Source organism: Oryzias latipes, chromosome 18 (assembly GCF_053564925.1).
Source record: "Oryzias latipes strain Hd-rR chromosome 18, Olatipes_Hd-rR_3.1".
Classification (NCBI taxonomy): Eukaryota; Metazoa; Chordata; class Actinopteri; order Beloniformes; family Adrianichthyidae; genus Oryzias; species Oryzias latipes.
Genome location: NC_136254.1, coordinates 21,620,646 through 21,692,734, shown reverse-complemented (window position 1 = coordinate 21,692,734; position 72,089 = coordinate 21,620,646). Strand labels below are relative to the sequence as shown.

Below are 72,089 nucleotides of genomic sequence, written 5' to 3'. Positions count from 1 at the left end.
TGCCTTGCCTTTCTTAGGTGAATCAGGTCTTTTCTTCTACCTTTCTACAGCCAAGTGAGTAGGAGTGTGTGTTTTTTTCTGTCCATGACTCAGTTTTTCTTCCTAATTCCCTTTCATTACCACACCTTAGGGCTTTAGTCTTCTAATCAACACTAAGTTGAACCTGTCTACTGCTTTTTGATTGTACCTTTTCAATTGCAATGTAAACAGTATTGTCCTTCTTTACTGGCATTAACTTAGCAGGGGAGAGCCATCATTATCTGCACTTCCTAAAACTGGAGGGGGGTATCATTTCAGAAATGGACAAACTTGTAGTTTAGTCCTGATTCCATGACAGGCTTGGTAAATTTGTCTCAAAATACAAGAGAAGTAGAAACAGCTTTTGCTATAGTTACCGAAATCTGGTGTTTCTCTGGTCACAGAGAAAGCTAAAAAACAAAGCAGAACGTGACCTTAACAGAAAACAAAGTTTTAGATTAAAAGAAATCTAAGAATATTTGACAATTTAACAGTATTCTAGCAAGAAGATTACGTTTTTCTTGGCTTGTATCTTCCATTCTTTTGTCATTAAATTAAACGATTTATGTTGTATTAATTTCTATATGTTCAGCCTGCAACAAACGTTCTTGAAACACCTTAGTAAAAATAAAATAAAACAATGGTCATTGTGATTTCATTTTTAGACATTTTTTTCTCAAAAATAGAAAATAATTTTGTCAAAGTCCAGAAATTTAACATATTTTCTACAGGAACTTTCATAAATATTTTGTTAGGATAATTGACATCACCCTGCAGATTAGAAAGGTATTTTGTTTTCAGTTCTGTTTTGCATTCTAAAATAAACACACAAATGTGTCACATGGAGATTTTCTAAAGCCATGCATCACAGCTATAGTTGCTTTTATAGTTAATCAACAATGCATCACCACTCAACTGAAATGTTAGGTGAGGCAAAAATTCAAAATGTACTAAAAGTACAAAAGATAAAGCATTATTTAGATTAGTCGATAAAAGTCAGACAGACTGTGCTACAATCGGTGACAGCCCACCCACTAGTTTTCTATATTTTATCATGTAGCAGTATAACAACTAAGAGTCACAGTCTGACCAACAAATTAGTTTAAAAAAAGTATTTCACAAATTTCAGTGGAATTACTCATTTGTTTTATTATACAATACATTGCCTCAGGCATGAGACTGCTTTGAAATCTGCCTACCCTGTCAAAAATCAGAGAGTGCATTTACAGCATCCGCCCCCTTGAGCCGGCCTTCCCAGTGTGAGCAAATATATAAGAGCTGTCTAAAAGGTACCTATGCAAGATTTCAAGAAGTAGCAGTAAAGGAAGGAACCTCTGCATAGTTGGACTTGGGCCAACAATTCCTTCAATTTTTTCCATACTCTTTAATTTGTACACAGGTAAGCGTGTATTTAAAACTTTTGCTTTCCTTTTTGCATTGCTGTCTGTTTGTAAATAATGTAAATTTTACAATTAGGAAGATAATATATCAATCAGTTTATATAAATATTCTATTTTAACACTTATTTAATCCAAATATGTTACAATGTCTTGTGTTATAACAATGTACAGCACACAAAGTAAAGTCATTTGTTTTGTCTTTTTCCTTTATTCTAATATTTAGACACTTGTTTTCTATAAATTTGTATTCGTGGAGTTAAGAACTAATTCAACACTTTCAAAAAGTTTTGACATTTCTAACACACAGATTTGTCCTGTTCATCACATATTGCTTAGTAAGGTTTGATTTGATTTGAAATGGTTTATTTCAAGCAATCAAAGCAAGTATAATGCACAAAACAATACAATACAATACAATCAGCAGTTTTACATTCATACAAAGACGTATCAAACTTAGAATAATTAGACATTAAATCAAAGATTGCTTAAAAGGGAGTGGAAGGAAGTGAATTTATATAATCCCACCCCTGTTCTACCGTAACCATTATTACATGATTCATCATTATCCATTCAGAACTTTTATCAGATATCTATGTCTTACCAACATAGTTTCAGGTAATTAAGAATCAATAAGTATCAATAAATTACATGACAATGAAGAATTACTTAATAATTATATAAAAAAGACATAACTCCATTTTAGAAATCAACATAGCACATGCAGATCAATTATCTAAAATATGTGCAGATTATTTTTCATTAAAAAAAACATGAATATGATTAGACACTATATCAGAAAAAAACTTCAGAAATGAAAAGACTGTTTCAGAAATCTTCATAGCATATGCAGATCAAGTATCGAAAATCAAAAATATGTGGAGATTATTTTTTATTACTAAAATTATAAACAATATTCTGGGGCAAGTGAAGTGATATAAATAGAGATCAATCCCTCTAACCATCTTCAATAATTGATTAAGCAATTGTATTATCATAATTATAGGGTAATGCTCTGAAATAAAAAGGTCTATATTCTGTCTATTGAACCAAATGTTTAAATTTAGATTCTAATACATAAGCCAGTGACATGTACCCATGCTGGGGGTTGACCTGTGTACATGCAGTGGATTTTTGGGTTGTTTAGAGGTTCAGAGAGAGGGCGGCTGCATCTTAAGGGGAGCGCAAGTGTCTCTTGCAGTTCCCTTGAGACTTGTACGGCCACCTCGCACTTATCACATGAACAGCATTAACAGGCCCCTAGTGCAAGGCGCTGGAGGTGATGCAGAAAAAGAAATATCTGTATTATGTGCCTGCATCTCACCTACTTCACCAATACCTTGGATGTTCAAGTGTTCGTTACAACTTGTTGCTCGCAACATGCCCATAGAAAAAATGTGTATGAACATTTTGGCACCACGGGCTCACCAAGCAGTCTCTGATTTTAATATTTCATGCGAGCAAACTGCGTGCCTCATACAGGTCTGCCCACTTTTCCCAAGCAACCCACATCCACCTGTAAGTGCAGTTGTGACTAATGACTTAAGAACGCACATGCACACTCTCTCGCACACATAAACACTTTTAATACACTTTGTGGGTGATAACTTATACCAGATTGTGCATACACGGAAGAACAATAACACATAATTCTAAAACGAATTAGTTTTTCTTTTTCTGTGAACATTGGCTTATCTGTTGTATGACTTCTCTGAACATTGAATTCTAAATGCTATGCAGTTCAATCCATGTTTTATGTTACAAGATGCTCTTTCATAATCTAGGACTACACACAACATATTGATATTTATGTTATAACTATGTACTGATCTACTAAAAAATGATTGTGTTTTATATTTTTCTGTGTTTCAGAGGAGAGAATATAGCACTATGGGGTTTGAAGAAATCTTATTGTTCCTGCTGTTAGTGACATGTAAGTTAATGATTGAAGGAAATCTAAATAAATATTCCCAAGGATCTAAAAGGTCTTTATACAATAATGGTATTTATTACAGATTCTCCAACAAATATTGGTGCAGTGACATCAAAAGCACTTTCCTCTAACAGTGAAATCTGTGGATGTACCTGTGACTTGTGCCCGGGCTATGTACAGGCTACTATGGCTGCACTTGCAACAATCTGTAATACAGCAACAACTACAACACCTACAACTGGACCAACAACAACTACGACGAGTACCACCACCACCTCAACAACAACCACAACTGTTCCAAATACAACAATGACAACGCTCATCACAAGCATCTCAACAACAGCAACTACCATGGTTTCAAAAACAACAACTACAACCACAGTTGTTCCAAATACAACAATTACTACAACCGCCAAAACTACAACAGTTGCTCCAAAAACATCACCGTCCACTACCACTTCAACAACAACCACTGTTCTAAAAACAACTATTTCTACCAACCCAACATCATCCACAGCTGTTCCAAAAATAACTAAAACCACAACCACCCAGATAAAAGCAACAACCACAGTTTTTCCTAAAACAACTTCTATCACACCCACCCCATCAACAAATACCACAGTTTCAAAATCAGCTGCAACACCTTCCACCACCACCCCAACAAAAGCAATAACTACAGTTGTTCCTAAAACAGCAACTACTACAACCACCCAAACAACAACCACAGTCTTTCCAAAACAAAATACATCAAATACAACTCAAATACCATCAACCACGGTCCTAAAAACAGCCACAGCTACTACTACCATCGCAAAATCAACAGTAACCACTGCTGTTCAAAACAACACTTCAACAACTACAACAACCAACCCAACAATCAAAATGACAGCCACTGTTGTTCCTAAAACAACTTCAACTACTACTACAATCTACCTAACAACAAACACAACTTTTCCTAAAAGAGCAACAACTACTTTTGTAACCACTCCAACAATTTCAACCGACATTTTTGAAACAACCACAACTACCACTCCTGTATTAACGTTTGGTGTTTCTACCACACCTAGCATTATATCAACTTTAACAATGATAACTAGAACACCTACTCAATCAGCTACAATCACTGGCACACTTGTTACCACAACTACAACAAGGACCATAAATGCTCGCACAACTACGATTGCTAACACTTCAACAACCAAAGTGTCTACCAACACAAGAGTTACTCCACTGATAGTTACAACTGTACCAACTACACTGACAAATGCTCCAAAATCAAACTCAACTGTGCTTTCAACAAAAATAACAAACCCATTCATTACCAAATCTACTGCCACACTGACAATCACATTTCTGAGAACAGCATTTACAGCTGCACCAACATTGACACCTGTAATTATTACTGCATCAACAACAACCACAAAAGCTCCACCAGCTATTACTGCTGAGCCCAGAGCAACAAAATCACCTGCTAGCACAGAAGTCACTCTAATATCAACTACAATTACACAAAAAACACAAGCAAATGCTACATCAACCTCAATTGTTTTTACACCTGTCCTCTCTACTTTAACAGCTTCACCAATTACAGGCACATTAAGGACAACAACGTATAAACCCATAACAACAGCTCAAACATCAATGACCACCATTCAACCCATTGCAACAACAACTGCACTTCCAACCAAACAAATTGTCACTACTGCTACACCATTTATAGCCACTAATTCTTCAACTACCACAGTTAAGACTACGACAACTGACATGTATTCAACAGAAGACAAAAAAGTTAGTCCAGCAACCACATTGAAGGCAACTAAACTCACTGATTTTACAACATCAACTAGGAATGTACATATACCAACAACACTTATTTTATCTACCATACCCTTATTAACCCCAGCAGAAAAACTCACCTCAACAATTAGAATTTCAACAACTGCATTTCAGCCAACAAGTATAACATCAACACCAAACACCAAACTTTCATCTGTTACTGCACCACCAACAACCACAAAAACGTTACAAACTACTACTGCCAATCTTAAAACAACCACAACTAAAAATAGCACGACAGTTGTGTCAGGAACCACAATCACAAGAAATGTCACCACTATTTCAACAACAAACACAATTACAAGACCTGTGTCAATCAGTGCAACCACTACAATTTTTCCAAAAATTACGACTACTGCAATTACCATACCAACTTTTCCTAAAGTTACACTAACTAGTACACCCGTATTATCAATGACAACCACAACAACAGCCCCTAAATCTTCAACTAGTACAACACCTGTATCAATTACCACAACTGTCCCAAAAGTTATAGCAACTCGTACAACACCGTTATCAGTTGCCACAACAACTTTCCCTAAAAGTACAAAAAATAATACAACACTTGCATTAACCATCACAACCACAACTGCTGTCCCTAAAATTGTGACAAATAGTACAAAGCCAATGTTGATTGCCACAGCAACTGTCCCTAAAAGTACAAAGACTGATATAACATTGTTTTCAACCATCACAACTACAACAATTGCTCCTAAAGTTACAACTGGTAAAACATCTCTGTTGATCACTACAACCACAACTGTTCCTAAAGTTACAACAACTGATAAAGCATCTCTATTGATCACCACAACCACAACTGTTCCTAAAGATACTACAACTGGCACAACAGCTGTAATAACCCCAACAACTATTTCTAAAGTTAGAAATACTAGTACGACAGCTGTATTTACCACCATAAACACAACAGCAGTCACTAAATATACCATTACAAGTCTTACAAGTACAATTGTAACCACAAAAACATCTTTAGTTACCAGTAACACAACATGCTGTACATGTTGTTTGGGACTTTCATCACAAATGCTGACAACGACATGTCCAACAGAAGCAACCACAACAGCTGAGTCACTGACAGTAAAACGGATGAGTTTCAGATCTCCTACAGCAACTTTCACCACTGATTTGCAGAATCCATCATCAGCGGCCTTTCAAAGTCGATCTACACTGCTCAAAACTATAGTAGGTAACATTTATTTGTGCTGAGTTTGATTAAAACTTTGATTAAAAGCATATAGATGAATTATTCATATCCAAAACAACACAAGAAGATTCTGTTATTTGCATACATTACAAAAAACTAACTGTCTCTGACAGTTTGTCCTGTGATGAACAGCCGGTAAGAAATGAAATGAACCAATACAAAAAAAGGTTAATTAAGTATTAAACATGATAGTTCCATTTGTAACGTACAATGATTTAACTGTCCAGGGCTACCCTGCCTTCGCCCACAAGTGACCGAGATAGGCTCCGGCAGCCCCGTGACCCTGAAAGGGACTAAAAAGAATAGAAAATGAATGAATGAATAAACTGAATTTTTGAAAATCTATTTAACATCTGGGTTTATAATTGGTAAAAAACTGGAGAACGACACACTCACTTCACACTTGTGTTTTTCTTTTTCAGCTTGAGCCATTCTTCCAGCAAACATTTTTATCATTCCGTTTTTTGACAGTTATTTCATTCAGGTAATTTGTTTATTGTCAAAGTTTTCAATTCTTTTAGCATCTGAATAAATAATATTGTATTATCTTTGTAGAAATGGCTCCATCATTCAAGAGATGAACCTTTTTTATAATTCAAATTCTGTGCCTTCCAACTCTGCAATTGCAGACGTTTTGATCAAGGCAACACCTTCAATTACAGCCTTTGACATTGACCTCAATTCCATTACTGTCGACGGCACAAGTAAGAAAACTGATTGCTCTTCTACAAGAAAATATGTTCCTTCACAACTAAGTGTACTAATTCTTTCCTTGTTGTCCTTTTATCAACTTGCAGCTGTGTCACATGGAGTGAGCAACAAAATCAGTCTCATCTCTGCATTCTGTGTAGTTCTGTTGCCATGGCTACTGTAAAGTCGGTATTGGCCTCTTTTCAAATGATTGTAAAATAAACACCAGCTGGAACACTATGTAAATATCTCTTGGAGAAATGACTAATCCACTATGACTATAGTTCAAAATATAAACATAGGTTAAAGCAGCTTTATGAAGCTAAACATAGCCCTGCTATGGGAGAACGGGACTATTAAATCTTGACCAGTATTTCTTTGACAAAGAAATGTGATGGTGTTCTAGAGTTGCTGAACAAAGACACTGAAAAGTTTCTCACAATAAAAGTAAACCTCTTGTGAATTAATTGAGTGCAAAACATACCAGTCTTCTATTAAATCATTCAGCTTACACTTTCAATTGTTGGTTGGTTAGGGTGCGGTTTCTCAAGAAATTCTGTAGTGCAAAAACAGAGAAAGACAGACAAGTTCAGTTCCTGTTAAAATTATCAGATGAAATGGAAAGAAACAACAGTAGCTGATCAGTGCTACACAGTACATCAAACACAGACATAACTCACTTTTTGGCTTCTTAAGTTGCTTTTTTTGTTTCACTTTGCCACTTGTTTCAAAATAAATTACAATAAGGACGATAAGAGCTGAAAAATATACTGTATATATTTCGCAAGTTAATACTTGCAGAACTTGTAGTAAACAGTGCAGAGTATTGTCAAATAAATAAAGACGTGTGTTGTTGTTTTTTTAAAGAATCAGTTCAAGACCAACTTGATTCCAAGCATTTGAAAAGCTCAAGTGAACCTCTGCCCAGCAGTTCTCCAGTCCTGTCCTAAAAATCCTTTCGGCCTTACAAACCTGTCACCATTGCCCAAGAATGTGTTTGTCTGATAGCAACAGCTGCAAACATAAAAAAAATGCAGTGCAGGACAGCCTTGTGCATCTATACAGATTAGCAGGGAATTGGTCCATGGACTGTTTGTAAAGTTGCATGCAAAAGAGAACCTTTTTTGTTTGTTTTCAGCACCCAAGAACGGACCAGATCTCTATTCTCGGATAGCTGAGGCTTTGACCTGTTTGCTTGCTGCATGTGATGCAATAAAAACTGTAAAGAGGGAAAGCATCTACTGGGGAATCACTACCAGGAATTCACTCACGGACTCCAAACACCAATTTCATTTTTCCGTTTTTTTTTTGAGTTTTTTTAATTGTCATTTTAAAGCACAAAGTTCTAAAGGACCAACACTGCTAAATGATGGTAAACATTGTGCCAGTATGTCAATGAGGCATGTGGTAAAAAAAACCTAAACAAGAAACTATCCAATACTATAACAGTTTAAAACTAATAAACAACATGATCAATCATAAGATTTAAAGTTCCTGAAAATAAATATTTAATAGATAAATAAGTTGTTTTCTTAAATAGCAATGTTCAGTCATGGTCAATCACAAAGCAAGAAATTTAGAATCAGTTTAAAAAAAGCCCTAAAAAGCTTTCTTCTTAACAATGTTACTTTTCCATATGGCATGTATTTTTAGTTTGATAAAAGAATGTAAGTGCATGAATTGAATATGTATTGATTTTTTATGTATTGTATTTACTGAACGGTATTGTTTTTTAGCTTATACAATCATTATGGTGGTTGCCACATGTTAAGCCCCTTGTGGGTTTTTGGCAACCATCCATCACATCCGCATTGTTGTATATTCTGTTTTTATTTACTTTTTTGATATGTGATAAATCAAATAAATAAATAAAAATAAAGCTACACAGCTCAAACAAACATTTGTGACTTGCCTCACATCTGACTGGTACAGTGCTACACCTAAACAAATGGCTAATCGCATCACAAATCCTTTGCTTAGGGTCTCTTCTTACTGGCTGCCTCTCCAGTTGTTTATAGATGCTTTCAATTGCGTTTTTTGATATCACATTTATACAACTCAAGTTTATGTATTTATCTAACTAACTGTCATATTATTCCAATTCAATTAATACTTTTTCCATCTTAATTAATTATATTTCTTGAACTCTCATATGTCTAAGTTTGAAAACAAACTAACCTTCAACTAAACCTGATCCAGACCAGGTTATGTTCAGAGCGTGAGTTGCTATGGCAACTTGACATATCCTGAAACACACCTCCATTTCCGGAACCGAAAGCTGAGGTTATCAACTTCCTTAGCCTCAAACTTACCGTGGGAGCTAGCATAACCTGCTTCCTGGAATACCCCCTGGCCTTTTCTAGTGCCCTGCCAGATCTGTAATCACCTGGCATGCCACAGCCAAATCACCTCAGGTGCATGTAGCTGTCTGAACCTTAATTTGTTCTACGCCTGTCATTTAACCTACTAATATTTATTTAATCTAATATGCTGGTTTATTTAAGTGGATTAATTATTTTTATTTCTATTTTTAAATTAAATAATGCTTTTATCTGGTTTCACTTTACATTTAGTATTTCTCTTTAAAATGGCATACCACATGTTATAATTTCTAATTAAAGCATATCGTGTTGTTTGGTGTTTTTATATCCAGATCTAATAATAGATAAACAACTCGAAACATAATATTTTACATTCGACGTTGCTTGCTGTTTGTGTTTAAATTAATTGAGTCCTGTTTTTTGTAATAACATCATTGCTGTTACTATAAATGTGAAAATATACAGTCAGGAGGATGCTAAAGCAAGAATTACTTATTTCATCTTTCCTTATTTGACCCTAAACGTACTTCTTGGTGTTGTACTTTATTAGGAAAATCTCTATTTTAAACACTAATACAACTTCCTTTTTTTCCATTTTCTCAACCTGTAGATTTCATTCACAGAACTAAGCTTCACTGTTGTTGCTGCCTTCTTAGTTAATATGTTGGGAAAGCAATGTTGCTTGAAAATGTATCAAAATTCATTAAATAAAGCATAACATAGTTTGTTAATACTATAACTGTTGGAAAAATGTATACAAGTTATCTCTTATTTGCTTTGAGCATTACCCAGCTATGTAGGTAATATAATAATGCATGCAAAAGTGTCTGTGTCCAAGTTTGTTTTTACAGGAAGGTGAAACTCGTGGCAGGAGACCGACTATCTTACCGTCTTCCCAGTATCCGTGAAGGCTATGTGTTATTTGTGTAAAGACCAGAATCAAAGGCCGCTCTGTGTCAGTTATCCGTGAGAAAAGACTTTGCAGGTCCAAAAATGTGGGAAAACTGTGAAAAGATGGACATGTTGCAATTAATGTTTTCTTAAGCGCTGCAGCTGTGTTTTATCTGTTTCCCCTCCTTAGAGCTTAGCGCATGTGTAAATTAGGGACTACCCAATAAACGTAATAAAAGAGGAAGCGTTAGAATATGCGCCAGAGCGAAGAGAGATTGTTGCTGGGTATTATCTCTGTTCGTTCTCCTCATTAAAAGGTACCTTTGGCCTGTTGTCTTTCTTTCCTTATGTTGTTATTCTGATGTTGCAGGTGGTTTTAACCCAACAATAACTACTAAAAGTCAGACAGACTGTACTACTGACTGTACAATCAGCACTTTGTGGATCTCCAGCATGTGAGAAAGGAGTTTTGCTGCAAACTGTCTCCACTGCAGCTTGGTGCTCTTCCCCACCTGTTTTGTAGTTTTTTGTAGGTTTTTGTAATGTTTAAGTGAAGCTGTTGGGGTGAACTGCCATTTTCTTTCACATATGTTTTCTTCTGTTTATGTTCGTCTAGGGTGGTTAGTGTTTTGTCGTTGATTTTCCCTTTTCTTTCTTTCACAGGTAAAATTTAATATTTCAGTTAGGTGGGGTCTTGTTTGTTCATTTGGCCTTGGAAAGTGAAGCAAACAAACAACTTTTCATTTCCAAAATTTTGACCAGTATGGAAGATACAAATCTTAATGGTTTTTAATAAATATATATGGTATATTTTGTGCCAATGCTCTAAACACAGGTCTTACAGTTTTTTTCTAATATATATTAGCCTCACCAAATTTCATTTGCCTGTTTAACTGGTGTTTTGACTGTATAAATGTACCAGTGTTCTTTTAATTTTGCAGAAATGGCTCCATCATCCAAGAGATAAACCTTAGTTATAAGTCAAATTCTGTTCCTTCCAACACTGCAATTGCGGACGTTTTGAGAAACGCAGCACCTTCGAATACAGCCTTTAAAATCCACCTCAATTCTATTATTGTTGATGGCATAAGTAAGACAACTTAATGCTCTTTCACAGGAACATTTTTATTCTCACAAATAATTTTACTAATGCAATCCTCTTTTTTGCCTTGCAGATGTGTCATGTGGAGTAAGCCACATAATCAGTTTCATCACTGCATCCTGTATAGTGCTGTTGTCATGGCTACTGTTCAATCAGTAGTGGCTTGTATGTGATTGATTGTAAAAAAAGGAAAAAAAACATAAGCTGATAATGGAGTGAAGGACTTCTTAATAAAATCATAGACATGGCATGAAAAAAAACGTAAAAATAGGGTGTATAATAGGCTACAACAAACGCTGATGGTGTGTGATATTGAGCATTTGTGCATTTGTGTAAAAGCACTTGTGTATTTTCCAAAATGGCGTGTTATTTCTGTAACAATAATGCACTGAAGGTCAATTGTTTTTTTGTGAATATGAAGGTATATTTGTAACAGCTTGTAAGAAGTATATATTTGGATCTTTTTGAAATTTTAACAAGCATCTACTTTGTATTGAAAGTTTTAAACTATTTTTGTAATGCATATACCAAAATGTTTCAGTAAAAACAGCTGTGGAAACCATCCTAATGATTATTTTTTTCTATGCTAACAAAGACTCCTTATTAAGTTGGGCTGAGACAGACTTTTGGTAACCAGTTCTAATATAAACAATAAGTTGAATGATAAATATTGTTTGCTTTTTCTTGAGGCTCAGGCTTACCACGACTTTAGCACTGAAAACAATTTTCATGCTTTTAAGCAAAAATTTGACATGCCATCATGCAGCTACCATACAAAACTTACCTGATGGACCGATTATTTGCATGTCAGTATAGTCTTTAATCAGACAAAATTTGATGTACCCTGTTCTGTTGCTGGTTTGGAAAAAAACAAAAAAAAGCTTGTTACTCAAATTGTTCTCATGAAGCGAGCAGGACATGCAAACTGCTGCTGACTATCAACAGCTTTGCTTCCATTTGTAGACTTTAAAAAAAATGGTAAATGCCGTATACTTATATAGCGCCTTTCTTCCTACAAGGACATAGCGCTTTACAGTCACAGACCCATTCACCCAGTCACACACACATTCACACACTGGTGACGGCTCCGCTGCCAAACACAGGCGCCCGCCTACCACCAGAGGCAAGGTGGGGTTCAGTGTCTTGCCCAAGGACACTTCGACTCATGGGCGTGCAAGGCGGGAATCGAACCTGCAATCTTACGATCATGGGTCGACCGCCCTACCGCTGCACCACGGCCGCCCATTCTATTACTTTAAAATAATAGAAGTACTCAGTTCTTCTGTTATGTTTGATTACATGTTTACAGCCAGGCATAAAGGGCTGAGACCTGTAAATAAATTGGAAATTCTTTTTCAGCAAACCAGATGACAGACGGATCGTTGGACGACTGTTTCTTAAGAACTGCAGTAATTCAAAAAGAACAATAGACTTGCCACACCTCTGACAAATGCCGTTTTTCTTAATACGATTAGGTGAATGGAATGAAAACAAACAACAGCCGCTGAAACAGACTCGTAAAGTTGCTTTAACTGTACAACTGTGCCAGTTGTTTCAAACGAAATTCCCATTCCATAACAAAGCTCTTAATCACTGAATAGGCTGAATAAAACCATTAAAAGTAATATGTCTTTTTATAAATTGTATTCCTTTTTTTGATCACAAATAAATGAACCAACTGGTTTGAAATTGCGTGTACAAAAAGTACATAAACAATTGAAATTATCGACTTTGATCATTGTTTTAGGTACTAGTTTAAGACCAAGTTTAATCAAAACAATTAAACAACTGTCCAGCCAACATGAACCTTTCCTAAAAGATTCACAGGTCCTGTCCTTAAATCATCACAGCTTTGAAAATGTTTTACAATTGGCCAAGAATATATTTATTGTCCCGATGGGTTGAATAAAGCATCAGTTCAGAGAGAATGTTGACCTCTGGCTGATGGTATGGGAAGCTCCATTAGTTGTCAGCTTCATCTCTCTCTCTCTCTCTGCTGCCCTCTCCTGTCTGTTCTCTTTCCATTGCTACTGCCTTTTTTTGTTTAGCACAGCTGCTTGGACTGATGGGACCTTCAAGCCATCAACCCACTAAACTTGTCAGTATTTAAGACGATGTGTTCTTGACCCAAAGAGGGTGTCAGGTGCACAGGGAAAGGACAGGTTGGTAGTTCCGAGCAGGTCCGGAAGGAGAAGTAGAGAGTCACAGACAGTAAGTAGATCCAATCAGATAACGCAGAATGGTCAAAACTCCAGGAACAGGAGTCTCTCAATCCAGAGATTAATCATACAGAATTTAGAGAACTAGAACCAGTCTCACCCATAAAATCACAAGAGGTGTATGAATGGGGCAGGCAGTATCCATGGTCAAAAATAAGACGCAAAGTCCAACGCCAGGAAACCGATGAAAACTTGAAACCATAGTCTGGCTGTCTCTGGCCACAGATGACTTTCTGGCAGTGATCTTCTGAGCATAGCCTGCTTTAAAGGCAATGAAAGGTGAGTGTAATCATGCTGATTTCTTTTCACGACATCACAGGTGAAGACAAGGGGCAGAATCATGACAACTTGTCTTTGACAGGAAGAACCCCCCTGAATAAACATATTGTGACTGCTGTTGGAGAAAAGGAGGAATATGAAATTTAAAATCCGGAACCTTTTGGTGACCTCAGATTAAAATCTGATTTAAAAGGAATTCTGAAGTTTGAAAACCCAAAAGCCGATGGTTGTAAAGTTTTATGTTGAAGTCAGGAAATGTTGGAACTTCTTATATGTTCTGGCTGACAAGCAATTTCATACACAAAAATTAAGATAAAATCATTGCTAAAAAAAAAAAAGAGTCAACCTTGTGTTCAGAATGGAGTTCCAGATGTGTATACTATAGACACATTAATAAAACTGAACATAAAAAGAAGTTAATAAAAGCTTCTTAAAGCAATAGTTTAATGTTTAAACATGTCAAAAGTGTGCACCGACTCAAGTATGCCTTAATAATCCAATGTTTTTACCTTTTTGTGATGTATGGGATGTATTTTTCCAACAATTGAAGAAGATGTTTAAGAAATAAAAATCAATGTTGCTCCCTTTTTAGTCTATTTCAAGCATTTTCTTGAGTCCAAGCAACTGCGCTTCATCAAATATTTTGCAAATGGTAGGATAAAAAATCAGTACATCACAAATTAAATGTTGAGATGGATGCATGCATTAGAAGTTTCAATCTGCAAAGCTATTCAGTTACTATTATTTTCAGCGGGATTTTCTTTAACAGTTACCTAAGGCCACATAGGTACATAGGCCACAGGGGTTGCAAGCCAGTTGCCTCTGTGCCGGTCCCAAGCCCGGATAAATAGAGAGGGTTGGGTCAGGAAGGGCATCCGGCGTAAAAATTGCCAAAATAACCATGCGAATCATCCACACCACTTTAGACATACCGGATCGGTCGAGGCCCGGGTTAACAACGACCGCCACCGATGCTGTTAACCTACAGGGTGTCGGTGGAAATTTGACTACTGTTGGTCGAAGAAAGAGAGGAGGCAGAAGGGTCCGTGGCCAGAGAGAGAAGGGAAAAGGCAGGAACATAGGTTTGAGAATAGGGACTCTTAACGTTGGCACAATGACAGGGAAAGGCAGAGAGCTGGCAGACATGATGGAGAGAAGGAAGGTAGATGTACTGTGTGTGCAGGAGACAAGGTGGAAGGGCAGCAAGGCACGTAGTATTGGAGGAGGATACAAACTGTTCTATCATGGTGTTGATAGGAAGAGAAACGGGGTAGGTGTGATTCTGAAGGGGGAGTTTATAAACAGTGTTCTAGAGGTGAAAAGAGTCTCAGACAGGATGATGAGCCTAAAGTTAGAAATTGAAGGGGTGATGGTGAATGTAGTCAGTGGGTATGCGCCACAGGTTGGCTGTGAGTTAGAAGTGAAGGAGAGATTCTGGAGTGAGTTGGATGAGGTCATAGAGAGTATCCCCAGAGGAGAGAGAGTTGTTATTGGAGCAGACTTTAATGGGCATGTTGGTGAGGGCAATAGAGGTGATGAGGAGGTGATGGGCAGGTTTGGTGTGAAGGAAAGGAATCTGGAGGGACAGATGGTGGTGGACTTTGCGAAGAGGATGGAAATGGCTGTAGTCAACACATACTTCCAGAAGAGAGAGGAACATAGAGTGACATACAGAAGTGGAGGTAGGAGTACTCAGGTGGACTACATCCTATGCAGACGAGGTCATTTGAGAGAGGTTAATGACTGCAAAGTGGTGGTAGGAGAGAGTGTAGCCAGACAGCACCGCATGGTGGTGTGTAAGATGACTCTGGAGGTCAGGAAGAAGAAGAGAGGGAAAACAGAAAAGAAGACCAAGTGGTGGAAGCTACAGAATGAAGAAACTTGTGAGGAATTTAGGCAGAAGTTGAGACAGGTCCTGGGTGGTCAGGATGAGCTTCCAGATGACTGGGAGACTACAGCAGAGATTATCAGGGAAACAGGTAGGAAGGTGCTAGGTGTGTCATCTGGAAAGAGGAAAGACGGTAAAGACACTTGGTGGTGGAATGAGGAAGTACAAGACTGCGTCCAGAGGAAGAGGTTGGCAAAAAGGAAGTGGGATGTAGAAAGGACTGAGGAAGGTAGACAGGAGTACAAGGAAGCGCAGCGTAGAGTGAAGAGAGAGGTGGCAAAGGCCAAACAGAAAGCTTACGATGAGCTATATGACAGGTTAGACACAAAGGAAGGAGAGAAGGACTTGTACAGACTAGCCAGACAGAGAGACAGAGATGGGAAGGACGTGCAACAAATAAGGGTGATTAAGGACAGAGATGGAAAGGTGCTAACAACCCAGGAGAGTGTACAGAAAAGATGGAAGGAGTATTTTGAGGAGCTGATGAACGTGGAAAATGACAGGGAAATAAGGGAGGAAGATGTGGTTGTTGTGGAGCAGGAAGTAGCAGAGATTGGAAAGGATGAGGTTAGGAAGGCTCTGAAAAGGATGAAGAGCGGAAAGGCCGTCGGTCCTGATGACGTACCTGTGGAGGTATGGAAGTGCTTAGGAGAGACAGCAGTGGAATTTCTAACGAGGTTGTTCAATAGGATTTTAGAGAGTGAGAAGATGCCTGAGGAATGGAGGAGAAGCGTTCTGGTCCCAATCTTTAAGAACAAGGGTGACACGCAGAACTGCAGCAACTATAGAGGAATAAAGTTGATGAGCCACACAATGAAGCTGTGGGAAAGAGTAGTGGAAGCCAGGCTCAGGAAGAAGGTGGAGATCTGTGAGCAGCAGTATGGTTTCATGCCCCGTAAGAGCACCACTGATGCCATTTTTGCTTTGAGAATGTTGATGGAAAAGTACAGAGAAGGTCAGAAGGAGCTGCATTGTGTGTTCGTAGATTTAGAGAAGGCGTATGACAGGGTGCCGAGGGAGGAGCTGTGGTACTGTATGAGGTCGTCTGGAGTGGCAGAGAAGTATGTCAGAGTAGTTCAGGACATGTATGAGAGAAGTATGACAGTGGTGAGATGTGCTGTAGGTCAGACAGAGGAGTTCAAGGTGGAGGTGGGACTACACCAAGGATCAGCTTTGAGTCCTTTTTTGTTTGCTATGCTGATGGACAGGCTGACAGACGAGGTAAGACAGGAATCTCCCTGGACAATGATGTTTGCAGATGACATTGTAATTTGCAGTGAGAGTAGAGAGCAGGTGGAGGAACAGCTAGAGAGGTGGAGGTTTGCTCTGGAAAGAAGAGGCATGAAGGTCAGTCGTAGTAAGACAGAATACATGTGTCTGAACGAGAAGGATCAAGGTAGAAGCGTTAGGTTACAGGGGGCTGAGGTGAAGAAGGTGCAGGAGTTTAAGTACTTGGGGTCAACAGTTCAGTGTGATGGGGAGTGTGGAAAAGAGGTGAAGAGGCGAGTGCAGGCAGGTTGGAGCGGTTGGAGGAAAGTGTCAGGAGTGTTGTGTGACAGAAGAGTGTCAGCAAGACTCAAAGGAAAGGTGTACAAGACAGTGGTGAGACCAGCTCTGCTCTATGGGTTAGAGACGGTAGCAGTGAGACAGAGACAAGAGGCTGATATGGAGGTAGCGGAGATGAAGATGTTGAGGTTCTCCTTAGGAGTGACCAGGTTAGACAGGATAAGGAACGAGTACATCAGAGGGACGGCTCATGTTGCCTGTGTTAGCGACAAAGTCAGAGAAGCCAGACTGAGATGGTTTGGACATGTTCAGAGGAGGGATAGTGGATATATTGGTAGAAGGATGTTGGAGATGGAGCTGCCTGGCAGGAGGGCAAGAGGACGGCCAAAGAGGAGATATATGGATGTCTTAACAGAGGACATGAAGTTGGCTAATGTTAGGGTAGAAGATGTCTATGATAGAGTGAGGTGGAAAACGATGATTCGCTGTGGCGACCCCTGATGGGAAAAGCAGAAAGAGAAAGAAGTTACCTAAGGCCACATAAATCCCTAAATCCCTGTTTGGAATTATTTCTTTAAAAATATGTATTTTCCAAACATTCTTTTCACAACATATTTTGAAAAGTCAGACTATGAATGACTGAAACCAAATTCTACATTTCAAAAATTAAATGATTGATAATAAACCACGGGTTTACAGCCACTGGAGCTTATATCAGCTAAAAGAGGGTAAAAGCAGGATTCAACCTGGATAAATTTGCCAATCCTTTGCAGGGCCACACACTAGAACAGGAAACCACACAATCAATTCCAAGTGAAAAATCAACATGAAGTCATTAATTAATGAACAGATTATGAACCATGAAAGACTGACTGAGTTGAGAAAACTCTCTGAAGCAGTCAAAGAACACAAAACTCCACAAAAGGCCAACCTCGATTTAAAAGATATTCTCTCCCTGTGAGATGACGATACTAACCTTCAGTAAACTTCCATCATCCATACATCCATTTTTTAAACTCCCTTAATCCCTTTTGGGGTCAAAGGGCAACTGGAGCCCTGACTACTGTTGGGCTAAGGCAGAGTACACCTTGGATGCTTCGCCAGTCTCACACAGGGGGTACAACCACACACACTCACATGCACACCTAATGAACAATTTTGTGTCACCAATTAACCTCTGAAGCATGTTTTTAGATTGTGGGAGGAAGCTGGAGAGCCCAGAGAAAACATGTCATACCACAGGAGGGAGCCAAAATACAGGCTAAGGTTTAAAAATGATGATTTTACCAAATCACTTGGTCAGTGGTCTTGAAAAATCCAGTGAAAAGTAATATATTCCTATATATATGGTAAAGAAGTGAGTTTCTGAAGGGTGGAGTGGGAACTAAAAACTACAACCAGACAGCAATCATTGGAGATTTTACCAATTTAACAAATATTTTTGACTGGACTGATATGGGCAGTAGAGGGAGTTCTGGGTTAGATAGTAGTAAAGTAGGTTGCAAATATTTTGTTAAGGATCTTTGAAACAAACAGTAGACTTTAGATGGAACAAAAGTTACTGAAATTGTTTGGATCAGACTTAAACTTCTTTAACATCAAGGGGACAGCAACGGATTCAAAAGCTGATGGAACAAATCCAGAAGAGAGAGATGAGTGAATGATTGCATAGATGAGGAAGAGCAGAGATGAGAGGCATGATTCACAAACTCTCAAGGTTGGGTGTTGAGCTGTCATGTGGAGGCTTTTGATTTCAGAAGCATGAGGGGGTTCAAATAGGAGAAAGGGAAAGAGTTGAGAATTTGATCAGAGGAGATGATACATTTTTTCAAATTGCTGGTTCAAATAAAACATGGAGGTAATACAGGTTTCTGCTGAATACATTGAGACTCTGTTCAGTCAGAGAGAATTAAGTGTTAAATTGTGGAAAAGGGTCTTAGAAGTTGCCTTTATTAGAATTAACAATGTTGGCATGGTGAACTGATTTTACCAAGGCAGTAGTTCATTTGAAATTTACATCTGAGTTGGACTTTTGCCGCAGAGTAAGACCGCATCCCACTTCCCATCATCCATCTATTTACAGTCTCTCTAGCTAGCTTACAGCCACTCTCATTACCTGTCAATAAAAATGGTGAGCAATGTCGTTTTTTTTATCTGCTCCTGATTCTCAACAATTTGAATAAAGAAATACTCTGAAATGCAATTTTTAAATTAATATATTTAGTATATGTTCTCCATGAGAAAAATGCCACAAGAACATGTTAAAAACCCCAAAAACAGGACATTTATCAGTGGGTTTCCAGAGTTCATGGATGTACTAGGGGCAGAGAGGGTGAAGGAGACAGTCTGAGTTTTCAGTGGAGCAAGTGCATTAAACACTATAAAAGGTTGTATTGTTAGAACCAAATATTCATCATGGAAGGAAAGTTTGTCTTGAAGGAATTGGAGGAGAAATTTGAGGAGAGAGTCAATATTAACGCCGTTGTTCTTCCAAAAAGTGATGAGACTTTGTGACTTAGTTGGGGATGAACAGAGTGGAAAGTTATTATTTTTAATTATTATTAACTTTTATTTACAAGGATATTCCCATTGAGATCACAAACCTCTTTTGCAAAGGAGTCCTGGCCAATAGGCAGCCACAATTGGTTACAAATACATTAAAACATTGAGACACTAAAACACTGAAAACATTAAAACATTTTACCAATAGGAGAAGGTATGTGTCATGTTGTGTTATGTTATGTTGCTGCTAGAGGGAGCAATACCAGCATATTAGATCAGTGTTTTTCAACCCTGGTTCTCCGGGCACAATAACCTGGATGTTTTCCATGTTGCCGTGCAAGGCTGTCAGTCATCAAAGGCAGGTGTCTTTGAGCAGGGTGTGATTGAAAGAATGCAGGGCAGTGTAATCTATAGACCAGGGTTGGGAAACACTGCAAAAGATTAAGCCCAGAATGTGGCCTTTTTTGTTTCATGGAATCCATGACTCGAGACTCTCCCTGGTGAGTGGAAGGTTGTTGCTGGCTAGATGTAAGGTAAAGTCTCCCAGCAATATTACATGATAGGGAGGATAAAGGCAAATTCTAAAAGTTATTGAGGTTTTTTTTTTGTAAATTGCAAACTATAGTAATTAATAAGTGTGCTCATAAATTGTGTGTGTGTGTCTGACTTTTATTTTTGAAGGTAACACGTTGATGACACAGGTGTTCTGTATATAATTGTCAAATAAATGAGTTTCTTCTTTCAGAGTGAAATGGCGCAGTGGTGTGTGCAGGCTTGTTTCTACTCTACTGCTGATAGCAAAAAGACTATCAGCAGCAATGATGGCAGTAGTGGGTCCAGGCAGCTGGAACAAGAGGAGCGAGGAGGCCGTGGTGTAGAGGTAGAGTGGAAGATTGCGGGTTTGGTTCCTGCCCTCCCTGCCTAAATGTCAACGTGTTCTTGGGCAAGACACAACCCCACATTGCTCTTGGTGGTTATAGGTTGTCACCAGTTTTAAACAGTATGTGAATGCATGAGTGAATAGGACTGTGATTGTAAAGCCCTTTGGACTTTCTAGAAGCTAGAATAGCACTATACAGTGTTCCCATTTTATCGCGGGGCATTCATTACATACATAACCTGTGATAGGTGAAATCCATGAAGTAGGATTGAAGGTTGTAGAACCTGTCACTACACTCTTAATACACTTTTCTCAAACAGACAAACATTTTCATACTTTTCTCTTGTTTAAACTCTCAAAAATTTATGTCTTAATCATTATGGAATGAAAACAAAGATCTGATTGTGATCTGAAAAAAATCAGTGAAACAGCAAGACAGAAAAACTTGAACTGCAATATAGCAAGGGAATACTGTAAATACCATTAATTATAAGGAACACAGATGAGCTGAACAGAGGTAAAGACATTGATAGACCTCTCAATTACATCTGGTGAATTACCATGACACCAAAGTCCTCTGAGCAACCTGCAGACTAACTACAAAGTGTTTCTGTTAACTTAAAAAGTTAAAAAAATATATATATATATGTATGTGAGAATTTTGATAAAACGCTGATGCAGTTCAACACTAAGAAAATGTCTCACTGGATCCAACATTAAGACTTGAATGACTTGTTATGCTTCCATAGAAATTGTTTGTTACTTTTGACTTGCAGGTTTAAAAGCACATGGACAGGCTTATGTGTCTTTTCACATTAAAACTATTGACAATGTCCTGTCAGCTATGTTTGTTTTGGCAAATCCAAGAGTGATTTTCCTGAATCTTTCATTTCATTTCATTACCTAAAATCTTTCATTTCTTTTTTATCAGAAGAGTCAAGTTTCTGCTGTTGACAAGTTATGACATGAAGAAGGATGTGGTATTCACTTGTTCAGTTTCCTGTCTGTCATCATGGCAAAAAAAAAAAAAAAACGAGATTAGTTTGTTTAACAAGTTATCTTTAAGTTATTTTGAAAATTGAAGAATGATCAAAATAGGGACTTAAATTAATGAGCGGCAGTAGCTCAGGCGGTGTACCTGGTTGTTCAATGATCGAAGGGTCGCTGGTTCGATCTCCGCTCCCCCCAGTCACCCTTCACCCTTCCTGCCTCCAGCGTGACTCCATTCGAGTGTGACCATAGGCTTGAACTGGCAGCCAAATGCAAACTGTCATCACCAAATATGAATGAGGAATGAATGAATGAATAATGGACACATTGAAAGTGCTTTGAGCGTCTGGAAAAGCGCAGATAAATCCAATCCACTATTTTTCCTCAATTTAAAAGGGGAAACTTCTGGTTGTCATGTGATGATAACCTGAGGCTCCTGAGCCACATGTGGCTCTTTGGTTAAAAAAAAATAAGGTTTTTAATTTTAAAAAGGAACTGTAAAGTAAGAATATAAGATAATATTAAAGTAAGAAAAGAATTAGAGTTAACCATCTCGAACTTTCTTTAATCCAATCTTGAGCATTTGGAGAATTTGGAGAAAAGTATGTATCACTGCGGGAGGCTCCTAACAACAGTATAATGCTTCAACAATCCATCTAGCAGTTCGACTTTGTGGTTTGACAAAGTCAAACTAAAACATTCTGACAGATTGTAAGCACCATGTGCCACAGAATAAAATTTAGAGTCAGTAACCACAACCTGGATTTAAACTTAAGGTGACTTTTCCAATTTTGAATAAATTCAAATATTTTAAGTGCACTTTATGGTTAAAAAATTATCGTAAATATAAAAAAAGAAGCTGTCGAACACTTAATAATTTGAAATCCTAACTCGATCTATTTGAGACCTATGGAAGCAAAAAAAGTTTTAGAAAGCGTCAACGAATTCAAAAACTAAACATCTACAGACTGTAACGGAATTAATATGATGGTGATAAAAAAAGGTAATTGATTCCATTGTTGACTTGCTAACCTACATTTGCAATTCCATTACACAAGTCAGGGGACAAACACCAACTAACAAATTATATCAGTGCCTTTACTCTGCCAATTCTCAAAAATACTGGAAAAAGTGTTCCTCACAAGGCTGGAAATTTTCATAGAAAGACACAAACTAATATCCGACGACCAATATGGTTTCAGAAAAAACAGATCAACATCCATTGCGATTACACAACTAACCGAAGAAATTATATAGGCACTGACAATAAAGAGTTTGCGGTAGGAGTGTTCCTTGATCTGTAAAAGGCTTTTGACACTATAGATCATGACATTTTAGTAAACAAACTGGAAAGATATGGAATACGAGGACCAGCATTAAAATGTTTAAACAGTTACATTAAGAACAGGCAACAGTTTGTCCAACTAGATAACTGTAAACAAGGGTCAATATTAGGTCCCACACTGTTCATCCTGTACGTTAATGTCATACACTTGGTGCCAAATACACTCAAATATTTTTTATATCCCGACGACACAAGTATAGTATGTACAGGGGAGAATCTCAGTAAAGTAGTAAAAATAGTAAAGACAGAATTAGGAAAACTAAAACAATGGTTTGACAAAAATAAACTGTCACTCAGTGTTACCAAAACTAAATTCATGATTTTCGGAAATCCCCACATTCCTGCAGATTTAGAAATAAAGGTTGTCAGTGACTGAATTCAAGTTCCTTGGAGTAATTATGGATGACAAAATAAGGCAGGTCAGAGCTAAACTTGCAAAAAGCATAGCAGTGTTGGGAAAAACGTGCCATCAACCTTCAACCCTCTCCTTTTTCAAGCACACTGTATTGTTTTATGTCTTTTTTAAACCATTGTGTTGATTTTTAATTTCTGTTTGAAAAATAAATAACACTGAAACTTAAAAACTGAGCTTGTGGTGTGGCATTTATTTTTCAAACTTTGTCCAACGTTTTGAAATTCAGTCTTATACACGTTTTTATTACAATTTCACCAGCTGTCCAAAAGGCGCTGCGCTCATACGGCACAAATGAATTCTTTTCTTTATGTTGTTTTTTTTTTACTTGTCCTGTCCAACAGCTGAGCAAGCAGGTCAGATTATGTATTTAAGCAGTAACGTATTAAACCTCCAGCTTTTAAGAAATACATTTTAAACGTTCATAGAGTCATGTAAACTGGTACACGATCACTGATAAGTACTGGATGCATCTGAACATCGCTAGTATCCTTTATGGAGGAATTTCTGACTAGCAGATAATCTAACCGGGAGTAAGAGTGGTGAACAGGAGAAAAGAAGGTGAAACCTTTGGTGTTTTGGTGACAGGAGTGCCTGGCGTCTCAGAGACCCATTTTGTCCAAATACTACTTGAGAATTCCAGCTGATTGCCAGCTTCGCCACTTCCCCGCTGAGCTGAGTTTGTCGACTTCAGGGTCCATCACAGGATTGAAGTCTCCTCCTATAAAAAACATGGAGCCAGAGTGAGCCGACAGTGATGGAAAGAGCATGTGAAAAAAAGCAGGAGTCATCTACATTTGGGCCATATATACTAGCTATGCAATATTTTGTGTTGCAAATTGATATATTAGTAATCACATATCAGAACTTGTACATTTGCCTGCTCTTCGGGGACTTCACATTAGCCTTCAAGACCATCATCCCACAGACCCTCATCCAAAAACTGCACACACTCGGACTGACCCCCACTCTATGCAACTGGGTCTTGGACTTTCTGACGGACAGACCACAGTCTGTGAAGATCGGCAACATCTCCTCCTCCTCGATCACCCTCAGCACTGGCTTCCCCCAGGGCTGTGTGCTAAGCTCCCTCCTGTTCACCCTGCTCACGCATGACTGCACTCACCCCAACGAAGGACTAAAGCTGCACAGAGGACTGTGGGTTGCAGCCTGCAGACCACCACTGAGATCTGAGACCAGATACAGGAAACAAGCCTCCCACATCTTGAAAGACCCCACTCACCCCTCACACCCTCTGTTCTCCCTGCTCCCCCCAGGAAGGAGGCTGAGGAACAGTTTCTTTCCAGAAGCAGTCAGACTGCCCCCCAACCCCACGGACAACTTTCTTATTTCTTAGTGCAATAATAATAATAATCATGGGACTGTCCAATACTATAATATATCCTCCACTTTTACTGGTAAAGGTGGAGAAATAGAGAAAGAGATACAAAAGAAAAAGAAAAAAAAACACAAACAACAGAAACATAAAAAGACTGATGGGAGAAAATGATCAACTTAACATGACCAGCTGTTTCATATGTCTATTAATTTAATCATATTCAAAGTAATTATGTAAATATGTGGACTAAAGTGTGTGAGGAACTGATATCACCTGAATTCTGTGCCTAGGTCAGCCAGGTGGTTACTCTTTCCTCTCTTCGAATGAATTCTAAGGACAGCCGGAGGGGTTTTTTGGTAGATGGTCTTTTGGCTCTCCCAGTATTTCATGGAATCCCGGGACCAGGCAACATTACCCTCTGCCAGGTATCTCTGTATATCCTGGAGGTCACCAGCTGTGGCAGGTTTGATCTGCCTGCCCACTTCAGTATCAAGATGTTGCCACAAGTTGTCAAAAAAGACACAAATTGGAATTTAGTACACGATATCCAAACGGCAACAAACAAATTATGCTAAATAACACATCTAAAGTTGGTGCAGAAAGCTTTTGTTAAGATGTTTCCGGCAGATCCTCAAATGTGCATTCATGGAATTAAAAGAAGTATAGAATAAATTAAGAGGAAATAACTATTTATAATTATCAATAAATCAGCTTTGAGTAAACTGTAGAATGACTGTGTCCCTGAGTTTATCTTGGGTGTATCTGGGGCCTTGTTCCTATGCTTTACCCTGTAATGCTTCAACATTAAGGAGGTTTCGTTCAAATCTGAAAGTTCTGTCGAACAAATGCGACATTCAACCTGCACAAAATAATGTGAATAGTTAACTAAGAGTCACTTTGAAATGAATGTAAAACAAGGAAAAGGAAACAAGTCCTTTATGTTCTGAAAATGGACCCACACAAGTGGAAACCTTCCTTTTGCCTTGAGGCTGTTCCATTATTGTTGATGACTGATAATGAACAGTAAAATATCAGAGATTCTTTTGACAGATGCATCCCGTTGACAGATGTGCTTTTGCGAGTCATTGTCAGTTTAAACAGTTCCTGTATCGGTCGCATGACATTTCCAAAGCGATACGCACACTGACGTGATTTTGCTTTATGAGCTTGATGCATGGGTGTTGCTAGACGCACTCACAAGTCTTCTTCCTCTTTCGGCTTCTCCCATCAGGGGTCGCCACAGCGAACAAGTCGCATGGTAAACTTGGCAATGTTTTACGCCGGATGCCCTTCCTGACGCAACCTTCTCAAACCGGGCTTGGAACCGGCACGGAGGTGGAGAAGGGAAAGACGCACTCACAAGTAATGAGTTTTAATTAATAAATTCTTGGATCTCTGTTGCATCTTTTATCTTGGTTCCCGGCATCTGGGTTCCCCTGACCATAATAAAAATGTGTGGATGATGTGTTTGCTGTGATTGTGAGGGCAATCACACAAACACATGAACTGTTGTCAAGTGCAGACAGCTGGGGGTGCTTCCAGAGATGTGCCATGCCACTGTTCCCTGGAGTTAAAAACTGTGTGGTTGTGATCAGTGATCACAGGACAGGGAACATGGTAACGTCATTTGATGGAGACATCATTGTGACTTATTAGCCTCCTTGCTGAGAGGTGAGAGCATTATCTTATGCCACCTGCGATCTATTGGTCCTATAAACAAGTAGAAGTTGCTCTGGAAGTATTCCAGTTCCAAAGAAAATTAAAAAATAAAAAGAACACAATTTAAATATGGTATCAAAAGGTGCATGTTGGGTTTTAAATAAACAAACTGCAAAAGTTAAAGTCATGGGTTGATGATATAGGCGAGCTATCCTGCAGCCAGGAAAGGGCTGAAATAGCCCTAGCTATTGTACAGGCGGCAAACGCAGCAACTTTATCATGCCACAAATGGTAGATGGGGTGGGGAACAAAAAAACACCCTGTTGCATTTTCAGCGCAGTTTTGTGCCGATGGTGTGCTGTAAATTCACCAAAACATGCCAGACTTGTATTGGCGCTTAGTGATCCAAAATCTTCTTTTGGGATTAATATAAATGTAATTCACTTGTTTTTCACCTTTTGGAATGTCCCTTTCAGAGGTTGCAACAGTGAATCAGCTTTCACTGATTCACACATGTGGTTTGGCTGAGATTTTTATGCTACATGTACTTCCTGACAGAACCCTGTATATTATCTGGCCTGGGGACTGGCACATGGAGACCCAGACTTGGGCCCTCTTGTGGCTAAATAGGCATCAGAACAAAGGGTCTCGCCTAAGGACCCACATTGGATGAACCCTGGTTTCCCATTCCCCAGGCCTACACTCAGCCAACTAAGCCGATCAGCTGCCTAATATAAATCTATTTAATTTGACAGGTAAAACCACAGAGTTAGAAAGAAATGAAAGTTCAAGTATTAGTCAGGGGTGGTTGATATCCTGGAGTTCTTCCACTGTTTTAGTGAAGCTAATTGCCAGGAAATGTAAGAATTTTTTGTTTTCCTATATGCTCCACTGAGATAATATATTTATTTTAAAGCTTGACTTGGCACCTTCCTATACTGCTAAAATAAATGCTTGTGCAGATAATTCATCTGACCTAGTCCCTGTACGGTATCTTTGAATATTGAAAAACAAAACAAACAAAAAAAACTCATTAAAACAAAACAGAAAAGCTAAAGGCCACTATCATAACAACTAAAGCATCTAGAAAACCTCAGTTGTGTCACACTTATCCCTTCTAATGCCACTATGACCTCAAACGTAACAACAAAAGACGCTATGCAAAAAAAAAAAATCCAGGGGAAGTGTGTGGGACCAGCCTTCCTTTACATAGAAAGGGATGAAGGAAAAAAATATTTTTATATAAAATACCTCTTCCTCCTTGACTGAGACAATAGAGCCAGTATCCAGTGCTACAAAAATATTGTTTCCTGGACTGTAATTTTTCCAGGGCCCAAATTACTATTAATTGCTGCGATTTTTTTAATAGTTTTCTTGTTGAGTACAAAGCTTTCAAGATAGTTAACATAATCCGATAACCTTTAAGCTGCCAAAAAGGTTTTGCTTTATTTTTTAAATGCTTTATTTTACGCAATGACAATTTTATTTAAAAAAAAATAATGAATAAATAAACGGCAAATATAGATTTGAATTTGTTTGATGCTTTGCTACAAGTTTCAGTCGAACAGAGAACCCTCTGTTATATTTTTTAATTCAACTTTTTCCCATCACACACGTTGCTTGCTATTTGACTAAATGTAAATGTTTCTCATTCACCTCTTTGTTATTTCTTCGTTCCTATGAATAACTTTGTGCTGTACAGAGCAGGCACAGGTGCAGTTAAAGCAGGAAGAACTGGTTTTGCAGAGACTAATTGCAACATTGATCTTGCTTCCTGTTCTGTATTTATCTGTGAAAGCTCGACAAGAAGACTCGAACAAATCTCACGTCAGTGAGAAAAAGGTTAGTAAATCGTTTGAGAAGCAAATATTCTGTGAATTATTAAAATTTGTTTCCACTTTACAGTTGGTTAAGGATGTGATCTTGTCTAAACTATGTCAAAGACCTGGTGGTTAGTTCTTAATGTGCATTTGCGTTATGTGTGTTGGTTGGGGGTGGTATAGGATAGTTGCTCAGTGAATGACAAAGCTGATAACTGCCAGCATTGAGCACTGATGTTGTTTTTGTGGCATTCATATTTAATGGAAATACTTCAAGCCTCTTTTTGACCTTTTAGTTTTTTTTTAAAGGATTACACCTAAATTATTTAACTAACCAGTTTCAAATGAACTGGCTCTTTGGTACTTAAACAGTTTCTATGAATACAATTTCCCTGCAAAGCTACTGACACTTCCTCAGGGCAAAATGTTAAAACTTTAGTAAAAACGCCGACTGTGTGAGCAAAAGGTGTGATGCAACAATAAGCTGGCAGCACAAACCACCCCCCTAATTCTCCCTTATTTTTGTACTCATCACGCATTGCATCCTATTTTGCAAAGATTATCTGAGTATTTTTTTTAATTAGAGAAGAGTTTGAAGTTACTGTTTTCAAGGCAGTAAGAAATGGTAAACTAGGAGAGATGCATGATTTTGCTTTTTGCCTCTTGTGTATATAGTCATTTTATTTATGTAGTCATTTATTTTTTACTGCTTTTATTTAAATATAGGCAGTATTTTTAAAATTGTGACTAATTTCAGGTTTCATTACATAGTTCTTGTATTTAATCATTTATCTTCATTAAAAAATAAATATAAGCAGCATTTTTTTAAACATTCAGAATTTTAAGTTTTACACAGTTTACGCATTTATTTATCTCAGTGTTTTTCAACCTTTTTTGAGCCAAGGCACACTTTATCCTTGACAAAACTCCCGCGGCACAGTAGCATCCAAAAATTAAAAAGGAAAAATCTCTATAGTCTGTATTGATGTACAGTCCCTCCACAATGTTTTTTCTAAAAGATGTCATAAAAGTTAAGTTAGTTTTCAGTAATAATTTTCAACTAAATTATTTGACATTTTACCCCGGTACTTGTTTTAACCTTCAGTTTATTAACATGTTACCTCACAATAAAACAAATATATTCTTTATAAATTGTGATTTTTTTTAAAAATATTTTTTTCAATGTTGGTGCAAAAGCAACTGTAATTTTTTAAAAAATTGATATGAACACAATAAATTTGATACATTTAACACGAAAGGACTAACATTATATTTATGTTTTCTGTAGCTCCACAAAAAGTGAACATGTTGAAGTTTTATTAGGTTTTCATTTGTCTTAATCAAAGATGAAGTCTTTAAAAACTTTAACACAAACGTTTTATTTCTTTTTAGATGAGTAACCCTTGTGCTATCTTAGATGACCCCACCCTTACATTGACGTTTTCTCCCTACCTTGACAAAGGTGGATAAAGGTGGAAAGATTTCATGTAATCCAGTGACACTAGTGGGTCTAGATGACCCAACTCCCAACGTTAAAGTGCCTAGGATAGCACAAGGGTTAAATTGTTTCAATGTAGTTTAATTGTATCTGTTGGCCACTTCACCTTAATCCTGTTTATTAAATGTTATTACTTTTTTTTAAGTTTAACGTATAAAATAATCCAGACGTTATTAGAAAAGTGTTTCAGTTAGAAAGATGATTTGGACCAAACTCTGGGATGTTTGGCTGTTAATAAACACAAACTTTGAAGAAGAACTAAACTGTTGACCTCTGATATCATCAATCATCAAGAAGATTTAAAAACTGTTTGATATGTGTTCGTTGTGGTTTAACAGGGAAGACACATTTTACGCTGGGACGCTGTCACTTTAACCCGATGCATCATGGGAGATGTAGTGCAAAACTGCTCCTGATCGCAGACACTCCCTGAGCTTCTTTGTTTTGTTCACTTGTTCCACGGTCTGACACCGGATCCCACGGAAAGCTACACATTAAAGTGTTTAAGTTCTTGTAAAAAATTGTTTTGTTTTGTTTTTCTTCATTGAAACTGTGAATAAAATATGAGAAATATTATAAAGAGTTGGCAAAAATTCCATTTAAACTAGTTGCAGACAATTTATAAAAAAATGATTAATTATTTGATTTAACCGTTTGTTTGTTTTTCAATGCATATTAGTAGTACTAATGTTAAAATGTTAAATATCTCTGTTTTTTAGTTTCACAGTCAATTGTGAAAATGTCATGAAAGCTATCAGACAAAACTACACTGGATTAGCAGCACTGGTAAGTACAGATTTCCTGATCACGTTTTTTCCTGATCACACATTTTCAAAAAAAACAAATTTAATAAACAGAGCCAGATTTTTTTCTGGATCTGTACACTGTATTGCAAATGTGTTAGTACCATCGATGAATATATTAGTTGACGTGCTTTGTGAGAGAGTGTATGACGCGTTTTTCCCAACACTGCTATGCTTTTAGCAAGTTTAGCTCTCACTTGCTTTATTTGTGCCTTCCATCTTATTTTGTCATCCATAATTACTCCAAGGAACTTTTTCCAAAACATGATTATCGATTGCAACTTCTAATTTCTAAATCTGCAGGATTATGGCGATTTCCAAAAATCATGAATTTAGTTTTGTTAACATTGAGTGAGAGTTTATTTTTTTCTAACCATTGTTTTAGTTTCCCTAACTCTGTGTTTACTATTTTTACTACTTCACTGAGATTCTCCCCTGAACATACTATACTTGTGTTGTCGGAATATAAGAAATATTTGAGTGTATTTGACACTATGTGTATGTCATTAATCCATAGAATGAAGAATGTTAGGCCTAATATTGACCCTTGGTCGTGGTACTCCACAGCTTAAATTCAGCAGGGATTACTTACAACTGTTGCCGGTTTTTAATGTAACTGATCAACAAATGAAATGCCAGTCCTCGTATTCCATATCATTCCAGTTTCTTTACTAAAATGTTATGATAAATGGTGTCAAAAACCTTTTTCAGATTGATGAACACTCCTACTGTAAAGGCTTTATTATCCATGCCATTTATAGGTCCTTCGGTTAGTTCCATAAATGCCAGGGATGTTGATCTATTTTTTCTGAAACCATATTGGTTGTTGGACATTAGTTTATGTTTCTCAGCAAAATTCTCCTGCTTTGTGAGGAATACTTTTTCAAGTATTTTTGAGAATTGGCAGAGTAAAGACACTTGTCTGTAATCTGTTAGTTGATGTTTGTTCCCTGATTTGTGTAATGGAAGTAAATAAATAGATGTTTCTGTTAAAAGTTCTTTGTAGGTCGTTGTTTGAATTAAGATAACCCAATAGAGCCACTTGCTGTCAGTTAAAAACATTTTTTAAAATAGTTATTGGTCCGGTAATTCTGAATCTGTGAATATCTAGCCATCTTAGCATAGGTTAGTTTAGCTGAACAGTTTTTTGTATGCCTCCTGCTCAAACTAGTGCTGCAATAAATTGTGGTGATCCGTTCATAATATGCACACATCTAGTAGAGTATTTTTCTGGAATAATAAGCTAGAAATATTTAGCCCTGATCATAATAGAAATAAATTAAATGTCCAGTACTGATCAGGCTACAACATCCGATTTTCGATCGAGACATCAGCCATGTGATCGGGCCTGATTTCCAATCACGTGTTCGGATCGGGACATCACCACTGGTTCAGATTAAATTTCAAAATGCAAGGTAGTCTGACAGAGTAAGTCTTTGAATAGAAATCAAATACACCATGTACACATTTGCAATGATAGACTATCATAAGAAAGCACTGGTATTTGTTGTGCAAATAAAATAATTGAAATACATCTCTGTATTGTTTACTATGCCGAAAATTTATTTTCGCTGGGTCCTAGGTGTATGCAAAATTTGGTGACTTTTCACTCTTATGGCGGCGGTTAAATTGTCGCTCAAAGGCACAGAAATTTTTCCATCAGAGGCAGTGCAGCGAAAACAATATGGTCCTTGCAGTCAGTGACTGGTGTGGTCCATATTTAGATATTAAAAGCATCATAGAGCAAATGCTCTTGAGAGGCTTAAAAGCAATATATATGTATATAAATTACTGAACTCTCAAATAACAATTGATATCAACAAAATTTGAGAGCTTATGTTTCACTGGTATGACTGAATGATTCCAGAGAGCCATACACTTTAATAATAGTTTTTATAAACATGTTCTGCAGCAATTAGTTGAAATAACTCATTTGTATGTATTGTTATAAACATAACATTCTCCTATTTTCATTGATGAAGTGATTCATTATTATGGCTGCAAACATTTTTTTTCTTCGTAATCTCTGAACATGTAAAATTTTAAATTAGGGTAATTTTTTGCCATTTAAAATCTTTTGTTTATCCATTAGAGGAATCAAGCATTTATTTTACAAAGCATTTATTCATGTACAAATGAAGATATGTCTCTCACTAATTTTTGTCAATATCTTTGCAGATCAGCAAATGGAAAACTGATCAGATTACACCATGAAAGGTGGACCTCTTTTCATCCTGCTGGCAGGTCAGTCACATGGCTGAAATAATTGTGCCATGTATTAGCAATGCAACATTATTTTTAATATTCACATTAAAATATAAAAAGAAAACCAAGCAAATGATTGAATGCATTAATTTAAAATAAAACATGGATATTTGCTTAATTTTGATTAGAAAAAATAATTCCAATGGTATTTAATGTTTACGGATCATTCATTGTAAAATGCTTTCTACATCAGATCATCCATCTTGTATTGCCGAATTTTTAAAAGGTTTTAATATCGCCACATAACAAACATCCTAAGGCACTAAAAGGAATATAGTAAGAAGTTAACTATCACATTTGTACTTTTGTATAAAATGCTTCATTTTCTAGTAAATTACAATTAATAGAAATTCTCCTTCTTCCTCCCCCACAAAGCTGCCTGCATGGATTTAAAACAAAGCATTCCAACCCCTTTACAAACAGAAGAAAATAACAATGATAATCAGACTACGATACGCTGGCCTGAAAATGGACCTTCAGCAACAACTAAGACAACAACATTAAGCTCGTATGAAAAAGAGACAAGCCTAGTTTCTGAAGAAATGTCAAAAACAATGGAGTACATTTTCACTGACCAGGAATCCAGCAAAAACAGCCAACAAACTCATTTAACCACAAGCCAACCAGTTTCTTTACCAATGGAAAACACAGAAACAGCAAATGAAAGTCCAACACCAACAAAAACTGAAAATATTTTAGATTCTAGCAAAAGCACAGTCACCAGCATTTCACCATTTTCAATCAGGGATTCTGAGTTAGCAAGCACAACAGCAAATGACCTTCAAGACAAAACAAAAACAGATTATTCAAACTTAATCACAATCAGATCTGATGAGACAACTTTAGCTTCATCATCTGTGACTAAACTTCACGCAGCCACTCCAACTCTGACCCGACCAACACAGCCAGATGTGGTCACTGTTGATGAACTGGTAATCACTAATGAGAGGTCATCTGCAGAGATAACAGTTGTTTTTCCAACACTGACTTTCCAAAAAATGACCAGTGCAACACAAGAATTCACAAGCTCAAGCAGGAGCACCCAACATTCAGCATCCGAACAGGAAAGTCCCTCACCAACAGCAGAATTAGGATCAGCCACATCAAATAAAAATATATTATCTATACTCCCTGTAACTTCATCTCCACCGGAAGAGTTTTTCACAAAATCATCAGCTGCAACATCAACAACCGATTATTTGGGGAATAAAGGACCAATAGATTACACAGCGTCTGTAGATTCCAGGTCTGCCACGAAGCCTCAAACCTCAGACATAAATATTACAACGGCTTCTTTTGAAGCACACTCCAATACAAACTCAATACAAACATCCTACACTACACAGTTGGTGACACAAGGATCACCAACCAAATGGACTGCAACAGAACCATTTTCAACGGAGAAACTAAGCTCACTATCTTTAAAGTCACACTCAGGACTAAGTCTCATGGAGAGTCACAGCACAGCCAAGGAAAATAACATAACTCTGGAAACACTAGCAACACATCCTTCAGCATCTGACACAGGTGGATCTACTAGACAGAATGTTAATGATGTTGCAACCTTAGAAACTACTGCCACATCTAGAGGTTCTCAAGGGGTCACAATGTCAACTTTAAACGAAACATCACAGAGTAATAAGATGTTACCCAACAAAACTGCTGTTGAAAAGACACAGAGAGACTCAGCACAGACACAACCAATAACCCTTTCAAAAGGCTTTATATCAACACCAGCAGAGCAATACAAGTCACCAACAATGGAATTACCAATACTAGCCACAACATCGTCTATAGAAACCCAAAGTATGAAGCTTGTGCCACAAACTGTCAAAACTACTGTAACATACCCAGCTCCCTTTTCTGTGACAACAGAAACACCCATTACACTAAAATTAACCACGCCAGCCACAATAAAAAACCAAGCCACTATAAATTCTAACACTTTTGTACATCAATCCACCACCATGAAACCTATTACTGCCAATACACATCAGAGTTCAATTTTTGTCACACAATCAGTAGACCAAAAAACCAAAACATCCAATATGCTTTCATCTGGAACTTTACTTCAAAAAAACGTAACAGAGTCCCAACAATTACCCTCTGCTTCACACATTGTTTCGTTTGCAACAGAGGAACAAAACCAATCAAACAGAGAAAATTTGTCTACAAAAGGGACAATGACGTTAACCTCTCAGGCGCAATCCATTCCTACACAATATCCAAAATTAGACATAACCCTAACAAAGAGCAAACAGGACACTGAAGGACAAGCCATCACAATTCACTTACAAAATTCTTCAATGCAAACTATGTCTCATATTTTTGAGTCACAAACTTCAGGCAAGAAAACTATGCAACCACCCAGTGCAGCACAAATAACTGTAAAATCAATAATAAAAACAAGTACAACTATGGTTGAAAGTACCTTTGCTGAAGGAAAGTCACAAACTACAGATATAAGATCTTCAAAACCACCAAGTTCAACACAATTATCTATTTCACTTACAAATGGAAATGTAACAGCTTCAAACTTCTCAAAAGTACTACAACCATTTGGCAGTTCTGTCAGCTCAACAATAAAGGCAAGTACAACTGTGGTTGTAAGTACTTCTTTTGAAAAAAAGTCACAAACTATAAATATAAATCCTACAGAACCACTAAGTGCAACACAAGTAATCTCTTCAGTTACACCAAGTCCAACACCTTTAAATTCCTTCTCAGAAGTAGTGCAACAACCTGCCACCACCATTAAAGAGGATATAACTATACATGAAAGTACTTTTACTGCAGAAAAGTCGCAAACCACAAATACAAGATCTTCAGAACCACCAATTGCACCACAAGTAACTTCTTTAGTTACACCAAGTCCAACAACTTTATACTCCTCACAAGTAGTGCAACAACCTGCCACCAGTATAAAATCATCAATGAAAGAGGATACAACCATGAATGAAAGTACTTTTACTGCAGGAAAGTCACAAACTACAGATATAAAATCTACAGAACCACCGATTGCAAAACCACTAACCTCTTCAGTTACACCAAGTCCAACAACTTTAAACTCCTCTCAAGTAGTGCAACAACTTGCCACCAGTGTAAAATCAACAATAAATGCAAGTACAACTATGGTTGAAAGTACGTTTGACGAAAAAAAGTCACAAACTACAGATATAGGATCTTCGGAACCACCAATTGCAACACAATTAACCTCTTCAGTTAAAGCAAGAAGTCCAACAACTTCAAACTCATCAGAGGCACTGCAACAACCTGACACCACTGTAAAAGTAACAATAAAAGCAAGTACAACTAAGGTTTTAAGTGGCTCTTCTGTAGGAAAGTCACAAACTACAGATACAAACTATACAGAACCACTAAGTGCAACACAAGTAATCTCTTCAGTTACACCAAGTCCAACACCTTTAAACTCCTTCTCAGAAGTAGTGCAACAACCTGGCACCACCATAGAATCATCAATGAAAGAGGATACAACAATAGATGAAAGTACCTTTCCTGCAGAAAAGTCACAAACTACAGATACAAGCTCTTCAGAACCACCAATTGCAACACAAGTAAGCTCTTCAATTACACCAAGTCCAACAACTTTAAACTCCTTCTCAGAAGGAGTGCAACAACCTGCCACTACCATAAAATCATCAATGAAAGAGGATACAATCATGGATGAAAGTACCTTTACTGCAGGAAAGTCACAAACTACAAATGTAAAATCTACAGAACCAGCAATTGCAACACAAGTAAGCTCTTCAATTACACCAAGTCCAACAACTTTAAACTCCTCACAAGTAGTGCAACAACCTGCCACAACCATAAAATTATCAATGAAAGAGGATACAACCATGGATGAAAGTACCTTTACTGCAGGAAAGTCACAAACTACAGATATAAAATCTACAGAACCACCAATTGCAAAACCAGTAACCTCTTCAGTTACACCAAGTCCAACAACTTTAAATTCCTCTCAAGTTGTGCAAAAACTTGCCACCAGTATAAAAGCAACAGTAAAAGCAAGTACAACTATGGTTGAAAGTACCTTTACTGCAGGAAAGTCACAAACTACAAATATAAAATCTACAGAACCACCAATTGCAACACAAGAAAGCTCTTCAATTACACCAAGTCCAACAAGTTTAAACTCTTCACAAGTAGTGCAACAACCTGCCACTACCATAAAATCATCAATGAAAGAGGACACAACCATGGATGAAAGTACCTTTACTGCAGGAAAGTCACAAACTACAATTATAAAATCTACAGAACCACCGATTGCAAAACCACTAACCTCTTCAGGTACACCAAGTCCAACAACTTTAAACTCCTCTCAATTAGTGCTACAACTTGCCACCAGTTTAAAATCAACAATAAAAGCAAGTACAACTATGGTTGTAAGTACGTTTGATGAAGGAAAGTCACAAACTACAGATATAGGATCTTCGGAACCACCAATTGCAACACAATTAACCTCTTCAGTTAAAGCAAGAAGTCCAACAACTTCAAACTCATCAGAGGCACTGCAACAACCTGACACCACTGTAAAAGTAACAATAAAAGCAAGTACAACTAAGGTTTTAAGTGGCTCTTCTGTAGGAAAGTCACAAACTACAGATACAAACTATACAGAACCACTAAGTGCAACACAAGTAATCTCTTCAGTTACACCAAGTCCAACACCTTTAAACTCCTTCTCAGAAGTAGTGCAACAACCTGGCACCACCATAGAATCATCAATGAAAGAGGATACAACAATAGATGAAAGTACCTTTCCTGCAGAAAAGTCAAAAACTACAGATACAAGCTCTTCAGAACCACCAATTGCAACACGAGTAAATTCTTCAATTACACCAAGTCCAACAACTTTAAACTCCTTCTCAGAAGGAGTGCAACAACCTGCCACTACCATAAAATCATCAATGAAAGAGGATACAATCATGGATGAAAGTACCTTTACTGCAGGAAAGTCGCAAACAACAAGAACAAGATCTTCAGAACCACCAATTGCAACACGAGTAAATTCTTTAATTACACCAAGTCCAACAACTTTGAACTCCTTCTCACAATTAGTGCAACAACCTGCCACCACCATAACATCATCAATGAAAGAGCATACAACTGTAGATGAAAGTACCTTTACTGCAGAAAAGTCACAAACCACAAATACAAGATCTTCAGAACCACCGATTGCAACACAAGTAACTTCTTTAATTACACCAAGTCCAACAACTTTAAAATCCTTTTCAGAAGGAGTGCAACAACTTTCCACCAGTATAAAATCAACAATAAAAGCAAGTACAACTATGGTTGAAAGTACGTTTGACGAAGGAAAGTCGCAAACTACAGATATAGGTAGTGATTTTGCCTCTACAGTCAGGGGATTCACAACACCCACTACACTATCGATGGAAACCACTGCAACACAATCATTTGCACCAACAGCCAGTGTGAGTACATCATCATACTCTACGGCCGCAAGCAAGGAAATGCCCAACTCAACAGCAACAGTTATTGAATCCACAGTAGCGTTAGCAGGAGCAGCCTCTGTGAAAACAACAACTGCAAGACAAACAACAATTACAGGTACATTTCATGTCCTGGAATCAACAACTCCAGGAAAAAGTTTAGCTCAAGAGACAAAGAATATTGTTAGCTTATCAACTTCACCATTGCTCACAGCTCCAATGCAAACCCCAGATTTCAAAGATGACACTGTGTCACCATCACAAGGAGAAACAATGACCATGTCATCTCAGGGGCCATTCACAGAGGCTTCTTCAATATCTGCAAGAACAGAAATCACAATGGCAGTGGCGTTTACTTCACCTGCACTGATGTCAAGTAACCCTGCAATAACATTGGTAAACTTTTCAAAAGGCACTACACAATACGCAACTCAAGGGGAAATAACTAACTCTCCAGCAAACACACAAATGTCTTCTTCATTAACTAAAGACACACATGCTATAACAAAAACCGAACCAGTTACACCTTTGGTTAGTGGTTTATTTTCTACAGCAACATCATACAACACGTCACCCATGGCTAGAAAGTCGCCAAATAGGATATCAACACCACCTGAAACAACTGTTTCGGAAAAAACAGTAAACACAGATTCAGCCACTTTAGGAAAACCTCCTCGAAGTTTGGCATCTTCAATTTCCCCATCAAGCCCTACAACAGCAGCTGCTGATCCCACACATGTAATCACCAGAATATTAAATGACACTCAAACTGCACCAAATGCACCACAGGGAGTGTCCCTTCTCTCAAGCAAAAGCACAGATGGCAGTTTGTCATCAAACCAATCTTCACTGAGACCCAGCTCAACCGAAGCAGCACCTGCAGCACATTCAACACCTCCAATGGAGGTGACTACAAAAATGAAGATGGTTTCACAGACATTAGCAGCTGGTGTTTTTTCAAGTCCTATATCTCAAAGAACAGTGGCAACAAATCCAAGTTCCAATGCTTCAATATCCAGCACTTCCCAAAGCAACACAACTCAAAAGCAATCTGGCGCTTCTTCATCTTCACTTAGGGACAGCATGGTGTTCTTCAAACTTCCCAAGGTTGCTGTGGTGACTCGGCTCGTCTTTGATCACCCAACTTTTGTCAGGACCCAATTTATGGCTTCAAATGCTACGAACTAAGAAAAAAGTACGAATAATGTGAATGTTTCAAGAATGTCTGGTGGTACACTGTGTAATTAGCATAAAGACAATGTTTTCTCGTGAAAATTTTCAGCTTTAACCAATTATATATATATAGATATGGCAGATTTACCTTGAGGCCATTTAGCAAAAAAGTTGAAGTTATCAGACAATTCTTGACATTAATTTTATTGTAGGGGATAAAGATAAATATTTGACTTTTCATCTAATAGTGTAATATTTTATTTTAATTTAAAAATACTTCTCACACCACATCAAAATCGTGATTAAATTAATATCATCGGTTTGTAAATAGCAGTGAGGCCAAAAAGTATTCAGTCACCCACTAATTGTGCAAGTTTATCTTCCTAAAAAGATAAGAAAAGCATGTAATTTTCCTCATAGGCAAGCCTAAACCATGACAGACAGAATGGAGGAAATGAATCCAGGAAATTAGTTTTGTAAACATTTTTAATTGGTCGATTCTTTGGTAAAATCAATATTTTACCTACAATCAAGCAACTTTTACAGATTTTTACAGACCTGTAACTTTTTCTTCAAGGGGCTCTTTTTTTCCTGGCTACCTCTTTGAACTCTTTATCAGTATGAAAGACACCTGTCCGCAACTTCAACGAGTCCAAACTCCAAGACAAAAGAGCTATCTTAGGACACCAGAGACTAAATTGTTCACCTGCACCAGGCTTGAAAGAGTGAATCTGCCACAGGTTAGCAACTTGGTGTGAAAAAATCAACTGTGGGAGCAATTATAAGGAAACGGTAGACATAAACGGCCAAAGATAATCTCCCTAGATCTGCTCCACATAGGATCTCACCCGTTGGGTCAAAATGATCACAAGAATTGTGAGCAAAAATCCCAGAACCACATGGGGGACCTAATGAATGACTTGCAGAGAGCTGGAACCAAAGTAACAAAGGCTACTAACAAGACACCACCAGAGATTTAAATCCCACAGTGCCAGACGTGTCCCCCTGCTAAAGCCAGTAGATGTCCAAGCCAGTCCTGGGGGCCTAACCAGGACTGGCTCCAGATCTCAGCCTCATTGAAAATTTTTGGAGGGTGTTAAGAGTTTGTGTTGCTCAGCAACAGCCTCAAAACATCACTACTCTAGTGGAGATTTGCATAGAGGAAAGGGCCAAAATACCAGCAGTAGTGTATGAAAATCTGGTGGAGACCTACATAAAATATTTTACCTCTATCATTGACACCAAAAAAGGGTAGGTATTGAGGTAAACTTTTTTTTGACCAGATAGTTATTGTCCACCATAATTTGCAAATAAATACTTTCAAATTCATATACTGGAATTTGTTTTTCTCATTCTGTCTCTCACAGGTGAAGTATATCATGAACATTACAAGCGTCTCTCATCCTTTTAAGTGGGACATCTTGTACAGTTGGTGACTGACCAATACGTTTTTGCCCCTGTGTACATTTGGATGGATTGTATTTTATTTGTTAGAATGCAAAAAAATATGCACGGCCAAGCCTCAACAACTTTGTCACATTTAAAAATGTTGTTTAAAGCAACATCCTTGAGGCATGATGCATAACTGAATTTACGAGTCACCCTAAAATTTCCTTGTACTTGTTTGTATTATGAATGAGCTGACATTTCTTAAGAAATTCACGGAATTGAAATTTCAGTTTTCTTTGTACTGTTGTACAATCTGTTGGTTGATTCAGATCTGATATTATCTTGTCTTTTGTCTGATATGTGTTGTATTATATGTACCTTTACAGCACAAATGTAAAATCATTGTGTCATTTCTAATACTATGTAATGTATAATCACATGATTTTAATTATACAGCCTGGTTTGAGCTTAATGCAGTATAATTGCAGCTTAGACTCCTTCCTGAAGCCTTCACCTCTCCGTGTCATGGTTTTCTCCCATGTAGTTTATGCAAACTACATAATGTAAAGCATCCTATCGTCACTTCACTTGTATTTTAAGATACAACCACGCACCCTGTGTAGGTGTGTCTGTGTCAAAGGGAAAAATGCAAAAACACTGTAGTTGTAACTACGTCACAAAAATGGCTTGTTGTAGGGACAGATAATATTTGTGGACTTTTTAAGTGTATTATAAAGATAGGATCTGAAATCACTCAGCCTCCTGCTGCCCGTTTAAAGCCAGAGGACATCTTTCATATTATACCAACAAGTATATGCGTAAAGTCTATAAATAAGTCTATAAATTGTTTATAAAAGTATTTTTTTTATTCCTTGCATTGAACTTTTCTCAGTTCTTTTGTTTGTCACTCCCCTATGTTGAATTTTTGTTTTGTCTTTTGTTCTTTTTTTACTAGAAGTCTGTGAAATATTTTGGAAAAATACTAATTTGAGAGTGTTTTTTAGAAATATGTATTATTCTGTAGAAAGAGTTGTACGCTTTTGTAATGAATAAAATAAAGATGGAAGTTTTATTACATTTTTACTTAACTTTTGAAGTACTTGTTAAACAGAATTTGATGTTTTTGTGTTTGTTTGTTTTACATTTAACTGCTGACATGAACATTTGACCTCTTGTATCTTTTCTACTCTTTTGTAAAAGAGGATGCAATGCCATTGCTTTAAAGTATGTCACTCCTGTTGATCATTTTAATACTGACAAGTCCTAACGGTAACAGAGCTCCACTGGGTTCAAATGAAATACAGGAAATGGACCAAGTCTGAAAAAAGTGATTAAACAGATTTATTTTACTCCGAGTTCCCATGGATTTTCTTACAAAGTTGCCTGTTTTTGTAAAAGTTACCATAATGCACTAAATGTCCGAGGAATGCTATGCTCCACTGTTCTTCCAGACAAATTCTTTGCAAATTTGTTTTTTACAAGTCACACTACTGCAGGTTATCAATAGCTCTTCATGTCCGAGCAAAGTTGAAAGAACTAGGCACAGCTAATAAACTTTCTATTACTTTTGGAGTTGGGATTTTACAATTGGTGAATAACATAAGGAGTCCCTGGTGAAGTCTTGATTATGAGGAATGAGGGATGTTATATAAAAAAAAAAAGAATCAAGCCAAAGCGAAAGACACTGCCTTTCTCACATGGAGAAAAGACTGAATAACAAAAAAAAAAACTTTTCACCACCATCTAGAAAGCTGTCATTTATATTTTCCATCCTTGTATGTGGTTTTTATGTCAAACTTTAACGTTAAATTTAATAGTTGGGTAATTATTTTTAATTCAATTTCAATTCAATTCAATTCAATTTTATTTGTATAGCCCAAAATCACAACAACAGTCGTCTCGATGGGCTTCGAAGTAAAACATGAAATCAAAAGGATCACGAATACAAAGAGTTCAATAGAAAAATACTAAAATGAACTAACAAACTGACTAAGCTATACTGGCATCCCTGCCCTTAGACCCCCCTTCGCGGTAAGGAAAAACTCCCAAAAAAAACGGATTCCGGAAAAAACGAAGAAACCTCAGGGGTGCCCACATGAAGGAGGGATCCTCCCCCAGGACGGACATGCGATTTAACTCTTAGAGAAGAATAAACTTATCTAAATCTACAACTACATATATAAAAGTCCAGCAGACGAGCTTCATCCAGCCGTGGTTGGAGGGACAGTCAGAGGCGCGAGTCGAGCCGGAGACAGGAACCACAGCCAGGTGTAGGAGCAGGAGCAGAGGCGAGGTACTCGGTCAGGTACAAAGCAGAGACGAGCCGGAGATGAGCCAGAGGCAGGATCCACAGCCAGGTGTAGGAGCGGGAGCAAAGGCGAGGTACACGGTCAGGAACAGGAGCACGGATGAGCCAACTGGAGTCTGGAAGCACTCCCATTCCCCAGGAGGGGAGAGGAAAAGAGGGACAATACATGAATCGCACTGTACCAGACAGAGGCATGGAGAACTAAATGATAAATTATGATCAAGAATAGAGGAGAGGAAGGGTAGAAGTAGAAAAGAAAAAAGGACAGAACCCCAGTGCACCATAGTTACCCCAGCTTCAACTTCTAGCAGCCTTTTAAAAGAAATAGTTATTATTAAGTTTAATTTAAACAAATTAACATTAAGTTAAATAATCTTAATTTATTAAGGATTTTGCTCCTGACTGTAATACTTGTGAGCCACTGAGCCACACATGGACAGCATTGATGAAAATTGCTCCTTTGGGTATTATAAAAAATAATTCAGTGGAGAAAACATCCGGCAGATTTTTTTATTATTATTTTTTAAATCCAGTGATAGTAAACAAGCTAAACAAAAACATAAATGCTGTATAATCATTATCCTTCAGTCATATGATTAAAATACTGAAATATCAAAAACATTTTAACACTTATAACAGTATTTTCTTTTATTTATTATTATTTAAAAAGCACATAAATGTGTTACAGGAAATTTCAGCTAGTTTATACTGGCAGGTGCTAAATATACTGATGGTTTCCAGCATTTCTTCCAGTGTTAAGCGTGGGCCTCGTGTTTTTAAACCCTTATTTCAGCAGAATGCATGCAATGATCAAGGTTTTATACACAATCAAATCAATCTTTATATTTATGCTGTGAGAAGCTTAAAAAAGTACCCAAGTAAAAACAGTACAAAGGCACAAAAATAACAAATTAAAACCAACCCATGCCTTTGCCGTTCCTCCTGATTTCACACACCCCAGCATACTGTTCACAAACAACAAAAACTGCCATGAAAGCATGACTTTATTTATTAGAGAAACTTATGGGAAATGAATGGCTTTGCTGCTGAGAGGAAAATATTATATCGGGAATATATGGCGTATACTTATATAGCGCCTTTCTTCCTACAAGGAAAAAGCGCTTTACAGTCACAGACCCATTCACCCAGTCACACACACATTCACTCACACATTCACACACTGGTGGCGGCTCCGCTGCCAAACACAGGCGCCCGCCTACCACCAGAGGCAAGGTTTTTATACCAGGATCCAGCCCAGCCATAGGAACATCGCCACAACAGTCACCCAGAGCGGGACAACAAGGGTTTGCTCCACAGCCATGAAGCTACAATGCTGGAACACAGCCGTCCCAGTAAGGGCGAGCACCGCAGCAACAACCCCAGACCAAATCGGCAAGCCATGGCACAAAGGTTCCCCTAAAGGAAACACTGGGCCATAAATAGTAAGAAAAAAGTTCAAATTAAATACATGAAATGTATTCAAATACATAACATAAAAGGAATTAAAATACCATGACAAATAAATAAATAAAAGTATAAAATAAATAACCAGCTGAGACTATCTAAATGTTAAAAAGGGTGGGTCTTGAGCTTCTTCAATAAAAGAATCTCCATATAAAAACATGTAGACTCTTCCATCAGAGTGGTAAAACTATTATGTACTTTTTTTTTTACAAAATCACAGCTCATTAGCAAAATCTGTGTTTGGTGTGTTCCCTCTTCTGGAATCAAGCACTCAGTGGCATGTCACACCCCTCTTTGTCAAAGACATTTTAAATCTAGGATATGTTAAGTAACTGTCAACTTGCTCAAGAGTGGAATTCGGTGAACAGTATTTTCCCCTGAGCACAGAGGTGACTCAGGTTCTAGAAGAAGAAAAAAATCATTTATTTTCTTTGTTCTGTTTATAGATGTTAATAGTTTCTAAAGTAATTCCAGCCACAAGGCAAACCTTTTTAACATTGTTCAATAACTAACTGCATCAGCCAGAAATGCCACCATTACATAATTACCCCAAGCTTTAACAGCTATTTCAAGGAATAACCCTGTTACACCACAAAGCACTTTAAGCCTTTATAAAGATAGAAAAGAGCTATATGAGTAAACACCATTTACCATTTGTCACTAAATTAATGTAACTACTGTGTTTGTGCAAAAAATCCCAAACCAACAAAAACACCAAACCAACAGAATAACATCAAAACAGCTGACCCAATGGCTGTTTTGATGCAGCAAACACAGCAGAACCAACAACCACCACATAATGCATCATTGGTCACTGGATTTTTTTGGTCAATGTCATCACCCTTGTGATCCTTCCAATGTTGTATTCTTTCTGAAAAAAAATAAAGACAAATATTTTCGTCTTGTGCAGCTGTTTGGGGCTGTAAAAACCGCCATCAATTTGATTTAAAAGCCATAGGACGGAAATTAAAGTCTTCCTGTTTTTTTTCCTGGGCATTAAAACATTTTTTTAATGGTTGATTGGAGTCACTGAAGTATAAAGCTCTCTTTTTTTCTCCACATGCTCCCATGGTGACTCTGGAAATTGGCAATCCATTAAAAATGCCTAGTTGTACACGCATTAACTCAGGGTTACAGAGAGAAGGTCAATTAACCAAACTCATAACCGGTGTTTTGGAACCGACATACCCAGAGTAAGCAAGTTTAGGATTACTCAAGCGAGAGTTAAGGGTTAAAGTCATGGTAAGTTAACCTTGCTTTCTGGAATACCCCTCTGTGGTCAGGTGAGTGTTTGTGTTCTTCTGTGGTAAATTATGGTATGTAAAAGGAGGGTTAGTGCCCGGTTACCCCGACACCAAGCCCCCTGACTGAAGCAGCAGTGGCAGCCAGGCCCCCACAGACACCTGCGGGGGATAGCAGATCTAGGATAACCCAGGCAACCCAAAGTCAGCCACCCAGACCAGGGCCGGAGAGTGAGAGGGCACAGAGAGCGCAAGCCCTTGCCCAGCCAGAGAACGGCCCTCCCGCCATGCCAAGGAGCCCAGCGCAAGGAGCTACCAACCGGAGAACCACTCCAGCAACAGATGATCAGCCCATCACTACCCAAGAGTACTGAGGATCCCCCCACCCCAACCTCAGGCACAAACTGAGGGCCCCCAAGGGAGACCTGCTCCACGCTCCAGGCAGACACCCAAGGCCGGGGCCACCAACCAGGGTCCCCATTGATGGAAGTATTGCAGAATTTCTGGTTACTTTTTTTCCCCCACTTGTATTAATATTTCCAAGATGTGGCGCAAAAATGTTAAATAATTTGAAGCTATGTGAGCATACCCAAATGTCAATGATCAGCTTGTCAGAATGGTCAGTTCATGTCCATTTTCTGGATGGGGGTCTTGGTCCCAGTTGGAAACTGAAAATTATGTGATGATATGTGTAAATATACACCGGCCTTGGTAAATGGCGTTCAAGTGACCACATTCAGTGGAAAGTCTATTTAAAAGCATGTAAATCTGTATTTCGGGCTTCCACCATTAAAATCCTCATGAATACGTGTCACTACGCAAGTCAATTTTTGGGCTCTGCATACAAACTGGGCATTCTCTGAACTTTCGAGTGATTGAGCGTTAAAAAACTGATCTTTGACAAATCATGGAGTTGGATTTTGTAGTGACGCATGGATGGAATCGTTTTCAAAATACAGATCTGCCAGCTATTGTAAGAATAAACATGGAAGAGAAATCACTAATAGCGGTTTGTGTCCGGCTGGAATTATATAGCACCAAGTCTTATCGGAATAGAGCTATGAAAGAAAAAGCCTGTGGCAAAATTCACAAGATTTCCACCGTTTCCGCATTTTGCACCAAGCCTCTTCCAACTGTGAGTACACTCTTAAAAGAAGAAAGTTGATCCAACTTAACTGAATCACTTCAATTGGTAACACGTAACTGAATTAGGTTTATTGGACTTAATTTTTTTTGTCTATCCAACTCAATTTAATATGTTGATGTAACTTACATTTATTCCAATTTTGTTCATACAACTTAAATTGACACATTTATCTTAAGTTGCAACCACTGGGCCTTGTAATTTCCATATCAAAGACAAGAATGACCACGCAATGTCTCACATTACAAGCCAGTAGCTCACGTATCGTGAACTCTGTCTTTAATTTTGGGACATACGGTGTTTTACCGCGCAAGGGGGGTTGGTCATCATCCTCTCCCAAAGTTTAAATTACAAGTTAAAACAGAGTAAAACAGCTAGACAACAAAACACATGGACGAAAACTCACACTTAGACCCCAATCTACCCAGAAAGGCAAAGAAAATGGTATCCCACAATTCCTTGCGCTGCCTTACGTTATGACGTAATAACGCATTGACAGCTTCACACCAAAGTTACAACAACTAAATTAAATTAAGTTGATTGAAAGTAAAATAACTATGTCAGACAACTGAGTATTATTGAATGAACATAAAAAAAAATGATTTATTTTTACCAAATTAAATAATTATGTTAGATCAATGTAAAAAAGTTTATTTTTCCAACTACAGCCCAAATACTCTTTTTAGAGTGTTCATGCACTAGTATCGGGTATTAACATTCCTGTGTGATCTATGCTAAAAGGGCATTCAAAAACCCATGTTCCTTGCTTTTTGAACGAGCCACACATGCCCAGTGTGAATGTAACATTAGCTTTACCAAGTTTAAGTTCAGTTTAAAGTGACATGGTGACAGTAGAAGGAATTTTTACTTTTACATTTTTAACCAGAGACTTTACTTTGAAAAGCAAATCTGACGTATCTGTGGTGAGTAACAGCAGGGTTTGATTGAATTTACCAAGGAGAAGTGTGGAAAAGGTTTTTATCCTAAATGTAAATATGAAAATAATCCACGAGAGGAACTTGATCTATTAAAAAAATGTAAAGGATTAGAAAAAAATACAATCGTTATGACTTCACAGACTTGTTACGCTTGGAGCCTTGTCATAGTGGAGACTTCACGTCCCTTAGCAGCTGAGGATGGGATGTTCAACATTACCTAAGCAACAAGTGTATACTCTTTGGAGGTATTACAATGATAAAGAGTCAAATTTAAAGCTTGTTGCTCCCAGCCTTATGGTTCAGTGATCCTTTGCTGGCTCCAGCTATATGTCAAAATGTCCAGGGAAACTCAAAACCCCTAACTTTCTTACGTTTCTTAGAAGTCATTCCTGAGGAGAATCAGAATGTGAAAGAGCCACAGGCAAAATGACATAAGCTTCAATTATTTAACAAACTAGCAGAAATGAGACTTAAAAATCATAGATTAGGAACCAGACACACAAACCTGCGAACACAAAAAATCAAAAATGCATGACTTGAGTATTTGAAAAAGAGCAACTAAAACCATGAACTTAGCTAAACAGAGGCGACCAATCAACTGAAGCAGAAGCAGCTGTTGTGAATAAAAACTGAAACCTGGTATGATTGTGACTGTGCAAGTACAGGAACGCAGGCATAACATGCAAAAATTAAGCACAAGTCAAATGTTCTACATGGCTGGTGAAGGAATAATAATTGATTTCATATAGAGAGAGAAGAGAAAAAAAGACACAAAATAGTATTCTTCCTTTGTATTTACAAATAACAAATTTGAAAATACAAAGGTAGATTGTACATGTTTTCTAATTAACTTGCCATTGTAGCTTCTCATTGGTAAAACACACCTAATCCAGGTAATCAGAAGCAAGTACAGCCAGGTTTCTGAAAAATCAACAGGATTAATTTAGAGCAACCAACTGAACTACAACACATATTTTTTCCCTCTGGGAAGAAGCCAGAATGAAAATCGCGTTGTGCTGTTAGAGGTGAGAGTGCTAACCACCGCACCACCATGCAGCCCTCAAAGTCAACATACACATTTAAATGCTACAGCTGTAAGCCTTAAAGCAGTGGCTTCAAAACTAGTGCAAAACATTTATGAAACTTCATGCATTACTGAATCTTCATCTCTGCTATAATCTCTAAAGTCGACCAAATTTATATCTTGTTTTGCCTACAGTCTTGCCTTGAGGTAATTTTGATTTAAGTTGTTTCCACATAGCTGACAGCCGTGTAAAGTAAAACAGGTTTTGCACTCAATGCTTAAGGGAAAATTGGGCCACAGCCTCAGTTAGAAAGCTAAACATTGCGTTCCAGTTTTTCTGCTGAAAGCACAGTGCATTCACATGAGCCTTGGAACAAGGGGTCATGTATTCATGTATTTGGTGAGTCACTTCTGAGTTTGTCTATTGGGATTGCAAAGATGCACGACAAGTCCCAAATATCTTTCAAAGAAATGCTTGCTTTATTATTCCACTCAAGGTTGTTATGACAGCTAATGTGAGTCAAAAGTCAGCCCTCAACTGTATTTTGTAAGGTTATAAAACACTAAAAAACACCTTTTCTTATTATCTGCAGACAACTTAGATAGAATCCAACCACATCAAATTCGCTGCTTTAACCCTTGTGTGGTGTTCGGGTCTGTGGGACCCGTTTTCATTTTTTATCAAAAGAAAAATGATACAATTAATTAATTTCTTAAACTCAGACTCACTGGCCTTGGCTCATTTTCTGTGAAAAACATATATCAGAATACATTTTCAATAACCACACACTGTATACCCCCCCAACACATTTCTATTACATATAAGATGTTCGGGTCCACTGGACCCAGGGCTAATAGAAGTGTGGAAATTGATGTTTTATGTACCTACACTCTTTCCTCCACCTGTGTGGGCCTGCTGTGTGTGTGTGGGTGTGTGTATGTGTATGTGTGTGTGTGTGTGTGTGTAACCACTGAGAAAGAGAGAGAGAGAGTGGCAGAGAGAGAAAGATTCACTGTAAATGTGAGTTCTGTTTCTGCACCTGCGGTTCCCGCACAAGGTTGCAAAATTGTTAGAATAATTCAAGCATCAACTCTGTTTGCTCTCGTTCTCCCGCACATTTGACCATTTGACGGGAATCTTTCATGTCTCACTCTTTATCTGCTACAAATTGGAGGCGGGACACTATAAATATAGCTTTGCCAGTGTGGTTTCTTATCACAACTGATCAAAATGGCCAAAAGACTTTCTGCGCAGAGGGCCCTGGAATTGATTTTCCTGAATTGTTTTTTTGATGATGATGTAGAGGGAGACGATTCAGAAGAGGAGGTTTCAGAATTAGAGGATCACATTTCTGAAAATTCAGAGTCTGAAGAAGTTGATTAGATTGGGGCGGCCGTGGTGCAGCGGTAGGGCGGTCAACCCATGATCGTAAGATTCCAGGTTCGATTCCCGCCTTGCACGCCCATGAGTCGAAGTGTCTTTGGGCAAGACACTGAACCCCACCTTGCCTCTGGTGGTAGGCGGGCGCCTGTGTTTGGCAGCGGAGCCGCCACCAGTGTGTGAATGTGTGAGTGAATGTGTGTGTGACTGGGTGAATGGGTCTGTGACTGTAAAGCGCTTTGTCCTTGTAGGAAGAAAGGCGCTATATAAGTATACGCAATTTACCATTTATATTGAGCATCAGCCAGATCCAAAACGAAGCCATCAGCACCCAGCCACAGGACCAGGCCGTCAGCAGCAGGACCATGTGTTGTATAGGCTAGTGGCTAGAAGGCCATGTGTTCAATGGGGCTGATGTGTTGTCTTGACAATAGGTTTACTCTATGTGTTCAGCTTGTGTTGTGCACCTGAATGGGTTCAGTTTCTGTGTTCAAATAAATAAAAGTTAGTAGTTTTGAAAACCCTTGCTTCACTTGAAAATTTGTTTCCACTCATATCTTGATTTTAATTTTTTTTCTTTATCACGTTTTGAATAATGAGTTGTGAATGTGATCTAACAAAGGTAAAGGGCAAATATTAACCAAATATACTGCTTGTAATAGGATGAGGTAAACATCTGTCAAGTATTTTAACATCAAAGTGTTTGATTGGGAGGCATTAAAAACCACAACATGCAACGGGTCCACCAGACCCACGAACACTGGCTGAGTAACAACAATATGAACACCACACAAGGGTTAAACTAGTTCAAAAAACCTTTTCAAAATCATGATATTCCCGCCACGCGTGGGAGGATCCACTGTCCAAACTTTTCGGGTTCCTTTGTTTTGAAAAGCTCTACAAAAGCATCGGGAGTCACGGCTCCGTGTCTGGGTTTGTTAGATCATTTAGGGACTCTCCCAAAGTGGTGAGTTTCACCATCTACTGCAGGAGCTGCTTCTGAATGACGGTCACTTTCAGTGGTACTAATGCTGTTCCGCATCAGTTCCGCATCAGAAGAATAAAATGAGAGGATATTTTATGACATCATTCCCAAGAAGCTCCATGGATGTACCAGCTCAAAGGGGTGCATTCTACTCTGTACTGAGCAAAGGGTCTAAATACTGTACTTGTTTTTATTTTTTTGTGTGTATTCAGTTTACATTATTGAGAAATAAAAGGAACTTTCCTGATTTGGGCAAATGGCTGCAATTATTTTTAAGAGAGAAAAATATAAAGTGGTCTGAATACTTTTTTGTACTCACTGTATGTCAGATTAAGACATAGTAGAAAAATATGACTTTCAGGAAGAGAATGATCAGATTCTCCTTCATGTTGGTTTCGACTCCACCCGTTGATTACACCATAAACACGTCAAGGGCCAAAGCCAAGTTTCTGTTTGGTTGACATGGCAGGAATTTTTTGCCAAAGTTAAGATATTTGAACTTTTCTGGTACAGCCTGAAATGTGCCGATGCCACACCGCCACAACACAGGACCTCTGATGGCATCTGTACATTGACTAAACTTTGAAATTAGCTGCCCCAGCCACACGAATCGCATTGGGTGTTATGGCAGCATTAAACATGTGAAGTTTAAAGGCAGGGGATGCTAACAGAAAATTTAGCATTATTTAAATAATTCCCCAAAACCAGATTTAAATTGAAGGGCACCGGAAAAAAGAAACATCAAATTGGGATTCCTAAAATCCAAATCATTCCAAATATTCCAGATCAGTATTATAATGTGCCAAATTTTCCCATTTTTTTTTTTTTACCATGATGGCTAATGTAACTAACAAGCAGGTTACAAACTAAAGAGTGTTTGGTTTGATCCCGGCACAGAGATAGCAGAGAGCAACAGTGCAGAGAAAACAACCTCTAATTTAAAGAAACTGCTAAAAAACTAACGTTGGAGGATGGGAAGATGGAAGACCTCAACAGGGCAGCAGCACCTTTTCAACATCCTTCAATCAGACGCATAGAAATGACTTTGCATTCTTTTCTAGGATTGGATGCCCCGGAGTCTGAGTCACCTCCACTTAAACAAAAAGTTAGAAAAGGTGCCATTACAAAAGAGGCATGTTACTGTGATCTTGTCAAAACAGTCAGTGTAGTTAGGCCTAAAGATGGTCTCTGACATGTCTCTAATGTTTTTGCATTCCCTGTGTTCAGATTCTTGATGTCATGTTTAGTTTCACATTTAACTTTTTCAGTTTTATTTATCAAATAATTTAATTTACATAAATATATTTAATCTATTTGGCATCCTCCATACTCAGTAACTAGGACAGATAAGGCGGATTATCCTTTGAGCTGCTGACAGAAAAAAAACTATAATCACTGTGAACAGATCAACTTCAAAGTCACCGTCATTGTTAAAGCAACTAAAGGGGGTTTTCTTTTGGCTGCTGTGAGGTACAAAACTGGTTTAAATGATCTCAAGAATGTAAAACAAGAAGCACTTGGATAATAGTTCAAAGAATTGAACTCCATTGAACTCAGGGTGAAATTGTCTTAGTCCCAATTGTTGAAAACTCCACATATTTTTGTCTTTCTTGCATCCCTACTGCCTCATCTGTACACTGTGTTCTGTTTATTGAAATTTTCAGGAATTCTACTTCCTTCTAATTTGACTGCATTTAAATGTACCCTCATTCACTTGGAGCTTTTCCTGGTTTTAACTTTATGTAGTAGCCGTCATGTTACAGAGAGCCACATGCTGCTTCAAAGCAGAAAGGACAAGTTTGAAACTTTTTTATTGTTTTAAGTTTAGCCTTTATACTGAAGGTTTTTGAAAAAGTAGAAATCAGTGAGTCTGAAAAGGTAAGTGGAGCAGATTTATTTGGGTTTTTGGTTAATTGCAAACTTGAGATTGTGTTAAAGTTTGAGCTTTCTTGATACAAATTTCTGTCAGTTGAACAAAAAAGCTGTGCGAGTAATAATAAGTTATAATATTAACTGTCATGTTCTGTAAATACAAGAGTCAAGTAGTAATTATCCCTGATGTCATTTGATTTTTACCCCATATTACTGTACATACAATGACATGCAGTGGTTACAGAAAGTATTTAGCGCATTATATGTTTCACTCTTTGCATCATTGCAGCCATTTTCCCAAATCAGGAAAGTTTATTTTATTTCTCAATAATGTACACTGAGTGCCCCATCTTTACCGGAAAAAAAACAAAGAGGTGTAGAAATTTCTGCAATTTTACAAATAAAGAAAAACGGAAAAATCAGAGGGTCAGGAGTATTCTAACCCTTTACTCAGAAGAATGCACCCCTTTGAGCTGGTACTGCAATGAACTTGCTTTGGGAATGATCCAAGGTTTGTCACACCTGGATTTGGAGATCTTCTCCTATTCTTCCTTGCTCCCAAGCTCTGTAAGGTTGGGCGGTAAACATAGGTGCACAGCCGTTTTCAAGTCTCTACAACTTTATTCAGTTTGGTTTAGGTCAGGGCTCTGATTGGGCCAGTCAGGAATGATCTTAGAGATGTTCTGAAGCCACTACCTTGTTATTGTAGTAATGTGTTTTGAGTCATTGTCTTCTTGGAAAGTGAATCTTTTTCAGAGTTTGAGGTTCTATGCACTCTAAAAAAGTTTTTCTTCCAATATATCTCTGTACTTAGATACATTTGTCTGTCCTTCATTTGCAACTAGTCTTCCTGTCCATGATGAAGGACATGAAGCAGCCTAAGCATGATGCTGCCACCACCATGTTTCACTGTTGGGATTGTATTGAACACGTAATGAGCGATGGCTGGTTTTCTCCTCACATACCACTAAGAATTAACACCAAAATGTTCGATTTTGGTGAACTAAAAGTTTATTTTTCATTATTTAAGTAATAGCTAAAAGCCTAAACAATTGTTACAATTATTTCATTTGGAGTTATACCAGAAGAATAATTAATAAAAAAAAAACTCAATTTGTTTGTAAATTACTTTCAACTTTTAAATTTTTTTTTTACTGATTTTAAAATAAGGAAAAATATATTCTGGTTTCCCAAGAAAACTATTTTTGTTTTCTCATAGTGAGTTAATAAGTCATTAAATCAAGAAAACAAAAGTCATTAGTGAGATGTTAAATTCTTTTTTTTTCCATTTATTTTCTTAACCGTTTTTCCCTTTCGGGGCCACGGGGCTGCCGGAGCCTATCCCGGCCACTTGTGGGCAAAGGCAGGGGTCACCCTGGACAGTTCGCCAGTCTGTCGCAGGGTAGAATGTCTTCAATCACAATTTAGATTAACCAATTAACCTATGAAGCATGTTTTTGGACGGTGGGAGGAAGCCAGAGAACCCGGAGAGAACCCACGCATGCACGGGGAAAACATGCAAACTCCACACAGAAATGTCCCCCATTGATGTTCTGTTTCAGGTCCCCCAGCCGGGACTAATCGGGACTAACTAATCAAACTTAGTATAATTAGACATATTAATAAATATTGCTTGAAAGGGAGTGGAAGGAAGCGAATTTATATAATCCCACCCCTGTTCTACTGTAACCATTTTATTATGTGATTTATCAATATCCAGTTCTTGGAAAGCACATGACAAAGATGAATTACTTAAATTATTTTGTAAAAAATAACTTTTAGAAATCAAGATAGCAATGAAGTATCCAAAATATATGCAGATTATGTTACTTATAAAAGTCATTGATATGATTAAAAGAGTAATACTATATCAGTAAAATAGACAAAACACTGTTTCAGGAATTTTCATAGTAAAATTGGATCAAGTATCAAAAGTTAATAATATGTACAAAATTATGTTTCATTAGGAAAAATTCATGAATCAGCTTATCAAAAAATATTTTTAAACAAGTGAAGTAATATAATTAAAATTCAATCAATTTGACAATTTTCAATAATTGATTAATCATTTGTCTTAATATTTCTTTGTATTTTATTTATTTATTTATTTTTTTAATGACAAAGTAATGCTATGAAGTAAAATAAAAAGTAAAAAAGGGTCCATATTTGTCGAAAAACCAAGGCTGGTATTCCTTCTTCTGCTGATTAACAGCTGTTCTTCTTGGTTTAAAACAAAGTTATAGTTCTCTTCGCTGTTATGTCTGCAGACATTAGATAGAGGTCCATATCCTTCTTCAGCTGATATCAGCGGCGCCTAAGAAGTGAGGTCAAGTTGTCTGCATGTCAGATCTTTGTTGATAATCAGGTCACTTCAGACTTGTGGAGAAAATGATGAATCCAGGCATTATATTTCTTGAAATTATTTGGCTCTTTGGTTTATTACTGCATGTTGCTTCAGACGACCGTAATCAAACACTTCTCAAAGTCCTTCATGGTCTTCACAACCAGAACATAGGCCCGGTCCGGTGGACCGAGTGGTTTGACGTAAATCCTGCAGCCTTTAACCCAAGTGTTCTCAATCTGCTTCTGCTTTCTGAGTAGCCTGGCATGTTTTGCAACTTCAGCATTCCTTCTGGTCAGATGGTCGTTCAGATAAACAGCCGATCCATTGAGATTCCTAATTTGATTCATCAGAGCTAGCTTGTGTTTTTGATTCACAAACCTGATGAGGATCGCTGGTTTATCCGTCTCCTTTCTCCTGGGGAGTGGGTGGCAGGTCTCGATTGTATTGAAATCCAGGGAAATACCTTTAGACGTGAGAAATGATTTCACTTGGAGATCCAGAGTCTCGCCAGAGCTCTCCGTTTCAGAACTGCTAGCGATGCTAGCGCTATTAGCATTAGCAATGCTAGCTCCAGCTGTGTTTAGCTTTGCCCGGGGTTTGATCGGTAATCCAGTGAGAATGACATTATTCATCCTTACTTGTTGTTCCACATCGTTCACTCTTTTCTCCAGAGTGTCGACCTGGTTATCTCGTTGCTCGTTTTTAACACGGAGCCTTATGAATTCTTCCAATAGCACTGTAAGTGGCGTTAGCTTAGCATTCACTTGCTCCATAAAGGGATACAGCGTAGCTTGGATATCATCAAGAATCTTTTTAAGGTCTTCGTATTCGTGGCTTTTCTTAGGGGCCATGGTCAGCTCTCTTTTTTGGAGAAAATCAACTTTTTAAGTCATTGAAGATAGTTGTATCGCCGCAGAGAGCCACACACCAGCATACTGTGCTGTAACCTGGAACCGGAAGTGTCCTTTAAACAAAGATGTTAAAGATGTTCATGATGTTCTTATAATGACCAGACAAAACAAATTTTGGATGACAGCTTCAATAAAAAGTAACATGTTGGAATAAAAGTGTCAATCTCATGCATCTAAATTGTTTTAATCTTCTTTTCTCTTTCTTAGCTTTTTGAGATCATTCTGAAATCAAAAAGACAATGAACTTTGGGATTTTTCTCAGTGTACTAACAGGTAAGTCATAAATCTACATGAATACTTTATTTTACCATAAGAGTGTCTAACTAAAATTCTATAAATCAATAAGCATGTATTAAAAGGTAAAAGAAAAAACAAATAACAAACAGACTTAAAATACATAATTATCTGTATGCTAATGATCCTATAGCCTTGTATTTAAAGTAGCCACAACATTTGCTTTCCCCAAATAATTATGCCACATTTTCTTAATAAAACAAGGGATTATAAAAATGTTTTGATTTTTACTATTTTTTTTCAATTTTCTTAAAAAACACTTGCTTTTCAAACTGTTTTATAAAATTGTAATTTCAATTTTAAAATCTCTAACGTCCTGTTTTTTCCCTCCAAATATTAAACATCAATGCTAACAGCTTTGTATGTTATATCTGGAAGATCAACCTGTTTGGATGATAAAGCTGCTGGTATTACTAATCCAAAAATGTCAGATAAAACCTGTGGAGAAACACAAGAAAAAGAACATCCTACATTAATAACGTTTGCATCTGTGGATTCAGCTTCTTTGCCTGAAGAGGAACTTTCCACTATTCTACAAACCCTAGCTCTGGATCAAAATATGACTAATGTGGAGTCCAAACCGACAAAAGAGCCTGAAACTTTAGGAACACCAAGCTCCATTGCTATCACAAAATCTGCTGACCAAAATCCAAGTCCTTCTTCACATACATCACTCACAAGTCAATCTGTGCCCAGTGCAGATACAAACACATCCATTGTGTCACGTTATGGTTCTGACAGTACAACTTTAGCATCAGAAAAACCAACATTGAATGTAAATGCATTTGATTATTATTCGACACAAAGGCAACCCCAACAGGACACCAAAACCTTTACGCAAAATTCACCAAGAACAGAACAGACCCCTTCTCTCCTACAAGAGTCCCACACAGCATCAGATACCTCTGCTCTGATAGAACCTCAAAATTCCACCATCTATTTAGCTACAAAAGCTATGGATGCTACTTCAGGGCAAAATCCGTCTCAAGGGATTACAACAGACAATCAGTTACTTGGGTCAGCTTTAACTGTCACACCAACCCAACTGAAAGCATCTAACTCAAACCAAACATCGGATTCATCAACTTCCTCCATGGCCGTTGCTTCTACAGAGTTGCAAGGAGTTTCAAAAGTCATTACTACCAGTCGTAGTTCATCTACAACTGAAAACCCAACAACCTCTGGAAAAGAGCAAACTAACAGTTTGGTTTCTTCTTCAAAGTCTACTACAACAAAGACCCGAAACTCAGAAGTAACAACACAGGCCACAGGACAAAGTGATGGAACAGCTGTAACCAACATGCCACATAAGACTACCATGCAAACTGCTTCTTCAGAAACAACATCCCAAACTGAAGAACATCCTACATTAGTAACATTTTCATCTGTGGATTCAACTTCTTTGACTAAAGAGGAACTTTCCACTATTCTACAAACTTTAGCTCTGGATCAAAATATGACTAGTGTGGAGTCCAAACCGACAAAAGAGCCTGAAACTTTAGGAACACCAAGCTCCATTGCCATCACAAAATCTGCTGACCAAAATCCAAGTCCTTCTTCACATACATCACTCACAAGTCAATCTGTGCCCAGTGCAGATACAAACACATCCATTGTGTCACGTTATGGTTCTGACAGTACAACTTTAGCATCAGAAAAACCAACATTGAATGTAAATGCATTTGATTATTATTCGACACAAAGGCAACCCCAACAGGACACCAAAACCTTTACGCAAAATTCACCAAGAACAGAACAGACCCCTTCTCTCCTACAAGAGTCCAACACAGCATCAGATACCTCTGCTCTGATAGAACCTCAAAATTCCACCATCCATTTAGCAACAAAATCTATGGATGCTACTTCAGGGCAAAATCCGTCTCAAGGGATTACAACAGACAATCAGTTAATTGGGTCAGCTCTAACTGTCACACCAACCCAACTGAAAGCAACTAACTCAAACCAAACATCAGATTCATTGAGTTCCTCCATGGCCGTTGCTTCTACAGAGGTACAAGGAGTTTCAAAAGTCATTACTACCAGTCGTAGTTCATCTACAACTGAAAACCCAACAACCTCTGGAAAAGAGCAAACTAACAGTTTGGTTTCTTCTTCAAAGTCTATTACAAAAGTGACCCGAGAATCCGAAGTAACAACACAGGCCACAGGACAAAGTGAAGGAGCAGCTGTAACCAACATGCCATATAAGACTACCAGGGAAACTGCTTCTTCAGAAACAACATCCCAAACTGAAGAACATCCTACATTACTAACGTTTGCATCTGTGGATTCAGCTTCTTTGCCTAAAGAGGAACTTTCCACCATTCTACAAACCTTAGCTCTGGATCAAAATATGACTACTGTGGAGTCCAAACTGACAAAAGAGCCTGAAAATTTAGGAACACCAAGCTCCATTGCTATCACAAAATCTGCTGACCAAAATCCAAGTCCTTCTTCACATACATCACTCACAAGTCAATCTGTGCCCAGTGCAGATACAAACACATCCATTGTGTCACGTTATGGTTCTGACAGTACAACTTTAGCATCAGAAAAACCAACATTGAATGTAAATGCATTTGATTATTATTCGACACAAAGGCAACCCCAACAGGACACCAAAACCTTTACGCAAAATTCACCAAGAACAGAACAGACCCCTTCTCTCCTACAAGAGTCCCACACAGCATCAGATACCTCTGCTCTGATAGAACCTCAAAATTCCACCATCCATTTAGCAACAAAATCCATGGATGCTACTTCAGGGCAAAATCCGTCTCAAGGGATTACAACAGACAATCAGTTAATTGGGTCAGCTCTAACTGTCACACCAACCCAACTGAAAGCAACTAACTCAAACCAAACATCAGATTCATTGAGTTCCTCCATGGCCGTTGCTTCTACAGAGGTGCAAGGAGTTTCAAAAGTCATTACTACCAGTCGTAGTTCATCTACAACTGAAAACCCAACAACCTCTGGAAAAGAGCAAACTAACAGTTTGGTTTCTTCTTCAAAGTCTATTACAAAAGTGACCCGAGAATCCGAAGTAACAACACAGGCCACAGGACAAAGTGAAGGAGCAGCTGTAACCAACATGCCACATAAGACTACCATGGAAACTGCTTCTTCAGAAACAACATCCCAAACTGAAGAACATCCTACATTACTAACGTTTGCATCTGTGGATTCAGCTTCTTTGCCTAAAGAGGAACTTTCCACCATTCTACAAACCTTAGCTCTGGATCAAAATATGACTACTGTGGAGTCCAAACTGACAAAAGAGCCTGAAAATTTAGGAACACCAAGCTCCATTGCTATCACAAAATCTACTGACCAAAATCCAAGTCCTTCTTCACATTCATCACTCACAAGTCAATCTGTGCCCAGTGCAGATACAAACACATCCATTGTGTCACGTTATGGTTCTGACAGTACAACTTTAGCATCAGAAAAACCAACATTGAATGTAAATGCATTTGATTATTATTCGACACAAAGGCAACCCCAACAGGACACCAAAACCTTTACGCAAAATTCACCAAGAACAGAACAGACCCCTTCTCTCCTACAAGAGTCCCACACAGCATCAGATACCTCTGCTCTGATAGAACCTCAAAATTCCACCATCCATTTAGCAATAAAATCTATGGATGCTACTTCAGGGGAAAATCCGTCTCAAGGGATTACAACAGACAATCAGTTAATTGGGTCAGCTCTAACTGTCACACCAACCCAACTGAAAGCAACTTACTCAAACCAAACATCAGATTCATTGAGTTCCTCCATGGCCGTTGCTTCTACAGAGGTACAAGGAGTTTCAAAAGTCATTACTACCAGTCGTAGTTCATCTACAACTGAAAACCCAACAACCTCTGGAAAAGAGAAAAATAACAGTTTGGTTTCTTCTTCAAAGTCTATTACAAAAGTGACCCGAGAATCCGAAGTAACAACACAGGCCACAGGACAAAGTGAAGGAGCAGCTGTAACCAACATGCCACATAAGACTACCATGGAAACTGCTTCTTCAGAAACAACATCCCAAACTGAAGAACATCCTACATTACTAACGTTTGCATCTGTGGATTCAGCTTCTTTGCCTAAAGAGGAACTTTCCACCATTCTACAAACCTTAGCTCTGGATCAAAATATGACTACTGTGGAGTCCAAACTGACAAAAGAGCCTGAAAATTTAGGAACACCAAGCTCCATTGCTATCACAAAATCTGCTGACCAAAATCCAAGTCCTTCTTCACATACATCACTCACAAGTCAATCTGTGCCCAGTGCAGATACAAACACATCCATTGTGTCACGTTATGGTTCTGACAGTACAACTTTAGCATCAGAAAAACCAACATTGAATGTAAATGCATTTGATTATTATTCGACACAAAGGCAACCCCAACAGGACACCAAAACCTTTACGCAAAATTCACCAAGAACAGAACAGACCCCTTCTCTCCTACAAGAGTCCAACACAGCATCAGATACCTCTGCTCTGATAGAACCTCAAAATTCCACCATCCATTTAGCAATAAAATCTATGGATGCTACTTCAGGGGAAAATCCGTCTCAAGGGATTACAACAGACAATCAGTTAATTGGGTCAGCTCTAACTGTCACACCAACCCAACTGAAAGCAACTTACTCAAACCAAACATCAGATTCATTGAGTTCCTCCATGGCCGTTGCTTCTACAGAGGTACAAGGCGTTTCAAAAGTCATTACTACCAGTCGTAGTTCATCTACAACTGAAAACCCAACAACCTCTGGAAAAGAGAAAAATAACAGTTTGGTTTCTTCTTCAAAGTCTATTACAAAAGTGACCCGAGAATCCGAAGTAACAACACAGGCCACAGGACAAAGTGAAGGAGCAGCTGTAACCAACATGCCACATAAGACTACCATGGAAACTGCTTCTTCAGAAACAACATCCCAAACTGAAGAACATCCTACATTACTAACGTTTGCATCTGTGGATTCAGCTTCTTTGCCTAAAGAGGAACTTTCCACCATTCTACAAACCTTAGCTCTGGATCAAAATATGACTACTGTGGAGTCCAAACTGACAAAAGAGCCTGAAACTTTAGGAACACCAAGCTCCATTGCTATCACAAAATCTGCTGACCAAAATCCAAGTCCTTCTTCACATACATCACTCACAAGTCAATCTGTGCCCAGTGCAGATACAAACACATCCATTGTGTCACGTTATGGTTCTGACAGTACAACTTTAGCATCAGAAAAACCAACATTGAATGTAAATGCATTTGATTATTATTCGACACAAAGGCAACCCCAACAGGACACCAAAACCTTTACGCAAAATTCACCAAGAACAGAACAGACCCCTTCTCTCCTACAAGAGTCCCACACAGCATCAGATACCTCTGCTCTGATAGAACCTCAAAATTCCACCATCCATTTAGCAACAAAATCTATGGATGCTACTTCAGGGCAAAATCCGTCTCAAGGGATTACAACAGACAATCAGTTAATTGGGTCAGCTCTAACTGTCACACCAACCCAACTGAAAGCAACTAACTCAAACCAAACATCAGATTCATTGAGTTCCTCCATGGCCGTTGCTTCTACAGAGGTACAAGGAGTTTCAAAAGTCATTACTACCAGTCGTAGTTCATCTACAACTGAAAACCCAACAACCTCTGGAAAAGAGCAAACTAACAGTTTGGTTTCTTCTTCAAAGTCTATTACAAAAGTGACCCGAGAATCCGAAGTAACAACACAGGCCACAGGACAAAGTGAAGGAGCAGCTGTAACCAACATGCCACATAAGACTACCATGGAAACGGCTTCTTCAGAAACAACATCCCAAACTGAAGAACATCCTACATTACTAACGTTTGCATCTATGGATTCAGCTTCTTTGCCTAAAGAGGAAATTTCCACCATTCTACAAACCTTAGCTCTGGATCAAAATATGACTACTGTGGAGTCCAAACTGACAAAAGAGCCTGAAAATTTAGGAACACCAAGCTCCATTGCTATCACAAAATCTGCTGACCAAAATCCAAGTCTTTCTTCACATACATCACTCAAAAGTCAATCTGTGCCCAGTGCAGATACAAACACATCCATTGTGTCACGTTATGGTTCTGACATTACAACTTTAGCATCAGAAAAACCAACATTGAATGTAAATGCATTTGATTATTATTCGACACAAAGGCAACCCCAACAGGACACCAAAACCTTTACGCAAAATTCACCAAGAACAGAACAGACCCCTTCTCTCCTACAAGAGTCCAACACAGCATCAGATACCTCTGCTCTGATAGAACCTCAAAATTCCACCATCCATTTAGCAACAAAATCTATGGATGCTACTTCAGGGCAAAATCCGTCTCAAGGGATTACAACAGACAATCAGTTAATTGGGTCAGCTCTAACTGTCACACCAACCCAACTGAAAGCAACTAACTCAAACCAAACATCAGATTCATTGAGTTCCTCCATGGCCGTTGCTTCTACAGAGGTACAAGGAGTTTCAAAAGTCATTACTACCAGTCGTAGTTCATCTACAACTGAAAACCCAACAACCTCTGGAAAAGAGCAAACTAACAGTTTGGTTTCTTCTTCAAAGTCTATTACAAAAGTGACCCGAGAATCCGAAGTAACAACACAGGCCACAGGACAAAGTGAAGGAGCAGCTGTAACCAACATGCCACATAAGACTACCATGGAAACTGCTTCTTCAGAAACAACATCCCAAACTGAAGAACATCCTACATTACTAACGTTTGCATCTGTGGATTCAGCTTCTTTCCCTAAAGAGGAACTTTCCACCATTCTACAAACCTTAGCTCTGGATCAAAATATGACTACTGTGGAGTCCAAACTGACAAAAGAGCCTGAAAATTTAGGAACACCAAGCTCCATTGCTATCACAAAATCTGCTGACCAAAATCCAAGTCCTTCTTCACATACATCACTCACAAGTCAATCTGTGCCCAGTGCAGATACAAACACATCCATTGTGTCACGTTATGGTTCTGACAGTACAACTTTAGCATCAGAAAAACCAACATTGAATGTAAATGCATTTGATTATTATTCGACACAAAGGCAACCCCAACAGGACACCAAAACCTTTACGCAAAATTCACCAAGAACAGAACAGACCCCTTCTCTCCTACAAGAGTCCAACACAGCATCAGATACCTCTGCTCTGATAGAACCTCAAAATTCCACCATCCATTTAGCAACAAAATCTATGGATGCTACTTCAGGGCAAAATCCGTCTCAAGGGATTACAACAGACAATCAGTTAATTGGGTCAGCTCTAACTGTCACACCAACCCAACTGAAAGCAACTAACTCAAACCAAACATCAGATTCATTGAGTTCCTCCATGGCCGTTGCTTCTACAGAGGTACAAGGAGTTTCAAAAGTCATTACTACCAGTCGTAGTTCATCTACAACTGAAAACCCAACAACCTCTGGAAAAGAGCAAACTAACAGTTTGGTTTCTTCTTCAAAGTCTATTACAAAAGTGACCCGAGAATCCGAAGTAACAACACAGGCCACAGGACAAAGTGAAGGAGCAGCTGTAACCAACATGCCACATAAGACTACCATGGAAACTGCTTCTTCAGAAACAACATCCCAAACTGAAGAACATCCTACATTACTAACGTTTGCATCTGTGGATTCAGCTTCTTTGCCTAAAGAGGAACTTTCCACCATTCTACAAACCTTAGCTCTGGATCAAAATATGACTACTGTGGAGTCCAAACTGACAAAAGAGCCTGAAAATTTAGGAACACCAAGCTCCATTGCTATCACAAAATCTGCTGACCAAAATCCAAGTCCTTCTTCACATTCATCACTCACAAGTCAATCTGTGCCCAGTGCAGATACAAACACATCCATTGTGTCACGTTATGGTTCTGACAGTACAACTTTAGCATCAGAAAAACCAACATTGAATGTAAATGCATTTGATTATTATTCGACACAAAGGCAACCCCAACAGGACACCAAAACCTTTACGCAAAATTCACCAAGAACAGAACAGACCCCTTCTCTCCTACAAGAGTCCCACACAGCATCAGATACCTCTGCTCTGATAGAACCTCAAAATTCCACCATCTATTTAGCTACAAAAGCTATGGATGCTACTTCAGGGAAAAAACCGTCTCAAGGGATTACAACAGACAATCAGTTACTTGGGTCAGCTCTAACTGTCACACCAACCCAACTGAAAGCAACTAACTCAAACCAAACATCGGATTCATCAACTTCCTCCATGGCCGTTGCTTCTACAGAGGTGCAAGGAGTTTCAAAAGTCATTACTACCAGTCGTAGTTCATCTACAACTGAAAACCCAACAACCTCTGGAAAAGAGCAAACTGACAGTTTGGTTTCTTCTTCAAAGTCTGCTACAAAAATAACCCGAGAATCCGAAGTAACAACACAGGCCACAGGACAAAGTGAAGGAGCAGCTGTAACCAACATGCCACATAAGACTACCATGGAAACTGCTTCTTCAGAAACAACATCCCAAACTGAAGAACATCCTACATTACTAACGTTTGCATCTGTGGATTCAGCTTCTTTGCCTAAAGAGGAACTTTCCACCATTCTACAAACCTTAGCTTTGGATCAAAATATGACTACTGTGCAGTCCAAACTGACAAAAGAGCCTGAAAATTTAGGAACACCAAGCTCCATTGCTATCACAAAATCTGCTGACCAAAATCCAAGTCCTTCTTCACATACATCACTCACAAGTCAATCTGTGCCCAGTGCAGATACAAACACATCCATTGTGTCACGTTATGGTTCTGACAGTACAACTTTACCATCAGAAAAACCAACATTGAATGTAAATGCATTTGATTATTATTCGACACAAAGGCAACCCCAACAGGACACCAAAACCTTTACGCAAAATTCACCAAGAACAGAACAGACCCCTTCTCTCCTACAAGAGTCCAACACAGCATCAGATACCTCTGCTCTGATAGAACCTCAAAATTCCACCATCCATTTAGCAACAAAATCTATGGATGCTACTTCAGGGCAAAATCCGTCTCAAGGGATTACAACAGACAATCAGTTAATTGGGTCAGCTCTAACTGTCACACCAACCCAACTGAAAGCAACTAACTCAAACCAAACATCAGATTCATTGAGTTCCTCCATGGCCGTTGCTTCTACAGAGGTACAAGGAGTTTCAAAAGTCATTACTACCAGTCGTAGTTCATCTACAACTGAAAACCCAACAACCTCTGGAAAAGAGCAAACTAACAGTTTGGTTTCTTCTTCAAAGTCTATTACAAAAGTGACCCGAGAATCCGAAGTAACAACACAGGCCACAGGACAAAGTGAAGGAGCAGCTGTAACCAACATGCCACATAAGACTACCATGGAAACTGCTTCTTCAGAAACAACATCCCAAACTGAAGAACATCCTACATTACTAACGTTTGCATCTGTGGATTCAGCTTCTTTGCCTGAAGAGGAACTTTCCACCATTCTACAAACCTTAGCTCTGGATCAAAATATGACTACTGTGGAGTCCAAACTGACAAAAGAGCCTGAAAATTTAGGAACACCAAGCTCCATTGCTATCACAAAATCTGCTGACCAAAATCCAAGTCCTTCTTCACATACATCACTCACAAGTCAATCTGTGCCCAGTGCAGATACAAACACATCCATTGTGTCACGTTATGGTTCTGACAGTACAACTGTACCATCAGAAAAACCAACATTGAATGTAAATGCATTTGATTATTATTCGACACAAAGGCAACCCCAACAGGACACCAAAACCTTTACGCAAAATTCACCAAGAACAGAACAGACCCCTTCTCTCCTACAAGAGTCCCACACAGCATCAGATACCTCTGCTCTGATAGAACCTAAAAATTCCACCATCTATTTAGCTACAAAAGCTATGGATGCTACGTCAGGGAAAAAACCGTCTCAAGGGATTACAACAGACAATCAGTTAATTGGGTCAGCTCTAACTGTCACACCAACCCAACTGAAAGCAACTAACTCAAACCAAACATCAGATTCATTGAGTTCCTCCATGGCCGTTGCTTCTACAGAGGTACAAGGAGTTTCAAAAGTCATTACTACCAGTCGTAGTTCATCTACAACTGAAAACCCAACAACCTCTGGAAAAGAGCAAACTAACAGTTTGGTTTCTTCTTCAAAGTCTATTACAAAAGTGACCCGAGAATCCGAAGTAACAACACAGGCCACAGGACAAAGTGAAGGAGCAGCTGTAACCAACATGCCACATAAGACTACCATGGAAACTGCTTCTTCAGAAACAACATCCCAAACTGAAGAACATCCTACATTACTAACGTTTGCATCTGTGGATTCAGCTTCTTTGCCTAAAGAGGAACTTTCCACCATTCTACAAACCTTAGCTCTGGATCAAAATATGACTACTGTGGAGTCCAAACTGACAAAAGAGCCTGAAAATTTAGGAACACCAAGCTCCATTGCTATCACAAAATCTGCTGACCAAAATCCAAGTCCTTCTTCACATACATCACTCACAAGTCAATCTGTGCCCAGTGCAGATACAAACACATCCATTGTGTCACGTTATGGTTCTGACAGTACAACTTTAGCATCAGAAAAACCAACATTGAATGTAAATGCATTTGATTATTATTCGACACAAAGGCAACCCCAACAGGACACCAAAACCTTTACGCAAAATTCACCAAGAACAGAACAGACCCCTTCTCTCCTACAAGAGTCCAACACAGCATCAGATACCTCTGCTCTGATAGAACCTCAAAATTCCACCATCTATTTAGCTACAAAAGCTATGGAAGCTACTTCAGGGAAAAATCCGTCTCAAGGGATTACAACAGACAATCAGTTACTTGGGTCAGCTCTAACTGTCACACCAACCCAACTGAAAGCATCTAACTCAAACCAAACATCGGATTCATCAACTTCCTCCATGGCCGTTGCTTCTACAGAGGTGCAAGGAGTTTCAAAAGTCATTACTACCAGTCGTAGTTCATCTACAACTGAAAACCCAACAACCTCTGGAAAAGAGCAAACTGACAGTTTGGTTTCTTCTTCAAAGTCTGCTACAAAAATAACCCGAGAATCCGAAGTAACAACACAGGCCACAGGACAAAGTGAAGGAGCAGCTGTAACCAACATGCCACATAAGACTACCATGGAAACTGCTTCTTCAGAAACAACATCCCAAACTGAAGAACATCCTACATTACTAACGTTTGCATCTGTGGATTCAGCTTCTTTGCCTAAAGAGGAACTTTCCACCATTCTACAAACCTTAGCTCTGGATCAAAATATGACTACTGTGCAGTCCAAACTGACAAAAGAGCCTGAAAATTTAGGAACACCAAGCTCCATTGCTATCACAAAATCTGCTGACCAAAATCCAAGTCCTTCTTCACATACATCACTCACAAGTCAATCTGTGCCCAGTGCAGATACAAACACATCCATTGTGTCACGTTATGGTTCTGACAGTACAACTGTACCATCAGAAAAGCCAACATTGAATGTAAATGCATTTGATTATTATTCGACACAAAGGCAACCCCAACAGGACACCAAAACCTTTACGCAAAATTCACCAAGAACAGAACAGACCCCTTCTCTCCTACAAGAGTCCCACACAGCATCAGATACCTCTGCTCTGATAGAACCTCAAAATTCCACCATCTATTTAGCTACAAAAGCTATGGATGCTACTTCAGGGGAAAAACCGTCTCAAAGGATTACAACAGACAATCAGTTACTTGGGTCAGCTCTAACTGTCACACCAACCCAACTGAAAGCATCTAACTCAAACCAAACATCGGATTCATCAACTTCCTCCATGGCCGTTGCTTCTACAGAGGTGCAAGGAGTTTCAAAAGTCATTACTACCAGTCGTAGTTCATCTACAACTGAAAACCCAACAACCTCTGGAAAAGAGCAAACTGACAGTTTGGTTTCTTCTTCAAAGTCTGCTACAAAAATAACCCGAGAATCCGAAGTAACAACACAGGCCACAGGACAAAGTGAAGGAGCAGCTGTAACCAACATGCCACATAAGACTACCATGGAAACTGCTTCTTCAGAAACAACATCCCAAACTGAAGAACATCCTACATTACTAACGTTTGCATCTGTGGATTCAGCTTCTTTGCCTAAAGAGGAACTTTCCACCATTCTACAAACCTTAGCTCTGGATCAAAATATGACTACTGTGGAGTCCAAACTGTCAAAAGAGCCTGAAAATTTAGGAACACCAAGCTCCATTGCTATCACAAAATCTGCTGACCAAAATCCAAGTCCTTCTTCACATACATCACTCACAAGTCAATCTGTGCCCAGTGCAGATACAAACACATCCATTGTGTCACGTTATGGTTCTGACAGTACAACTTTAGCATCAGAAAAACCAACATTGAATGTAAATGCATTTGATTATTATTCGACACAAAGGCAACCCCAACAGGACACCAAAACCTTTACGCAAAATTCACCAAGAACAGAACAGACCCCTTCTCTCCTACAAGAGTCCAACACAGCATCAGATACCTCTGCTCTGATAGAACCTCAAAATTCCACCATCCATTTAGCAACAAAATCTATGGATGCTACTTCAGGGCAAAATCCGTCTCAAGGGATTACAACAGACAATCAGTTAATTGGGTCAGCTCTAACTGTCACACCAACCCAACTGAAAGCAACTAACTCAAACCAAACATCAGATTCATTGAGTTCCTCCATGGCCGTTGCTTCTACAGAGGTACAAGGAGTTTCAAAAGTCATTACTACCAGTCGTAGTTCATCTACAACTGAAAACCCAACAACCTCTGGAAAAGAGCAAACTAACAGTTTGGTTTCTTCTTCAAAGTCTATTACAAAAGTGACCCGAGAATCCGAAGTAACGACACAGGCCACAGGACAAAGTGAAGGAGCAGCTGTAACCAACATGCCACATAAGACTACCATGGAAACTGCTTCTTCAGAAACAACATCCCAAACTGAAGAACATCCTACATTACTAACGTTTGCATCTGTGGATTCAGCTTCTTTGCCTAAAGAGGAACTTTCCACCATTCTACAAACCTTAGCTCTGGATCAAAATATGACTACTGTGGAGTCCAAACTGACAAAAGAGCCTGAAAATTTAGGAACACCAAGCTCCATTGCTATCACAAAATCTGCTGACCAAAATCCAAGTCCTTCTTCACATACATCACTCACAAGTCAATCTGTGCCCAGTGCAGATACAAACACATCCATTGTGTCACGTTATGGTTCTGACAGTACAACTGTACCATCAGAAAAACCAACATTGAATGTAAATGCATTTGATTATTATTCGACACAAAGGCAACCCCAACAGGACACCAAAACCTTTACGCAAAATTCACCAAGAACAGAACAGACCCCTTCTCTCCTACAAGAGTCCCACACAGCATCAGATACCTCTGCTCTGATAGAACCTCAAAATTCCACCATCTATTTAGCTACAAAAGCTATGGATGCTACTTCAGGGAAAAAACCGTCTCAAGGGATTACTACAGACAATCAGTTACTTGGGTCAGCTCTAACTGTCACACCAACCCAACTGAAAGCATCTAACTCAAACCAAACATCGGATTCATCAACTTCCTCCATGGCCGTTGCTTCTACAGAGGTGCAAGGAGTTTCAAAAGTCATTACTACCAGTCGTAGTTCATCTACAACTGAAAACCCAACAACCTCTGGAAAAGAGCAAACTGACAGTTTGGTTTCTTCTTCAAAGTCTGCTACAAAAATAACCCGAGAATCCGAAGTAACAACACAGGCCACAGGACAAAGTGAAGGAGCAGCTGTAACCAACATGCCACATAAGACTACCATGGAAACTGCTTCTTCAGAAACAACATCCCAAACTGAAGAACATCCTACATTACTAACGTTTGCATCTGTGGATTCAGCTTCTTTGCCTAAAGAGGAACTTTCCACCATTCTACAAACCTTAGCTCTGGATCAAAATATGACTACTGTGGAGTCCAAACTGACAAAAGAGCCTGAAAATTTAGGAACACCAAGCTCCATTGCTATCACAAAATCTGCTGACCAAAATCCAAGTCCTTCTTCACATTCATCACTCACAAGTCAATCTGTGCCCAGTGCAGATACAAACACATCCATTGTGTCACGTTATGGTTCTGACAGTACAACTTTAGCATCAGAAAAACCAACATTGAATGTAAATGCATTTGATTATTATTCGACACAAAGGCAACCCCAACAGGACACCAAAACCTTTACGCAAAATTCACCAAGAACAGAACAGACCCCTTCTCTCCTACAAGAGTCCAACACAGCATCAGATACCTCTGCTCTGATAGAACCTCAAAATTCCACCATCCATTTAGCAACAAAATCTATGGATGCTACTTCAGGGCAAAATCCGTCTCAAGGGATTACAACAGACAATCAGTTAATTGGGTCAGCTCTAACTGTCACACCAACCCAACTGAAAGCAACTAACTCAAACCAAACATCAGATTCATTGAGTTCCTCCATGGCCGTTGCTTCTACAGAGGTACAAGGAGTTTCAAAAGTCATTACTACCAGTCGTAGTTCATCTACAACTGAAAACCCAACAACCTCTGGAAAAGAGCAAACTAACAGTTTGGTTTCTTCTTCAAAGTCTATTACAAAAGTGACCCGAGAATCCGAAGTAACAACACAGGCCACAGGACAAAGTGAAGGAGCAGCTGTAACCAACATGCCACATAAGACTACCATGGAAACTGCTTCTTCAGAAACAACATCCCAAACTGAAGAACATCCTACATTACTAACGTTTGCATCTGTGGATTCAGCTTCTTTGCCTAAAGAGGAACTTTCCACCATTCTACAAACCTTAGCTCTGGATCAAAATATGACTACTGTGCAGTCCAAACTGACAAAAGAGCCTGAAAATTTAGGAACACCAAGCTCCATTGCTATCACAAAATCTGCTGACCAAAATCCAAGTCCTTCTTCACATACATCACTCACAAGTCAATCTGTGCCCAGTGCAGATACAAACACATCCATTGTGTCACGTTATGGTTCTGACAGTACAACTGTACCATCAGAAAAGCCAACATTGAATGTAAATGCATTTGATTATTATTCGACACAAAGGCAACCCCAACAGGACACCAAAACCTTTACGCAAAATTCACCAAGAACAGAACAGACCCCTTCTCTCCTACAAGAGTCCCACACAGCATCAGATACCTCTGCTCTGATAGAACCTCAAAATTCCACCATCTATTTAGCTACAAAAGCTATGGATGCTACTTCAGGGGAAA

General features: G+C 38.4%; 3 long non-coding RNA genes across 4 annotated transcripts; all 3 read left to right on the top strand.

Moving 5' to 3' along the window:
* Positions 1-1,326: 1,326 nt before the first annotated feature.
* On the top strand, positions 1,327-3,649 carry LOC144987127 (uncharacterized). The gene is made up of 3 exons (XR_013650996.1): positions 1,327-1,417; positions 3,288-3,348; positions 3,431-3,649. It is a non-coding gene; the product is annotated as an uncharacterized LOC144987127 (long non-coding RNA).
* Positions 3,650-6,177: 2,528 nt separating this feature from the next.
* On the top strand, positions 6,178-7,358 carry LOC144987126 (uncharacterized). Its single transcript, XR_013650995.1, has 4 exons — positions 6,178-6,384; positions 6,829-6,890; positions 6,962-7,110; positions 7,204-7,358. It is a non-coding gene; the product is annotated as an uncharacterized LOC144987126 (long non-coding RNA).
* Positions 7,359-28,161: 20,803 nt separating this feature from the next.
* LOC144987041 (uncharacterized) lies at positions 28,162-42,203 on the top strand. 2 transcript variants are annotated; one of them, XR_013650904.1, is made up of 4 exons: positions 28,189-28,271; positions 30,467-30,533; positions 32,729-32,794; positions 33,191-42,203. It is a non-coding gene; the product is annotated as an uncharacterized LOC144987041 (long non-coding RNA). The 2 variants fall into 2 exon arrangements; XR_013650905.1 differs by lacking the exon at positions 30,467-30,533 and having other exon boundaries at positions 28,162-28,271.
* The last annotated feature ends 29,886 nt before the right edge of the window (positions 42,204-72,089 follow it).